The 68,567-nt window shown below is 50.8% G+C and overlaps 3 protein-coding genes and 1 non-coding gene across 9 annotated transcripts; 1 reads left to right on the forward strand and 3 right to left on the reverse strand.

Moving 5' to 3' along the window:
• Window positions 1–1,835: 1,835 nt before the first annotated feature.
• Window positions 1,836–14,231, forward strand: Sgca (sarcoglycan alpha). Of its 4 annotated transcripts, none has more exons than XM_005321672.5 (10): window positions 1,845–2,305; window positions 2,885–3,004; window positions 3,098–3,252; window positions 3,463–3,535; window positions 3,941–4,139; window positions 4,637–4,799; window positions 6,118–6,326; window positions 6,582–6,608; window positions 11,131–11,323; window positions 11,609–14,231. In XM_005321672.5, the coding sequence occupies exons 1-9, from the start codon at window positions 2,269–2,271 to the stop codon at window positions 11,309–11,311; spliced, it is 1,164 nt and encodes a 387-aa protein (XP_005321729.2). In that variant the 5' UTR covers window positions 1,845–2,268; the 3' UTR covers window positions 11,312–11,323; window positions 11,609–14,231. The 4 variants fall into 4 exon arrangements, with proteins under 4 accessions (XP_077898336.1, XP_077898335.1, XP_005321729.2 ...); XM_013357131.4 differs by having other exon boundaries at window positions 13,346–14,231; XM_078042210.1 differs by lacking the exon at window positions 3,098–3,252 and having other exon boundaries at window positions 1,836–2,305.
• LOC110597796 (histone H1.9) lies at window positions 7,191–15,965 on the reverse strand. 3 transcript variants are annotated; one of them, XM_078042212.1, is made up of 2 exons: window positions 15,652–15,965; window positions 7,191–7,959 (listed from the first exon to the last, which is right to left on the reverse strand). In XM_078042212.1, the coding sequence occupies exon 2, from the start codon at window positions 7,796–7,798 to the stop codon at window positions 7,271–7,273; it is 528 nt and encodes a 175-aa protein (XP_077898338.1). In that variant the 5' UTR covers window positions 7,799–7,959; window positions 15,652–15,965; the 3' UTR covers window positions 7,191–7,270. The 3 variants fall into 3 exon arrangements, with proteins under 3 accessions (XP_077898338.1, XP_021579820.1, XP_077898337.1); XM_021724145.3 differs by having other exon boundaries at window positions 7,191–8,754; XM_078042211.1 differs by having other exon boundaries at window positions 7,191–10,109.
• A 508-nt stretch (window positions 15,966–16,473) lies between these two features.
• Trnav-uac (transfer RNA valine (anticodon UAC)) lies at window positions 16,474–16,546 on the reverse strand. The gene has a single exon. It is a non-coding gene; the product is annotated as a tRNA-Val (tRNA).
• A 1,909-nt stretch (window positions 16,547–18,455) lies between these two features.
• Col1a1 (collagen type I alpha 1 chain) lies at window positions 18,456–35,777 on the reverse strand. Its single transcript, XM_078042214.1, has 51 exons — window positions 35,550–35,777; window positions 33,867–34,061; window positions 33,710–33,744; window positions 33,572–33,607; window positions 33,379–33,480; window positions 32,542–32,610; window positions 32,253–32,297; window positions 32,037–32,090; window positions 31,812–31,865; window positions 31,245–31,298; window positions 31,067–31,120; window positions 30,681–30,734; window positions 30,547–30,591; window positions 30,374–30,427; window positions 30,214–30,258; window positions 29,994–30,047; window positions 29,624–29,722; window positions 29,492–29,536; window positions 29,294–29,392; window positions 29,134–29,187; window positions 28,855–28,962; window positions 28,713–28,766; window positions 28,379–28,477; window positions 28,187–28,240; window positions 27,994–28,092; window positions 27,247–27,300; window positions 26,982–27,035; window positions 26,835–26,888; window positions 26,681–26,734; window positions 26,171–26,215; window positions 25,974–26,072; window positions 25,668–25,775; window positions 25,114–25,221; window positions 24,855–24,908; window positions 24,655–24,708; window positions 24,325–24,432; window positions 24,183–24,236; window positions 24,019–24,072; window positions 23,733–23,894; window positions 23,523–23,630; window positions 23,266–23,373; window positions 23,110–23,163; window positions 22,918–23,025; window positions 22,542–22,595; window positions 22,321–22,428; window positions 21,894–21,947; window positions 21,450–21,557; window positions 21,079–21,358; window positions 20,780–20,970; window positions 20,121–20,363; window positions 18,456–19,995 (listed from the first exon to the last, which is right to left on the reverse strand). The coding sequence occupies exons 1-51, from the start codon at window positions 35,650–35,652 to the stop codon at window positions 19,849–19,851; spliced, it is 4,389 nt and encodes a 1,462-aa protein (XP_077898340.1). The 5' UTR covers window positions 35,653–35,777; the 3' UTR covers window positions 18,456–19,848.
• Between the last annotated feature and the right edge of the window lie 32,790 nt (window positions 35,778–68,567).

Below are 68,567 nucleotides of genomic sequence, written 5' to 3' on the forward strand. Positions count from 1 at the left end.
AGGCTTCAACAGAAAGTGCTATGTGTTACAGCAGCAAGTTGGGATTCAGGCAGCTCTGAGGGTAGGGAATCCATCTGGTAATCTAGGGGACTGAGGAGGCTTCCTAGTTACTTCTAGCTGGCTCCGGAACAGTCTCTGGCTCTTCTGAAAGAGGGCAGTCTTGGGGAGGATCAGAGGGGAGTTGGCTACAGCTTTTCCATTGAGGTAGGGTGACCTCCTCGGCCTGGTGACCCAGGGTGCAGGCACTTCTGTCTTGAGACAGCTGAGGGTGTGAGTGTGTGGCTCCAAAAATAGCAGGGGAGGCAGCAGGGGGCAGGGAGGAGAGTCACATGGGGAAGCTAAGGGGCTGAGGCTTGGGCAGCTGCCCAGCTCAGGCATCTCCGCCTGCCCCAATGGCCCTCTGCCTCCAGAATCGCTCTTCCTCTCTGCCTTCATCTTTGAGAAGTCAGAGAGATGCCAAGGTGATTCAGGGACAAACACCTGCCTGAGATCCACAGCAGTTGCTGACTCTGGAATTTGGTAGCTCTCCAGAGACAGGTGAGGTGGTCAGGTGGAAAGAGAGAGGACAAAGATGAAGCAACCTACCTGCTAGTCCACACGCCAAGCCCATTTGCAGGCCTACACCTGGAGGCCCAATCCAGGGCAAATCCAGACGTCCTTGCCCGGGTTGCTAGGTTGTGGGGTGGGGTGGGAAGCCCCTTTCACTTTGAGGCCTGCAGGCTTGCTTACCCAGAGACCAAGGACAGTGGAACACTGGCAGCCCTGGGGTCCTGCCTCCTTCTCCAGCACCTGGAGAGGGGGCCCCTTAGCCTTCTCTGAATGCAAGGCTTTGGGAGAGAAGAGCCCCCTGGACCAAGGTCCTTGGCAGATACAGGAGGAAGGAAGCATGCCCTGCCAGCAAGTACCTCAATGGCTGCTTTGATGGAGCTGGGCACTGGGCTAAGTACCTACCATGCATTCAACTCATCAGCAGTATGGCTTGGGAAGTCATACAGTCCTGTGCCTTAGTGTTACCATCTGTAAAGTGGAGACAATAGTAATGCTGCCTCACAGAACCACCATGGTATACAACAGGCAGGGTAATAGGTGTAAACCTATGTGAGCCCTCTAGCACAGGGGCAGGCAGTTCAGCTCTCCTGACTTTGTGTGCAAGTGTCACACAGCCTGGACTTTGCTCAGCTCTGCCTCTTCGGCAGCTGGTACCTGGTAGATCCGGTGTCACAGATGTGCTGCAAACATGATCATGCAGAAGTTCCACAATGACGCTGAGAGGTGAGCACTATTCATGCAGGCTTGTACTTGTGGACAGAGGCCTAAGAGGGCAAGTGACTCACTCAAGGCCACATCTTGGGGGAGACTCAAGGTGGGGCATATGCCCAGGCAAGCATGCCTCCAAGCCCATTCAGGTAGCCCCAGCTGCATGAACCAGAGAGGGTACCTCCTGTGCTCAGAGACAGGCTCCATGCAAGGCTTGCTCCTCCCAGACCTCCACACAGGGGATGCTTGGCCAGAAAACCAGCACGGGATGAACAGACACTTCCATTTGCTGTTCAGGCAGCTGTCACCCTGTCCCTTACACATACCTGTGTCAGGTTAGGGATAGGAAAGTACAGTGATCATAGTCCCCTAGGAGCCCAGAGCACCCATATCACCCCAGCTGTGACCTTGGATTGGACACAGGGATGCACACAGGAGCTAAGGGGAACCTTGCCTCAGAGAGGAGGGAACTCGTGCATTGAGCCAAAGTTGGCTGGTTTGGATGGTGAGGTGGAGGGAGGGAGGGAATATCAGGCAGAGGAAAGGGCTTATCAGCTAGGAGAGGTAGAGTGAGGCTGGAGGAGCCTGTGTGCTTGCGTGTGTGTGTGCGTGTGTGTGTGTGTGTGTGTGTGTGTGTGTGTGTATGTGTGTCTATAGTGTAGTGGAGAGATTTAGGCAGGATGGACCTGAAAGCCACCAGGAACTCAAGAACTCAGGAACAGGATTTTAGAAGATCCCAAGTAGGCAGGTGGGTGGTTTAGAAAACTCTGTGGCCACGGGGAGGAGACGACCGACTGGAGGGACACTGTGAGGAGGGTGTCCACCCTCGATTCAGTGCCTGCTCTAGGTGGCAATAGGGAGGGCCCCCCGTGGCTGAGGCTGGGACCCAGCTGCTCTGGGCCACCTCCCTTCGTCCCTCCCTCCTCCCTCCCTCTGTCCCTCTCTCCCTCCCTCCTCTTCTCCCTGCCCCTGTCTCTGTCACTCACAGGGGCCGGCCAGGCTGGGGCAGCCATGGTAGCAGCACTAATCTGGATTCCTCTCCTTGTGGGCAAGTTGGGGACTTTCTCAGGGGGAGGCCCAGGATGAAGGGTGGGTTTTCAGATGATGAGACGGAAGAATGGGGGTCCTTAGGGGAGGGATCTGTGGAGGGCAAGGTAGGGCCTGAAAGGCTCTGGGGTGCTGGCATCAAGGCAGGCCAGGATCCGGGGGCTGGGAGCTGGCTCTGGGGGGTAGGGCCTGGGAGGTCTGAGGCCTGAAGGTGTCCCGGGGCTGAGGTGGGCCTGAGTGCAGAGGCCGCAGGGTCATGCATGGGCCCTTTAATGCGCTGGCTGGGCTACGGCTTCTTCCAGGCCCAGGCTAAATTTGGCCTTAAGAGGGAGGGTGGGGCCGCGGAGGCCTGTCCTCTTTGCTAGATCCACCCCACATACCCCTCCCAGTCAAACACTAGTCCCTGCCCACTGCGACCCCAACAGGGGCCTCGATTGTTGAAGGGGGAGCCCTCCCGTCAATCCCACACGTCTTCCTTTGCTCAGAGGCAGCAGAGGCAGGGGCTTGGTGGGGAACGGAGCTGATGCTCTGACAGGACTGAGGCCATCTGTGTGTTTGGGGTTTTGCGGGGTGCCCTCAGGTCTCCTGGCAGGACTGGGGGGCACCGAGGCCCAGCAGACCACACTTCACCCGCTGGTGGGTCGTGTCTTTGTGCACACACTGGATCATGCCACCTTCCTTCGTCTTCCGGAGCACATCGGTGAGAGGGGCCTGGTGGGCACCTGACGGGCTGGGGGGTGCCTGGCCCTGGGCTCTGGTCAGGCATCCAATCCCCTCTTCCTTCCTCCACCAGCTGTCCCGCCCACCGTCCGCATCACCTACCACGCCCACCTGCAGGGACACCCAGATCTGCCCCGGTGGCTCCGCTACACCCAGCGCAGCCCCTACAACCCTGGCTTCCTCTATGGTACCGCCACCCCAGAAGATCGTGGGCGCCAGGTCATCGAGGTGCCAGCAGGGACCCCCCAGAACCTCCCGGGGGCGGGTCACCTTGGCCTCCTAGAGGCCAGCTTTACCCACGGGAGTTGAGTGTTCCTTCACGGTCATTGACGTAGAATTTCTATTACCTCTAACTGAGTTTCCTTATCAGTCCTCTCTGCCAGACCCAGCTGTGCCACGGTCCCCGATTAACCCCACCTCCCCCTTTCTACCCCCCAGGTCACAGCCTACAACCGGGACAGTTTTGATACCACTCGTCAGAGGCTGGTGCTGCTGATTGGGGACCCGGAAGGTATGGTCAGCTTCCCAGCTAATGCCAGTCTTGAGGAACCTCCTGGGAAGAGTGGTGGTTGTGGCAGGGAGAGGCTTGGACAGTAGGAGAGAGTGGGGGGCCAGGGAGGATGTGACATTGGTAGCTTTCAGGGAATGAGTATTGGCTGGGGGTCCAGTCTCAGGCGGCGCTATTGTCCACTCTGCCCACAGACAGTGAGGCTGGGTGAGTCATTGAGGCCACGGGGCAGTGAGCCACGGGGCAGTGAGTCACGGGGCAGGGCGTTTGGCACCTGTGAGGTTCATGGTGCTGGGGGCAGGAAGGCGTGTGTGGGGATGTGGGAAGGAGCTTAGGGGAGGCTTGGGAAAGATCTGGGGGTGCAGAACGGGGGCTAGGGCAGCCTAAAGTGTTCATCTGGCTTCCCAGGCCCCCGGCTGCCTTACCAAGCTGAGTTCCTGGTGCGCAACCATGACGTGGAGGAGGTGCTGCCCTCGACGCCTGCCCACCGCTTCCTCACGGCCTTGGCGGGGCTCTGGGAGCCCGGGGAGCTGCAGCTGCTCAACATCACTTCTGCCTTAGACCGTGGGGGCCGTGTCCCTCTTCCCATTGAGGGCCGGAAGGAAGGGTCAGTGTGCAGTCCAGCAGGGCTTCCTAAAGGACAGGCTGTCCACTTGGGATCAGGGTGATGGGCATGAAGCAGGGACTCCCCCTAATTTCCAGATAGGGCTTTGTCCCCACTATACATCCTCGCCATGTCCATCCATCTCCTCCTGGAGTCACACGGCCATCCACTCCCCTCCAGCCAACCCTTGCTTCCTTCTTGTCCTTCGTGGGCCTAAACCCCAGTTACCCTGAATCCTGCACTTCCTGCAGGTCCATCCAAGAACATCCCTAGGGGAATAGAGTGGGGTGCTCTGTGACCTGTCACCTTTACCCCAGATTTCAGGGAGAGGAGGCTGGGACCTCTCCTGCTGGGCCCCAGCTGCACCATGCTTCTGCCCCACCCCCCATCCCATCCCCAGGTCCCAGCCTACAATCAGGTCAGCTTCAACACCCCCAGCAGAGTGGTGCCCAGGTGCCCCCCCCACCAGTCTGCTGACTTTGGCTTTCACTTGTGCCCAGGGTGTACATCAAGGTGGGCTCTGCCTCACCCTTTTCTACCTGCCTGAAGATGGTTGCCTCCCCTGACAGCCATGCCCGCTGTGCCCAGGGCCAGCCTCCACTTCTCTCCTGCTATGACAACCTGGCACCTCACTTCCGTGTTGACTGGTGCAATGTGTCCCTGGTGAGGAGTGGGTCATTTATTTCTATTTTTATTCAGGTGGTTAAAACCAAGCTTCTGCTAAATCAAGAAGAGTTAGCTCCCTCTTACTGGATTCCGCTGCATGCCAACTCTGTGCCAGGTGTCTTACACTGTCTCTCCTATTAGATAAATGCAAACTATCCTGGAGTTATCATGCTCAGGACACAGAAGCTCAGTTGCTCATTAGCCTAGATGATAGCTTCTTAGGGATTTGAGTACCTATATGGATGAAAGAATAACCCCTTTGATTTGGGGTAAAGAGGAGATCTAGTGTAGAAAAACCAGGAGGCCTAAAGTGTTCACCAATTAACAAGGTTGCACAGGCCTTCCCAAATGTCTGTTAAGAAAGGTGCTCCATTAATCCCAATGATCCTGCACCCGGGTAAGCAGTGAACTAGCTCCAGGCCTGGGGGTAGGGCATGGTCCCCTTAAGTTTCTCCCTCCATTCCTGCTGCTTCTCACTCCAGCCTTTCTGACTTCTCCAGTCCCGTGTGTATTGTGTATCCCTGGTCTCAGTCTCAACTTTAGTTTGTGCTCTGTCTTGTTCACACCACACACACACACACACACACACACACACACACACACACACACCCTGAAGTTCTACCTTCTGCCACAAGAGGGCGACAGAGCTTACAATCCACATTTGGAGTCTCCAGCTCCTAGTGTCCAGATCTGCCCAGCCCAAAAGCTAAATCCAGTAATGACTCCCCACAGGGCAGTCCCCAAAACTTTAATAAACCAGGGAGGCTCACTACAGTGCTTTGGCATGTTAAGGGTCCCTAGAGATGCCAATCCAGGCTAGAAACCGCTGGTGCTCTCTGTTCCTGGGAGTGGACCAATAGACAGGGACTCATTCATGGTCCCACAATCAGGGACTTGTCATTGATGACATCTGAGCACTCAGTATGTGCTGGGCATTGTACACTAAGCATGATTCAGCTTGTTACCCTGGGAGGCAGGTACACTGTGATCACTCTGAGTTTACAGATGAAGAAACCCAGGCACAGAGGCAAACCTCCCCAGTGAACCACTAGACTGAATCAGGATTCAAACCCAGGCAGTCAGACCCTAGAACTGGACGCTAACCATTGTATAATCCTACTTCTCCTAGCATTGGCCTCTCGTCTCCTGGTCAAGTGCTTGTCCTGCTAGTCACATGAGCTAGGAGCAGCAGGCTGGAAGAATCCTTGTGGTTGCATAGGGGCATAGAGTAGAGCCCTGTAACCTCTGATCTGACCCCTGGAGGTTGCTGTGTCCAGCCAGCAGCTCCTGGGTTAGCCATGGGCTCTCTGTGCAGGTGGATAAGTCAGTGCCAGAGCCGGTAGATGAGGTGACCACCCCAGGCGACGGAATTCTGGAGCATGACCCATTCTTCTGTCCACCGACGGAGGCCACAGCCCAAGACTTCCTGGCAGATTTCCTGGTCACTCTCCTGCTGCCTTTGCTTCTGGCCCTTCTGCTTACCTTGCTGCTGGCCTATGTCATGTGTTGCCGGCGAGAAGGACGGTGAGTGTGGGGAAAAATGGAGGGCAGGGTGGCTCTCACATCCAAGGGGCCCCTGTGGCCCTTGAGCTGTGTGGGACCCTCTCAAAGAGTGAGGTTCTGAGCTAGAGGAAGAGTGAGGTGGCCCCTTTCTGGGAAGCTGGGACTCTAGACCTGCCTAGCCTGGGACCAGATTATGATGAACACCTACATTGCAGCCCTGGGGACACCAGGGGTGAGCTCAGAGCAGGACTAACCCTCTCCCTTACTCTTCCACAGATTGAAGAGAGACCTGGCCACCTCTGAGTAAGTAGGAGAAAGCTGGGGGCTGGGTGGGAACCCCCCTTGACTGTCCCATTGGGCTCCCCAACCTCCATAAGCAACAGAGACAAACTAGATTACTCTTGAGATGGAGGGGGCTGCCCTTGACCTTGGAGCCCTGGCCCCAGGCTGAGTGGGTGCTGGGCCTGATCTTGCATTATTTCTGGTCATAGAAGAGTCTGCTGTAACAAAGGGCAGGGGGACCTGTTACTGTCCTGGGGAAAGTGCTTGAGCAGCTCTCAGGCGGGCGCGCACGCATGGGCGCGCGCACGCGCGCAAAGACACACACACACACACACACACACACACACACACACTCTCTCTCCAGGCTGCGCTCTGCTACACAATCACTCCATCAGTCTTTCTAGCCTCAGATTCTCCCTGTGCAAGGACCTAGGTGCAACGGTGACAGCTATGGACGCTTTCGGTTCTGCCTGTCCTTCCCCAATCCATGTCACTTATTTTGTCCCTGGTCCCCCTACACAGCCTTGCCCCTCCTTCCCAAACCCCAGCCCTCTTCCCCTCTTGCTCCCTGAGCCCCAGAGAGTCCAGGAGGCCAGAGAGGAGTAAGTTGGGATTCCTTTTTATTCTCACTGCCCTGAGCCTGTGGCACCGGGCACTCCTGCCTGCTTGGCTGCCCTGCTCTGTTAATGGCGGCGGCATTTGGCCACCCTGCGAACCCCTTTGAAAAGCCGCTTGTGGCCCTGTTTGGAGCCCAGTAGCGACCTGCGCTGTCCAGACCGGCGCTGCCCAGATCCGCGGTGCCCCGGCCGCCGGCGCTGCCGTCTCTTGGCCTTAAGCTTGGAGGCCCGCTTCTTGCCCAGGCGGAAGGAGCCCGAGGTTCCCCTGCCGGTCACCCGCTGGAGCATGCCGTTGTCCACCAGCTTCTTGAGCACACGCTTGAAACGCCAGATGTTGTGGGCCATGTTGTAGCCGTTGTTGGTGACAGCCTTCTTCAGAGCCGCCAGGGATACGCGGTGGCGTGTCCCCTTTTCTGCCATAGCCCTCATGATCACCTTGGACATGCTGAGCTTCCGGTGGGCTTTGGGGGAGGTGCAGTGTGCGTTCTCACTCTTGTTAGGGGCTCCTGATGCGCTGGCCTGCCGGCCTCCACCCATGGCAGCGTTTGAGGCCGAGGGTACGGATGGGGACTGCAGCAAGGTGTCTTTCTGCATCTCTCCCTGGGATGGCTGAAGGGAGCTAGGTGCAGGGACCTCCAGGGTGGCGGCTGGAAGTCTCCACTGTGCCGCTGTCGATGGTGGGCGAGCTGCGTCCTGGCTCCTGTTCTCCTCAGAGGCTTTCTTGAAGGGCTTTGGCCTCGCCTTGCCCTGGGGGGCTAGAAGGAGGACCAAGGATGATCACCCACAGTTGGCCTCAGCAGTCTTGTGCTGTGGGGTCAGGGGGTGGTGGGTTTATCTCTGTGGTGACCTCAGGGAGGCATTGTGAGGCCACCAGAATCCTGCAGAGGTCACAGTGGTCCCATAGTTCCCTCCTGGGCAGAGCAGACAGGAGGGGAGTCTGAAGTGTGGGCATCTGACCTTCCAGGCGCCCTGTGAGGGAGAGCTGTGTCTTGTGGGGGCCACATGGAAGGGTGCAGCCCGGGTGCACGCTTATGTACCTGTGCCTGAGAGGACTGCAGGGTGTCCTCAGCCCTCAGCGTTAAACTACCGGCTGGATCTCACCATCTCTGCTCACTGGGTCTTTGTTCCTCTGAGTCGGGAGAATACAAACATTTAAACATCAGAATTATACCAACATAATTTTTATGGGGAAATGTGCTTTCCGGTGTAAGCAGAAATGAAATTCCTTGATCAATGTAAGTTGATTTTATTCCTCAAACAACTTTCTATGCCAAGCAATCAAAGGGCTTTGCTTTTATTTTCTGTGTTCATTGTTATTTTACAGACTCCCCCACCCCACCCGGTAGTTGAGATCAATGATTTTCCATATAAATTTCACAGAGAGGATTTCATTCCTCAGTTTTGGTGGCGGGGGTGGTGGTGGTGGTGCCAAATTTGATCAATTGTCTCTGTTGTGATTTTTGTCTTGTGACCAGTCTTTTCTTTGCTTTCTGCTTTGGGTCAGTTATGTCGCTTGGATATTGTCGGGGAAATCTGCTTCCCTGGTCAATCTGGAATCAATAACCAATTTTGCCAAGTGTGATATTAGCCTTTATCATCTTGGGTTTTGTGCTGCTGATTTATTTCCACAAAATTCCGTTTTTCTGCTTTGTTCGATGTCTGCCATTTTCCCAAATTATCCACAAATTGTGATTCTGCGGGCTATTTTTCACCTCTATCAGATTTAACTGGTAACAAACTCCTCCAGGCCCCAAAGACACTGTGCCGGACGCACAGCATACAGGGTCAGCAGGGTGAGACCTCGGGCCACGGTGTGAATGCCCTCTGTTCTAGCGCTGATGTGGAAGGCCTGGGGGGTGGGGGAGGGAAAGGCCCCGAGGGGCCTGGCATCTGCTTTGGCTCTAAGAAAATATCCCCAGAATATTTTTCCACCCGTGTATTGCCAGAGTGAGGAGCCCGGATGTGGGGCTGGGGTGGGAGGGACCCACGGAGGAGTCCCTCCCTCCTAGGCGTCACTAGGTGGCTCTCTCCCCTCAGCCTCTCCTTGCTCAGGAGTGGAAAATTGTGTTTTGGAGAACTCCATTTGCCAAATTCCAGACTTCAGAGCTCACCTTAACCTGTCCCTGGCCTTAGACGGCACCTCTTCCCCTGACTGGGTCCCACTCCCCCCTGGGGACTGTGGCCCATTCTGGGTGAGGTGGCACCCGTTTCTGTAACCCCTCAGGCTCTAACTGGGGTCCTCACTGAAACTAAGACAGGCCTGGGGATGATTTTCCCTCCCCCACCTGATCAGTAACTCGGTGGCAAGTGGCGTCGCTTCAGCCTGCCCAGGACCCCAGCCACCCTTAAGAAAATCAATTCTTATTGTTTAGAATGAGAAGTCCCTGCTCTGACCCAGCAGGAAACCAGGTAGTCCGGGGAAATGTCACCACGCCAGGCCAACAAATATGGATGGGTTTGTGTAAAAAGGGCTTGGACACACCCCTGGGGCAAGTGTCCCATAATCATAGATACTGCCGGCTACAAGCCTGACCACGGGATGGCCTGGGTGATTTTCCTGGATTAATGCATACAACTATATCGCGGATGAGGAAATAGAGGCACGGAGGGGTTGTCATTGGCCCAAGGTCACTTAGCAGTAAGCAGTGGAACCCAGGTTCCAACCCAAAGCTGCTCCTCCTGTTTAACCGTGGTGCTACCCAGCTCCTCAGAAAAACTGAAACTCGGCCCTGCAGCAGAAAGCAGGCAAGTGAGGGCATCAAATGAAAACAAGGCTGAGTCTTCTGAGGAGGACCTGAAGCTAGAGCTCAGGAAGGACTTCCCCCACAGGCGTGGTCATTCAGCGCTGCTGGGACTTCCAGAGGCTGAGGATGGAGCCTGAGGCTGGGCGTAAAGGAGCCTTGGTCTGAAACAGACAGGGACAAGGGCCAGTGATGGGGTAGGCTGAGCTGGGGCTGGGAGTGGGGGGGGTCAGGATATAAAGGGGGCAGAGAGCAGCCTGAGGAGCCAAATGATGAGATGCCCGTGTCTCAGCAGGACATGGGGAAGGCGTTCCAGGAAGGGAGACAGGTTGACAAAAGCTAGGAAATGAGAGAAGGCCAGGGAGATGGTAGGTTTACCAGGCGGACAAAGAGACAGGAGGGAAGGGAGACAGTTAGGTGATCTGTGTTTGGAAAGAGTACTGAGAGAAGGAGCTGAGTGCTAGAAGGGACCAGGAGTCATCAGAATACAAGAGCAGAATACAGTCAGGGCCCTAACTGGGAAGAACACACCTGCAATACCAGCAACTCAGGAGGCTGAGGCAGGAGGATTACAAATTTGAGGCCAGTCTCAGCCATGTAACAAGGCCCTAAGCAACTTAGCAAGACTGTCTCAAAATAAAAAAAAAATAAAAAGGGCTCAGGGTGTAGTTCAGTGTCAGAGTTCCCCCAGGTTCAATTTCTAGTATGGAAAATAAAATAAAACAACAACATTAAAAAAAAAACAAAAAACTAAAAACCCAAAACAATATAAAGCCTAGAAAACACCGGCCTCTGCAAATATATATCCACTGTGGATGTATTTAAGCCTGTGTCTCATTATCTACCACTGAGACACAATCTCATTTAATCTTCAGAACAATTTAGAGGGTGGGCATTATTATCCCAGTTTACTGTTGGAGAACCTGAGACACAGTGTGGTTAAGCAACTTGCCAGGCACACACAGCTTTGAGCTCAGACTGTTGGCACCCAGAGCCTGTGCACCCATCACTGGGCACAAAGAGACACCATGGAGTTTCCTGTTTGTTCCCTGATCCCACATGCTGTGTAAGCCCCCTCACCACCCCCCCACCAAGAAGTAGTGGGGCAGCCTGCAGGGTGGTTCAGAGGCAGTGCCAGGCCCTGGGGGACTAACCCTGACAGTGACTCCTTGCCCGTGTCTCCAGCATCCAGATGGTCCACCATTACACCATCCACGGGAACACAGAGGAGCTGCGGCAGATGGCAGCCAGCCGCGAGGTGCCCCGGCCTCTCTCCACCCTGCCCATGTTCAACGTGCGCACGGGCCAGCGGCTGCCTCCCCGCGTGGACAGCGCCCAGGTGCCCCTCATCCTGGACCAGCACTGAGCGCCCTGTCAGGTAGGTCCAGCCTGGCAGCGCCAGCCTTGTTTCTGGAAACAGGATGGCCCCTGTCTCAAAGCTGGGGTGATGAGGTCAGGGGAAGGCAGGGCCCAGAGACCAGCCAGTTTGTGGCAGGGGGCACTCAGGAGGGTCAAGGTTATACCTCCTGCTGCACTCAGGGTCAGAGGTCAAGGTGGGGAAGCAGGCGACCCGAACCGGGGTTTGGCTCTGTCTGTCCTCCTGTCTGTCTCCCCTGCTTCCAATTCCAGCCCTGACCTCAGACTCCCTTTTCTCTCCACTCAGAGAGCTGCAGACCCCTCCCACTGGCTGATTCTTGCTCCCGGCCCAGTTGGACCCCAGGCTCTGAACAAGCAGAGGGATGAGGTGGGGAGGGCTAAGGGTGTTTGGAGTCAGGACCCCCAGAATAAAATGCCTGCTGCCCTGCTCATCTGATGCTGCCAGCATGCTCTTCCCCACAGCCTCCTCCCAGCAGCCTCCTCCTAACAGCCTCCCTCGGTCCTCACTGTCTACATTTCCCTTTTGACCTGCTGGGAGTCCCCGGAGGCTACCAGCCAACTCTGGGCTCCTAGCATTTTGCTGTTTGCTCAGATTTTCAGGAAGAGGGAAGGATCTGCTATACGCAGCTCTCATAGGAACCTGACAATGAGAGAATCCTGGATCATTACATCCGTTTTATAGATAAGAAAAGTGAGAACTATGGAGAGTAAGTGATTGACCCAAGGTCCCAAAGCAAGTGGCTGGAGGACTGAGGGGCTGGCCAAGCAGAAGATCTCGACCCTGACCTGGACACTTAGTTAACACCTGTCACAGTCCCTTGGAGGGGGTCTCTTTGTAGGTTGTGTCGCGAGAGAAGCCAATCTAGAAATGGAGAGAGGTTAGGAGGCAGGACAGAGTGCCCCAGGCTTGAGGGCTCCCCTCCTGGTGGCTCCTCCAGAGAAAGGACAAGAGAATCCGCACAGCTTAGAATACTGAGCTGAGTGCCACAGAGTGCCTTGTCCCCAGGAGCCCGGGAGAGCTCAGCTGGCTGTGCAGGGGCCCGAGGTTATTTTTCCAGGTGGCGACAACCAAAGTGGGCCAGCTCACTGCCATCTGTGCCTTCTCCAGTCTCAAGTTTTACCACTCCCATGTGAGGGCAGGTCTGAGATCAAACCGGAGAGGTGACCCAGATAAAGCAGAGGAGCAGGGACACATGGCTCAGGCTTCTCGAGGTGGCAACGGCAAGAGAATCCAGCCAGGGCCTGGCACCCAGCACCCTGGCCCGCCTCACCCTTTCTCTGCTGGGGAACGCCAGCGTTCCCTCACCCCGACACCTCCCTAAAGGCTGCCGTTCTGGTCTCTGCCCTAACGGCGTGTTCTCAAAGAGGCCTCCCAGTCTGCCTTTGGCCTTGGGACCCCCTCACAGTCCTCCTTGCTCTCTGAGAGATGCCCCGTGGGCTCCCTGCTTCGCTCTGTGTGTGCTCAATGAGTGCTTGCTGAGTGATGGCTCTAGGTGCCCCCTCTACCCACATGGGGGCACACACCGTGCCAGCTCTGTGCCTCTGCCAGCCTCAACGAATGCTTATGGACTCAGTGTTCAGTGCATTCATTAACTAGCTAATGGCCATGGGGCACTGGGGGTGGGGGCAGGAGAGGCTTTAGCAATAGGCTTGCTTAGCCCTTTGCCCAGAAAGGAGGAGCAGCCTCCTTAAGAACTAGGCGCAAACCCAGACAGACCAGGGCGCCTCTGCTTCTCCTGGGCCCATCATCTGATGGAGAGCTCGGGAGTTGCAGGGAATCTGCTCAGACCAGAGGCTTGGAGCAGCCGGCCTGCTGCCTGGGCTGGCTCCCTCCCGCCCTGGCCCCCTGAGGAGGGGGCTGCAGTCTCCCCAGTCACCGTCTGGCCCCAGCGGCAGGCAGACCTTGGGCCTCCTCTGTGCTCTTCCTGTGCTGGCCAGGGATGGGGGAATGCGAGGCCAGCTCCCCGCCCCCTGTTTCCCTGCCCGGTCTTGGGGTCTTGGCAGCACCTTCCTTCCCGCTCAGCTCCAAGGAGCACACGGGAGTCTGGCCGCCTGCCTGAGAGGAAGTGGCCCAGACAAGTAGCCGGAGGATGGCGTGACTGCAGAGGACGGAGAGCCGTGCCCAGGCACACACACGCGACGACAGCCAGCTGCCCTGGTGGAGCACGAGGAAGACTCAGTCACACTCAGTGCTGCGCTGCCAGCCCCTCCCAGAAGGGCAAGAGTCTACTGCAGTCACACCCCACTCCCCACAAACCCTGGCAGAGGGGGAGCTGTCCCCAAGCCCCACCTTCACCCCCAGACAGCCCCACACTCTGCTCCCCATCTCCAGTCCCACTGTTGGCTGGGCCTGACCACAACACGTGGCCTGACTCTCCACATTTCCTCAGCCCTTTGAATGGACCAGACCTAGGGACACAGGGCCCCACCTACAGTAGGCCTCAGCCCCTGGAGGCACACTTTCCCTGAGTAGAACTGGGTGGGGCTTTGCCACACCTCAGCTGCTCAAGCGAGTTCCCTCATGAAACAATCATCATACCTGCCTTGGGCTGTTGGGGGACTTCCTGAGGACAAGGCACTCTCGTGGCTCCCAGGAATGGGGACCTGATTAGACACAAGCCCTCTGCAGTCTCTCCAAGGCCAGCTGTCCTTGAGGTCTCCCTGCCTCCCTTAAGACCCAGGCTAAATGGACTCCATGTCCACCTAGGCCTTCTGAAGAGTTCAGCTTCTCCCTGTGAGTTAGGGCGGACGCCTAAATTCGCACCCTCCTTGGTACAGAACCGCTATGTGGTGTGGCGCTGCCCTGCCCACTTGAAATGTGCCCGGTCCAAACTAAAGAGGTGCTGTTAAGTAGAGGGATGAAGTTATATTTGGGGAGATACTGGGCTCAATAAAAAACATTATTAAAATTAATGTTTCTTGTTTCTTTTTTTTTAATTTTTTTAATGTGGCCACTAGAATATTAAAAAAAAGACATGTGTGGCTCACATTCTATTTTTAGGGGAAGGTGCGGGTTCCATGACTCCATATACTTTATCTCTGCTCAGAACTCAGTCCCTTCCATGCTTTCTACTGAACCTGCTCACTCAGCCCTCCTGCTTGCATCTGGGGAACCCTGGTGGGGAGTGAAAGAGTTTGTCCCACAAAAATGAGTCCCCTAGAACTTGGATGTTGGCCTCCTTGCTCTAGAATGTGCTTGGGTCCTGACAATGGCCTTGGTCGTCCTCCTTTTTTTTATAATTTTTTACGTTGTTAATGGACACAGTGCCTTTATTTAATTACTTAATTAATTTATTTTTATGCGGTGCTGAGGCTCCAGCCCAGTGCCTCACCCGTGCTAGACAAGAGCACTCACTACCACTGAGCCCCAACCCCCGCTCACCATTGTCCCCTTCCTTGCTTCTCTGCCCTTCTCTTTCAGCAGCTCTTCTTCTGGGTCCCTCATTGTCCCATGCGAGGAGAATACCAATTTTTCCTGCACCCGTGGGTATCAACCTCATCTCCTCCCTGGCTTGGTCTTGCACAGCCTCTGCTCAGTGTTGAAATTTCCAAGGGTCTAAGGATCTGTCACCCTCCCAGACAAAGGCCAGCCCTCTTCCCGGGTCTTGTCTCTTGGGCCATCCACATGCCACCCAGCCCAAGTTGGTAACTTCCAGAGCACACACACCCAGAGAGAGGGCCACAGAGACACAGCTTCTCACTAGCACCAGGGCTCCCACTGGTGCTGGGACTTCAGGTGATAGTCTGTCCCCACACTCACCCTCTCCTTGTCTCCCCACACCCTCCCTACTCATATCTGGTCCATCCTCCTTCACACAGGCAGACCCTCCTCTGCCTATGGACATATATGTCCCAAATGCTATGACCCATGCCTTCCACAGCTCACATGGCATCTCCTCCACTGCCCCACATGTGACAAAGCTGCCCTCATTGTGTACAGACTCCCCCCCGCCCCGCACACCTCTCCATCACACACCCCTCCACACATGTGCGGGACCTCATGCCATGGATAGGACACCCGTGGGTGGGCAGAGCAAGGCACATTCCCATTCATGGGCACCTACCAGGAGACCCAAGTAGGGACCCCCAGAGGCACCTGCCTCACCTCACATCATTGCTCAGGCCTCCCCAAGTGGGTGTTGGTTTTGTGAACAGCCCCACGTTGTCCCACATGCAGCCCCCACCCCCATGCCAAGGCTTCCACACTCCAGCGAGTCAGCCCTCCCCCCCGCCCCTCCTCCCCGTCACCAGCTCCAAAGTCTAGGAAAGTCAGAGGACCTGGAAAACTGAGGGGTGAGATGCTGGGGGAAAAAAAGAGGGGAAACCCACCAGATTCCGGATATAGAAAATCCTGCCAGGAGATGGATGGGATCAGGCCTCCGAAGGGACCCAGGGTTCCAGGACAGTGGTGAAAATTAAAAATTCAAGTGAAGGCTCCTCTTTTTCTAGAGTTTTCCATCTGGATTTGACTTGAAAAGTTAGCCATAGGAACTTAGTCTTCCTGCTGACAGAGAGGACCAAGGCAAATCCTGAGGAGCAGAGCTGAGAGCAGCAGGCACCATGCCACCACGCAGGACACAGTGAGGGTCCCCGGACAGGGTCTGGCAGCTGTATTTAGGGCAGCTGTGATGTCAGCGGAAAGGAGGGCTTGAGTTGGCAGTGTGGTACAATGGCTCCATTGTCCCCCTCCCCTTCTGGCCTGAACACACACTGAAACCACACACCATCCCCACACCACGTGACACAGACACGAGGTCACAAGGTGGGGCCTGCCACCTCCACAGCCCACAGATGGGTACACACAGGTACACACACGCAATAATACAGCCACAAGCAGATTTTCAGGCATGTAGGCGAGAGGCACGGTCACACTCTTAGAGCTATGCTGCCCGAGACAGTAGCCACCGACCCACAGAGTTCTTAAATTAATGACAGTTAATAAAAGTAAGAATTGCATCCCTCAGTCACTAGTCACATTTCAAATGCTTGGTAGCCCAGGGGTTCACGGCTACTCTATGGCACTGCCCAGGTAGAGGACCCGTCCGTCATTGCCTTCTGCTCCCCTGCCCCAGGCGGTTTTCACTGCTCTTTCTCACACTTAGCACACCTGCACACAGGTAAGGGGCGCCTCTCTCACATTCTTTTTTTTTTTGGTGGTGCTGGGGATTGAACCCAGGGCCTTGTGCATGTAAGGCTAGCACTCTACCCACTGAGCTACATCCCCAGCCTCTCTCACATTCTTACTATTCCTTCTCCCTAATATCTACAGACTGTGCACAGGGACTGGCCTCTGGCCTGGGGAGAACAGGGTGGGATGTGATGACATGGACGTGGAAGAAGCCTCTGTGAGCTCAGAGGGCCAATCTCAGCCTGAGGTGGACAGGGGAATGATCAGGGGCAATGGGATATTTGAACCTGGTATGGAGCAAACAGAGAGAAGGAACATCATGTCAGGCAAAGAAAAGCCATAAAGCAGGTAGTGGGTGCATATGTGGGAATCGTGATCACCCTTTCTGGCTTGAGTGACAGATGTGGGCTGGGGAGGGGACAGTGAGCCTGAACAGGTGGGTACTGGCCAGGTAGAGGCTTGGATGGTGAGCTCAGGAAGCTTTCAGATCCCCATGGGGCCAGATGGGGTTGGGGCCTGAACAGCAAGAGTCGTGGGCACCAAAGGTTCAGTTAGGTGGGGTTGCCTGGGCAGCGTGTCAAGCAGACCCACATCACCAAGCAAACGCATCGATAAACTGATCAACAGGACCCATGCACCTCTGGATAGTTTGCATATGAGTAAGGCTTCTTTTATAGGCCGTATTTTTAATTTCGTTTTTATACCGTTCTACTATAGTAGAGGTGCTAATGATGAATTATTAAAGGCCATCATTAATGGCCATGAATACTCAATGACAGACACAGTATTGGCATTGCCAATGGGTGGCCTCTGAGGACTTGTGCCTCTCTCCATAGACCTGAGGGAGGTGCACAGATCAGCCTTCTTTTTCCTTTGAGGTTTGGGCTCTGGAATGTTGGACGGGGGTGGGAGCAGCTGTCGTCTCCCTGTCTCCCCACCTCTGGACTCCCTGTTTGCTCCAGGTTTCCGACTCTCTGGATTCTCTGCTCCCCACTGATCACACACCACTGTCCCTATTCCCTGAGATGCGGGAGCTGGCCGGCCACCTTCCCTTCAGGTTGTAAGGCAAGGGCAGCCAGGGGCAGGCAGAGGTGAGGGAAAAAGAGAAGGGAGGAGGAGAAGGAGGAAGAGAAAGCAAGAATTTGGGGAAAGCAGAGAGAGAGAGAGAGAGAGAGAATATGAAGAAAAGGGTCAGAGGCAGGCCCGGGCACCTCCACAGGCTGCCGGCTCCCTGCCATCTTGTGCTCTGGGCACACAGAAAACCAAGAGGGCCCTACACTGTCCTGGGGGTAACACCTTCAGGAGTCTTAACTGACACTCTCCAAGACCCCCAGGAGACTCTTGAGATAGATAGTCCCCGAGAGCAAGCAAGTGCCTTCCTTTCTCGCTGTCCCTCCCAGGTGTCCTAGCAGGCTCGGCAGACCCCTTCCGGTGCTGGCTCCTTGGCATGAAGAGGGATGAAGAGAGGGTAGAAGCCAGATGTCCCTTTTGTGTTTGTCCAGGGAAAGGGTGTGCAGAGGGGCTCCCAGGTCCCCCTCAGCAGTCCCATGTCTCTCCCCCTCCCAGAACCCACAGGCAGCACCTCTTTCAGCCCAGCCCTGCAGCCCGCCCACAGCGTAGAAATCTGATGGGTGTTCATGGGAGGGTGGGCATGAGGCTGGGCGACCCAGGATCTGAAGGGGCATGTGCTTGTGTGTGTGTGTGTGTGCACGTGCATGTGTGAGTGTGTCGTTGACCTATGTAGGCTACCTGTCCAGCATTGCAGGGGAGAAGAGGATTTGGAAACCCGCAAAGAGGATTGCAAGAGAGAGAGAAATACAAGAGGAAAGAAAAAGGCTTAGGGCAGGAGAAAGGCAAGAGAGCAGGGTGAAGGGCAGGATGTAGCAGGAGTGGGTGGAGAGTAAGGGCAGGGGATGGAAGATGGGCCCACCCACTCCATCCCCTCCCCCAGGCCACCCCCTCCCCCAGCTCCCAGGGAGGAAATTAGGAGACCACTGATGAGGTGTTTGGGTCATTTCCACATGCTTTATTCCAGCAATCAAAATAATTAAAAACATCTCAAATTATTATACACATACAAAATAGGTACAGAGTCTCGTTTCCTCCCTTGCTTCCTCCCACCCTAGAGGGAAAAACTGTTTTGTGCTTTGGGAAGTTGTGCTCTGAAACCCAGATGCAAGACAGACCAGTGGAGAGGTGGGGAGGATGGGGCACGGCTGCAGAAGGGGGAGGGTTTCAGAGGAGGGACAGGTCAGAGCGGCAGACCCAGAAGCCAGTGGAGAGAAGGCGAGAGGGAGCAGGCTGGAGCCTGGAGCTCTCTCCCTCCGTGTTAAATAGCACCGTCAGAAAAAAAAAATTCACATGAGTCCCCATCCACAAAAAAAGAAAAGGAAAAGAAAAAGAATGAAAACAAAGAATTAAAAAAGACTGAGCCAAAGGAATATTTGCTGGTCTAGGAGGCATCTCAACTTCAATAGCACCAGAGATTCCTTCCCCACCCCACCCATCACATAGATGTAGCACCTTTGATATAAAATGGGGAGCTGCTGCCGCCCTGCCCCCATCCCTGTCCCCACACAGTTGCCCCGGTGACACAAAGACAAGAACGAGGTAGTCTTTCAGCAACACAGTTACAAGGAACAGAACAATCTCTCCCACCCAGCCCTGCGCGCACGCGTGGGGAGATTGGCACGATGTCTCTGTTCTGTTGTGGCCCTGCCTGACTCTCCTCCAAACCCAGTGAGGGGCTAGGGGCTCCCCGCTGCATGGCCCCCTTGGAAACAAAGTGGGGCGTGCTGCAGGGGACAGGGGATGCCAGAGGGTAAGGTTCCTTTGGCAGTCTGAGAACCCCAGGTCCCCCCAGGGTTTGGGGGTGCTGGGTGGGAGAAATGGGCTGGGGGCTCAGGGCCACTTAGATGTTTCCGCATTGCCTTTGGTTGCTGGGTAGACAATGCATTGTTTTCTGTGTCTTTGGGGGAGACCTGGATATGGGGAACAGTGGAAGAGAGGCCCCAAGATGGGGTGGAGAAAGGAGTGGAAAGGGCAGCATTGGGGTATCATAAGCCCAATGGGCAGAAAAGGACTTACCCCCACATGGGTCTTCAAGCAAGTGGACCAAGCTTCCTTTTTTAAAAACTTATTTATTTATTCTTTTTTTTTTTTTTCCCTTTGGTAAAGCTGAATGCACTTTTGGTTTTTGGTCATGTTCAGTTGGTCAAAGATAAAAACTAAGTTTGAGAGATGAATGCAAAGGAAAAAAAAATATTTTCCAAAGTCCATGTGAAATTGTCTCCCATTTTTTGAATTTTGGAGGGATTTCAGTTTGGGTTGTTTGTCTGTTTCCAGAATGGGGAGAAAGTGGGCTGGGTGGGAGGGAGCCAGGTTGGGGTGGAGGGAGTTTACACGAAGCAGGCAGGGCCAATGTCCATGCCGAATTCCTGGTCTGGGGCGCCAATGTCCAAGGGGGCCACATCGATGATGGGCAGGCGGGAGGTCTTGGTGGTTTTGTATTCGATGATTGTCTTGCCCCAGGTTCCGGTGTGACTCTGGAGTGAGGGGAGGTAAAGGGAGAGGGCCATTACACATGGGGATGATGAACGGAGGGGAGCCACCCTGCCCCCAAAGTCAAGGCCCAGAGGGGCGGGGGCCCTGCCAGGGCCTGGGGTCTTACCGTGCAGCCGTCATAGATGGTGCTGTAGGTGAAGCGGCTGTTGCCCTCGCCCCGGAGTTCGATCTCGTTGGAGCCCTGGAGGAGCAGGGACTTCTTGAGGTTGCCAGTCTGCTGGTCCATGTAGGCCACGCTGTTCTTGCAGTGGTAGGTGATGTTCTGGGAGGCCTCCGTGGACATCAGGCGCAGGAAGGTCAGTTGGATAGCCACATCAGCAGGGTCGGAGCCCTCACTGCCATACTCGAACTGTGGGGGAAGAGAGAGAGTGAAGAGTGAGTGACCACATGGGGGCCTCTAGTCCCTGGCCTCCCTGCTCCTGAGTCTTTGCCCAGAGTATTCCCAACTGACTCCCTCCATCCCCCTACCCTTGAGGACTAGAGATTGAACCCAAAAGTGATACCCCCAGCTCTTTTTTAAAAAATTTAATTCTGACTCAGGGTCTTGCTAATTCCCCAGGCTGCTCTCAAACTTAGAATCCTCCTGCCTCAGCCTCCTGAGTCTCTGGGATTATAGGTGTGCAACATGGCACCCAGTCCAACTAACTTTTCTGTCAAGAAGGGTGTCACTTGCCCCCGGGGAAGACCTTGTCCACTCCAGGATTTCTCCCTCCTGACTCGGCTAGCCCATCTCCTGAAAGTGGTTCTAGGGTCCAGCTCACGCACCTGGAATCCACCGGTCATGCTCTCGCCGAACCAGACGTGCCTCTTTTCCTTGTGGTTGTTGCTGACGTACCAGTTCTTCTGGGCCACGGTGGGCTGAGTGGGGTACACACAGGTCTCACCTGTCTCCATGTTGCAGAAGACCTTAATGGCATCCAGGTTGCAGCCTTGGTTGGGGTCAATCCAGTACTCTCCTGCAGTGGGGCAGGACAAGTAGTTAGGGGAGGTGGGTGGCCAGTAACATATGGGAGGTGGGACACAGATGGCAGGAGACGGAGATAATGGGCAGCCGGGGCTCTCACCGCTCTTCCAGTCAGAGTGGCACATCTTGAGGTCCCGGCAGGTGCGGGCAGGGTTCTTGCGGCTGCCTTCAGGGCTGCGGATGTTCTCGATCTGCTGGCTCAGGCTCTTGAGGGTTGTGTCCACTTCAAGATCACGGTCACGGACCACATTGGCATCATCAGCCCGGTAGTAGCGGCCATCACCAGCCTTCTCTTGAGGTGGCTGGGGCATGAAGCTGAAGTCGAAACCACCGCTGGGAGGACCAGGGGGACCAGGGGGTCCAGGAGGGCCGGGGGGACCCTGTACAGAATCAGAGGAGATCAGCAGTTACCAGTGTCCGGGGACTCTTGGGGCTGGAGAACCATGAGGCAGAGAGGGTGGGGCTACTTACAACAGGACCAGCATCACCAGTGCGACCGCGAGGACCAGGGGGACCGATCGGGCCTGGAAGACCGTTGAGTCCATCTTTGCCAGGAGAACCAGCAGAGCCAGGGGGACCCTGGAGGGGGAGAAAACCATTGCAGAAAACTGGCTGGAGAGCCCAGGGCCACCCCACCAAGAAGCCCGCCACTGTCCCTGCTGGCTCTGATTCCCATGGCTCACAGGGCCAGTCTCACCTCTGACCCTAAGAAGCAGCCTCACTGGTTTCCAGGGCTGGGCCGGGAGACAATATGTGGGGGATGGAGTGAGCAGGGGGGAGAAGACTTTCAGGATCCTTTTCCCTCCCCCATTCCTTGTCTCTGGGGAACTCAGGGATGCCTATGTCCCTGGCAAAGGGCCCCAAGGTGAGCCTGGACTGGGGTTCCAGGCAGAGGAAATGAAAATCATGACTTACACGAGGACCAGCAGGACCAGAAGCTCCAGAGGGACCTTGTTCACCAGGGGAGCCCTGAAAGGTAGAAGCAAGGGAGGTTCAGGCCACACGTGGATCACAGGCCACCTGGGTGCATGGCTGGGGAGGTGAGGGGCAGTGTGGGCAGCCCCCTCCGTATTCTGGAAGTCTAGCCCCAGGCTGTCTGTGTGCTGAGACCTCTCCCACAACCCCTCTCTGTGCACCTCTCTCCCTCTGGGAAGCTACTTGGAAATGCTCCAAATCTTCAAACTTGAGTCCTCACTAGGGAGGTAACAGAATGTCTATCCAGAGGGAGAGAGAGTGGGGCACAGGTTTCCTGCCCCCCATCACTCAGCACAGTCTGGGCAGATGACAGAGGAGGCACAAAGGCAGTGGGGGACTGGGGGTGGGGGCGGTCGTGCATACTCACAGGAGGGCCAGGAGGACCCTGGAGACCGGAGAAGCCACGGTGACCCTTTATGCCTCTGTCGCCCTGTTCACCTGTCTCACCCTTGTCACCACGGGGGCCTTGAGGTCCCTAGGAGAGAGGAGGGGCCAGGCCATCAGGTGGAAGTTCTGTTGGTGCTCAGTGAGGGCATTGTCCACATCCGGGCGAGGGTACAGGGGCATGGGGGTTGGCATGGTACTTACAGCGGGACCACGGGCACCAGCGGGGCCGATGGGACCAGCAGGACCAGCAGGACCCTGGGGAGAGCAGAGAGATCATTAGATGCTGGCCAGGAGATGCTGAGGCTGAGACCTCCCCTCAGCTGGGTCCCTCCACTGTGGCTCTCTCTCCTGACTCCCAGAAGAACCTCCCCAAAGCCAGGCTTCATGTGAGATGGGGTAAACCCCATTCCTCGGGGGAGATGGGGGCTTGTCTGGAGAAGGGCCTCGAGGTCAGTTTTTCCAGGGAGGCTGGGGGCCTCGACATCTTACAAGACCTCTCTTCCCGCAGCCCAAGGAAGGGAGCTGACTATCCTCAGGCCTGGAGGGCCCCCAGCCTGAGCTGAGCCCAGCCACTTACAGTCTCACCACGATCGCCACTCTTGCCAGCAGGGCCAACGGGGCCGGGAGCGCCGGGAGCACCAGGAGCACCAGGGGGTCCAGCAGGGCCAGTCTCACCACGGTCACCCTAGGAGGGGAGAGCAGGGGCATGTGGGCCAGTCCCAGCTGAAGGGGCCAGGCTGGGCGGCAGGCAGGGCTGCAGCTCTCTTACCTTGGGGCCAGGAGAGCCATCTCGACCAGGGGAACCTTCAGCACCAGGAGATCCCTGAAGAGAAAGGGGAGAGAGGTGAGTCCACCAGGAAGAAAGCTCAGGACAGACCCACAGGCTCTGCTGTGGACACTGGCTCAGAGGCTAGGGGCTGCTCACCTCACGTCCAGATTCACCAGGGGGTCCAGCTAATCCAGGGGGGCCCATGGGGCCAGGGGGGCCACGTTCACCACTTGCTCCAGAAGGACCTTGTTTGCCGGGCTCACCCTAAGAGAAAGGAAAGAGTCAGGCCAGAGACAGGGTGTGCGGGCTGAGACCACCTCTATCAGATCTGTCCTCCTTGGTCCCCACCCCTATCCAGTACCCTTCAAGTCCTAAAATGGTTCTTGGGGATTCCAAGATGAGGGGGCACTTACAGAGGGGCCAGGAAGACCAGGGAAGCCTCTTTCTCCTCGTTGACCGGGCAGACCAACCACACCACGCTGTCCAGCAATACCCTGAGGTCCAGGGGTACCAGGAGCACCCTGTGGGAGGCAGAGGTGGGTGAGGTGCCTCACGGAGACACAGGGTCCACTCCCCAGCTCTGGACACCCTCCAGAGCCTCAGAATTCTTAGCTGGCACTCACAGCAGGTCCGTCAGCACCAGGGGATCCTTTTTCACCAGCAGGGCCAGGGGGACCAGGGGGACCAACTTCACCAACACGTCCAGCGGGACCAGTCTCACCACGGGGACCTTTGCCGCCTTCTTTGCCAGCAGGGCCAGGAGGACCAGGGGGTCCAGCATTTCCCTGGATGAGGACAGGAGGGGCTGTCAGACTCCTGTGACTTCTGAAGCATCAGAGAGGCCTCCAAGGGGCCCGCCATCCTCCTGACAGAGTGCCCCTGCCGCCCCGGCTCCACACGGGTACTCACAGAGGGGCCAGGGGGACCGACTCGGCCAGCAGCACCAGGGAAACCAGTAGCACCCTGGTAAGAAAGAACACAGCACAAGTCAGGAGAACTGTCACCTCACCTGGCCCAGCCCCCTCGGAACACTGGCTCTGGGGAGGCTCCGCGGAGAGGCCGGTGATACTCACAGGGGGACCCGCGCTGCCGCGAGCACCTTTGGGTCCAGGAGCACCAACGTTACCCTGCAGGAAAGAGCAGAGGTGTGAGGCCCACGCCAGCCCCGGGTCCAAGGTTGCTGGCAGCTTCCCTAGCAGGGGGTAAGGTACTCACAATGGGGCCGGGGGGCCCAGCGGGTCCAGCAGGGCCAGGAGGACCGGCATCGCCTTTAGCACCAGCATCACCAGGTTCACCTTTAGCACCAGGTTGACCATCAGCACCCTGGGGAAGAGGGAGAGCAGTGAGCGGAGAAGATACAGCCACAGCGGGGCAGGGAGGGCCTCTGGGCTGGCGGGGACAGCGACCAGAGCAGGGAGATGCTTGGGCAGGAGACGATCCCTCCCCACCTTTCTCCCCGGACTCTCTGTCCTCATTCTGTCACCCAGGGTCCCATGATCCATGTCCCAGTTGGTGATGGGGAATGAAGGGGACCTTGATACTCACAGGGGGCCCAGCGAAGCCAGCAGGACCAGGGGGACCAGCTTCACCACGATCTCCCTGGAAGGAAAGGAGGCGAATTGGAAAGATGTCACAACGTGGGGAAAGGTGGAAAGTAGAAGAGGGAGGGGACCGTGAAGAGGGACAAAGAGAAGGCAGAGGGCAGAGGGCTGAGCGTGGGTTGTAACAGGTGCTTCTATACTTACAGGGGCGCCACGGGCTCCGGTGGGGCCGGCAGGGCCGCTGGGACCAGTTTCACCCTGAGAAGGAAAGACAAGAGGCTCATGGTCAGGGGCCATACTGAGTGCTCCCAGCAGAGGAGCCCAGGAGAGCCTCCCCCCACTGGTCCCTCCAGCTTCCTAGGCCACTCACTTGGTACAGCAGGACCTGTCTACCCCTCAGAGCCCTGCCCAGGCTTGCTGGGGAAGGTGTGTTAGGAAAGAAGAAGAGGAGGTGGCCACTTACCTTGTCACCAGGAGCACCAGCGGGACCAGGAGGACCAATGGGGCCAGTCAGACCACGGACGCCATCTTTGCCAGGAGAACCATCAGCACCTTTGGGACCAGCATCACCCTAAAGACAGGGGAAAGCCTGAGACTTCTAGTGTGGGGCCAGGAGCTGACCTGTAGCATTCTGCTTTTGTCCAGGAGCCCATGAGAGAGGCCCTGGCCAGCTCTGCACCACTCTGCCCATGCTGAGGATACAAGATTCATTCTGGGGGGGAAGGGCCTGTCTGGGAATGTGGGCAGAATGTAGGTGAAGAGGCCCCTGACTCGCGCAGGGGATGAATAAGGAGGCCTCCATCAAGGACATGTCCCACCTGTCATCACTATAGTGACTCATGGGGAAAAGGGACGGGATGGCAGTCAGAGGATTTGCCAGTAAAGGAGAGAGAGGGGAAGAAGGGAGAATTAAGGGGAAGAGGGAAAGACCCCAGGAGAAGGAGATATGCTGAGGGATCCAAAGCAGGGGGAGAGACGGGAGCCAGGAGGCTCACGGGAAGCGGAAGCTGAACTTACTCTGTCTCCCTTGGGGCCTGGAAGACCAGCTGCACCACGTTCGCCAGGCATTCCCTGAAGACCAGGGGCACCCTGGCTTCCGGGAGCTCCAGGAGCACCAGCATCACCCTAAGTGATAACCAAGAAGACTGGAGTGAGACCCAGGGCCCCAGAAATGGGTCACAAGCCTGAGCCCCTCTTGACATCTCCCAGGCTTGGTCCTAAGGCCAAAGACAGGCGTCAGCTAAGAGGAAAGACTCAGAGCTGAGGCTGGAGGCTGAGTGCAGCACCCCCACCCCCACATCCCAGTGTCAGCACTGTCCTCACCTTGGCACCGTCGTTGCCAGGAGCACCGTTGGACCCACGAGGACCAGCAGGACCAGGGGGACCTTGCACACCACGCTCACCAGGGAAACCTCTCTCGCCCTGGAGGGGAAGGAAGGCCGTGAGATGGCTGCTCCAGAGACAGGCCCAGCCCAGGCCCAGCGCATGGAGGCGGGAGCAGGCAGAGAGAGTCTACTTACTCTTGCTCCAGAGGGACCAGGGGCACCAAGATCTCCAGGAACACCCTGAGGGAGAGAGGGAGAGTGACAGTGAGCACAACCCACTGGAGTCCTCCCCACAAGAAAGAACTCCTGTCCCTGTTCCTGGAGGCTGGCCCTTGGGGCCCTTGAGTAGAGATGAACTTCTCAGCATGGAACTGGGAGCTTCCCCAAACAGCCCCTCGACTCCCCAAGATTTGTCAAAGAGCTCCCTTCTTCCCAGAATGGCAATCAGAAGGCTTGAGGGAAAGCCAGAGTGTTCCAGCAACTCATTAAAAAATGTCACCCAGCCTAGGAGCCATGCGGCTCCTTATAGATTATATCACATAGCACCCGCAGCCCTCTGTGTAGCTCCCTACAAGATAGGAAGTCCTTCTAGGTATTTACCCTTAATTCCTCTAGCTGCTGGTCATCTACTTTAGCTAGGGGCTGTGGCCTATTCCTCTGTATTTCCTGCATTCCTCAGACCTCTGGCCAGTTGCTACTACTTACCTGCTCACCAGGTTTGCCTGCTTCACCGGGAGGACCAGCGGGGCCAGGGAGACCCTGTAAGTGGGAAATAGAGAGGGAAGAAGAAGGTTTAGAATCTGGAAAAGAACAAGGAGGCCCCCCTCACCAAATCCCTTTTACCACCATGTGGCCTCACCTGGAATCCAGGGGAGCCAGCAGGACCTTGTTCACCTCTCTCACCAGCGGGACCCTGTCATGGAGGGAACACTGTGGTCATGGGAAGGCCGAGAAGAGGAGGGGTCTTCTTTCCCTATCCCTAGGCCTCCCAGTCAGGGACACTTACAGCAGGGCCGGGGGGTCCCTGAGCTCCTGCTTCTCCATCTTTGCCAGCAGGACCCTGTGGGGAGAAGGTGAAGAACTCAGGTGGCAGCAGCCAGAAAGGGTGTAGTGGGCAGTGGGCAGTGGGCGGGGCCTGGGGCTCCCAGACACAGCAGTCTCCCTAGGGGCTCATAGGGCCAGGTGACTGGCTGCAGGTGCAGACTTCTGTGTTCCTCCTGCGGGGAGGGGCAGGGATGGGAAGGAGCTAGAGACTGAAAGGAGAGACTTACAACAGCGCCAGGAGGTCCGGGAACACCGCGCTCTCCAGCTTTGCCAGGCTCTCCCTGTGCAGAAGGGGGTCAGAGTTGAGGCCCAAGGAGGGGAAACTTTTTGTATCAGGGATTGAACTCAGGGGTGCTTAACCACTGACCCACATCCCCAGCCCTTTTTATCTTTTATTTAGAGACAGGGTCTTGCTAAATTGCTTAGGGCCTTACTAAACTGCTGAGGCTGGCTTTGAACTTGTGATCCTCCTGCCTCAGCCTCTAGAGTCACTGGGATTATAGACATGCATCTATAATCCTTTTCTAAGGGGTTTTCTTTTTGAAAAGGCCAATGGGCAGGCTCTGTTCACAAGTGGCAGTCCCCTGGGGAGTGCTTTGCTGGTTTTTAGTGCTTGGTCCCTTAGCTCCCTGCCGCTCCCCAAGATGCCCTCTCAGTCCCCTCCTTTTCCCCCTTGCTTTCCTTCTCCCTGCTATATGCTTGCCGTGATCTGAACTGCAAAGAGCTTTTATCTCCTCTGGGATCTCCTTATGAAGCCCCCAAAAGCTCAAATTTGGGGGCCACTGTCGTAAAAGGACCATGCTATCCGTGGAGCAAAGGCACCAATGATACTTATTTTCAGGGGCAGAGCAACGCTCAAGGTGCCAGGAGGGGCAATGAGTCACTCTAGGTCACACAGCAAGTCATCAGAGCTGGGCCTAGAGTCCAAGGCTCTTGCCTCTGGGGTGTGTCTGTCCCTGGCACTGAATACTTACAGCAGCACCTTTAGGTCCAGGGAATCCCATCACACCAGCCTGACCACGGGCACCAGGGGGACCTGGGGGTCCAGGACGACCATCTTGACCAGCGGGACCCTGAGGGTGGGAAACGTGGTGCTGGTGGTGAGGACAGAACGGAGGCAGATGGGAGGGTGGAGATAGGTAGAGGCCTCAGGGGTGGCATACTTACAGGGGGGCCAGTTTTGCCATCAGGACCAGGGCTGCCAGGGCTTCCAGTCAGACCCTAGTGGGAAAGCAGAGGTGCGAATGGTGGGAGGAAGGACTCCAAGGGCCCGCCAGGGGGGCTGTTCCAGAGTGTTCCTCCCAGACCCTACAGAAGGCTGGGTCCTGGCTGAGCTGGGCTGGAGGGATGGGGTCTCACCTTGGCACCAGGCAGGCCAGCTTCACCAGGGCGACCAGCTTCACCAGGAGAACCTTTGGGACCAGCAGGGCCAGGAGAACCACGTTCACCAGCAGGACCCTGGTGGGGAGGAAGTCACAGGAAGCATAAGGTCTTGAGCTGGGCCTGGTCCCTATGGGCCAGTGGGTGCTTCCTCCCAGCAGGGGCGGGCAGCTGGTTCAGGTGGGCTTTGAGGGGCATTGCTTCGGAGGGGGCAGCAACCACAGGGGGGAGCTCATGACCATGGGGTGGCACTGGGAGGGAGGTGATAGCCAGGGGGTGGTGGGCCGGCCTCCCAGCAGTGAAGAGAGGTTACCTTGGGACCAGCGACACCATCTGCACCAGGGAAACCACGGCTACCAGGTCCACCCTGCAGAAGGAGAAGAGGCCGGTGAGCCCAGAGTCACAGTCCAGGGCAGCAGTTGGGCGCTGGGGGCAGAGAAGGGGAAAGCACTTACACGCTCGCCAGGGGGTCCAGGCAGGCCAGCAGGTCCAGGTTCACCTCGGGCTCCTCGCTTTCCTTCTTCCCCAGCAGGGCCAGGGGGTCCTTGAACACCAGTGGGGCCCTGGAGCAGGCAGAGAAGGTGACGTTGATGAGGAGCCATCCTGGTGCCAGCCCTGGAGCCTGTCGGAGGCTGGGCCTGCAGCACCAGGGCTTCCCCAACAGACAAGGGGCACCCGCCCTGCCTGGATCTCCCTCAAGGGGTCTCAGGCGGGAGTGTTGGTGTGGGACTTACGGGTTCTCCTTTGGCACCAGGGTCTCCTTTGTTGCCGGGAGCACCAGGTTCACCCTGTGGGGGAGAAGGAGAGGATGAGCTGAGGGCCAAGTGGCGTGCGTCTTCATGCTCCCCACAGGGGGCGCTCTGGAGTCAGTGCTCTGGAGAGGTGTGGACTTACGCTGTTGCCCTTGGGACCAGGAGGACCGCTGGGGCCCTGGGGTCCAGAGGGGCCTCGGGCACCAGGGAAGCCAGGAGCGCCAGCAATACCGGGAGCACCCTGTGAGAGGCAAGATACACAGTTGAGTAAAGGACTGGAGGACAGAGGCAGGGGGCAGGTCGGCGCCAGGGGAGCACTGAGACCTGGCAGGATACTTACGTTGGCACCTTTAGCACCAGGTTGTCCATCAGCACCAGGGTTTCCCTGTGGCACAGAGAAAGGAGGGTGAGCAAGAGGAAATGTCTCTAAGGTTGGAAAATGGCTCAGGGGACACTAAGAGGTGACACTTACAGCGGGACCAGCAGCACCAGCAGGGCCAGGGGGGCCGGGCTCACCACGAACACCCTGGGGACCTTCAGAGCCTCGGGCTCCTTGGGGACCAGCTTCACCCTGGATCAGAGGGAAGGTCACATCAGAGACCATACAGGGGAACCCAACCTTACCTCTGGATGGTGAGGGCCAGGGGGCAGGGCAGGGGGAGGAGAGACAGGGACAGGAGACCAAGAATGAGGACTCTAGGATCTGGGAAGTGGACATCAGGACAAAGGTGTTGATATTAAGTTTCCCTCTTGCCTCTCTGGATTCCTCTGGTTTGGGGAGCAGGGAGACAGCCATCCCTTGGCCAGTGAGAATAGTGTTCAGAGGAGGGCAGGGGTCTTACCTTAGCACCAACAGCACCAGGGAAACCAGGAGGACCAGCGGGGCCAGTGGGACCCTGTGAATGAAATGGAGACATCAGCAAGCAGAAAGAGTCAATTGCAAGGCACGTGCTGGGATAGAAGAGGTGTCAGACCCTCATGGCCCACTGCTGGTTCCAGAACCAAGAGCCAACACCGAGACCCTCCCTGTTCCCAGGCCTTAAGTCCAAGGGCCATACTCACAGGAGGACCAGCAGCACCAGTAGCACCATCATTTCCACGTGCACCCTGCAAGAGAGAGGGGAAGCCCCAATTATGTCCACTGAGTGCTGGCTAGTCCCTGCAGATTTGGGGGAGCACTGTCCAGAGCCTAGGGATCCCCCAAAGATCCAGGAATACTTACAGCAGGGCCAGGGGCTCCAGGGCGACCTCTCTCACCAGGCAGACCACGGGGGCCCTAACAACCAAACCAAGAGAAGCCGAGTGAGATGGAAGTCAACCTCCTGGCCCCCCAAGCCGCCATCTTGCCCCAGTACCCAGCTCCTCTTCCCTCGAGAACTGTACACATTCACTCACCATCTGGCCAGGGGCTCCATTTTCACCAGGGCTACCAGGCTCACCCTACAGGACAGAGAATAGAGTGAGGAATTCATGCACGGTGGGACTGGGTAGGGGAGGCAGGGGACCTGGACATTCCCACAGCCTCTTACCTTGGGACCAGCAGGACCAGCATCTCCCTTGGCACCATCCAAACCACTGAAACCCTAATATAGGAAAGAGGCCCAAAGTGAGATCCTGTGGAGGAGGTAGACTACCTAGACACCCACCCAGATCTGAGAAGGAGCTTCAGGAGGCCACCAGAGCCATTCCTCTGTCTCTGAGCTAGACTAAACCCCAAATGGCCAATATCCCTCCAGTTTCTTTACTGGGATTTCATCCTCATGGAAGGAAATTCTTTCACATATCTCCCCCCACACCCCTTGGGATTTCTGTAGCTGCCACCCACCAAGATGCATACCAGGATCTGTTGGGGAAGGGGCAGGAATGATAGAAGGTCCAGGACTTTGGGAGCTTAGATGACCCAAAGGGGACTTACTCTGTGTCCCTTCATTCCAGGGAGGCCAGCTGTTCCAGGCAATCCACGAGCACCCTGGAGAGAAAAGCAAAGGAGACAAGGAAAAGCCATTAGAATAACTTTCATAACACTGAAAGTTTTCTAAAGGCATAGATGCAGTGATGTGGAGGGGTCTGGCCTCAACCCCTTACTCACTCACCTGAGGCCCAGGAGGTCCACGATCACCAGGACGACCAGGTTTGCCAGCTTCACCCTGGAGGGAGAGAAAAGACTGTCATGCCCAGGTCCCGAGGCTAAGAAAGTGTGGAAGATCTCAGTCCTCTTGAGATTGCTGAAGGTCAGGTTAGGGGTCCCAAATCTTTCTTTGAATCTAGAGCTCAGTTGAGATCTACTATGAAACACCTTTCTTGGGTGACATTTGAGTCCCTCCAGAACTTTTTTTTTTTTTCTGAAACCAGCATTTTAATCTCATCTTCTTTGCCCCCAGATCACTTAAACCTGAGAAAGTCAGCGGGATAGGGGGATCCCTTTAAAATAATTGGGGCAGAGGAGGAAGAGTCACCCATTCTAGGAAAAGCATCCTTAAAATGTAAATCATTGTTCAAGAGCAATCTTGGGCATGACAGTGGAGGGTGGCAGGGGACTTGTCTTTCTTCCTCTGGGCATTAGCCCCAAAGGTGATGGGGGGGCACCCTGGTAGAGATTACAGGACCCAACCCATGGAGCCCATGGGGTCAGATGGCATCTTCTCACTAGGGCTACTTACATCATCTCCGTTCTTGCCAGGGGCGCCAGGGGGACCTCGGGGACCCATGGGACCCTAGAAGAGATAGAAGGAGAGGTGGTTAGAATCTCCAGGACAAGGAAAAAAAAAAAAGAAGGGGAAGGTTCAGATTAGAAGGGGGTGATGAGGTGGTCCCCAGGTGAGGGTCGTTTCAAGGGAGAAGTCCGTGTTGGCAGAGGAGGGTGTGTAGGTGGGGGGAGGGCTTACTGAAGCTCCAGGCTCGCCGGGCTCACCAGGGGGGCCTTGGAAACCTTGGGGACCCTGGAGAATAAGGAGAGAGGGGTGAGGTCAGAAGGGCAGGTGTCTGCCAAGCTGTCCCCATGTCACCAATAAATCTCTGAGCCCCTTCTCTGCCCTCATCCAAATCTCCCCACCAACAGTCCAAAGCCCAAGATGGAATATGAAGATCTCTTGGATACTCACAGGTGCACCAGGGGGGCCAGGGAGACCACGAGGACCAGAGGGACCCTAGAAGAAAGGAGGCTGTGGTGAGACTTCTGTAGGAAAAGAAAATGTGGAAGAAGTCTTGCTAATCCCCCTTTTGCCCCTTTAGGAGTATAGTTGTCATGTAGCCTTTCTAGACGTTGAGGCCCCAAAGGTGGTAGCCTTTACTTCCCAAGCCTTCTTGCCACCCCCATATGCCTATATCTCTGGCCCATCTCCTCTGGATCCCAATCCTCTTCTGTCATCTCTGCTCCCCCTGGTGGCTCACCATGGGGCCAGGCACGGACACTCCAGCTGATTTTTCATCATAGCCATAAGACATTTGGGAAGCAAAGTTCTGGAAAAAATAAAAGAGAGAGAGAGAGAGAGAGAATGCATGAGAAATCAGCACAGGACAGGAAATTGAAAAGCAGAAAACACAACCAATAATGGGACAAACTGACAACATGTGCTTCCCCTTGCGATGTTCTGTCAGACAACAACATTGCTTATGAGATTTTCCTACCCAAAATGCATCGCCGGAATCTAATATAATCATACAAATTAGGAGGACAGATTAACAAAATGACTGGCCTTAAGAAAACTTTCAGTGCTTATGAAAGACTCAGGAAATAGTCTCAGGAATAGTCTACATTCATGGGAATTAAAGAGATATGATGATTAAATGCAACTCATGATCCTGGATCAGAAAAAAATGCTATAAAAGACATTATTGGGACATTGGTAAAAATTGGACTGTATATGAGATAATCATTTTGGATGGATGTTAAATTTAATCATTGTGCTATGGTCACATAAGAAAATGTTCTTGTTGAGAAAATAGCTCTGGAATATTTAGAAGCAAAGGGACATCATGTCAGCAACCTCTATCCTCAAATGTTTCAGAAAAAAATACTGACATTGTATATATGGAAATTGATAAAGCAGATGTGACTAAGTGTGATAGTTATATGAAAATTCTCTGCACTAATCTTGCAATTCTTCTGTTAAGTTTGAGACTATCTCAAAATACAAAGTTATGTCATCTGCCAACAACAACAGCAAAAAAATAATAGGCTAGGGGGGCACATGTGGCCTTTGGGGAGAGACTTGATTCTCCACTTACTCCTCCAAGGCCAGCGGGTCCAGGGGGTCCAGGGGGTCCGGGAGGCCCGGGAAGTCCAGGATTTCCAGGGATGCCATCTCGTCCAGGGGGGCCTGCGGGTCCCTGTAAGGGGACAAGGGCGGGGCCGGGGTGAGCACAGGCAGAAGCCACGCCCACTCTAGCCTCCCGAAGCCCAGGGAATCCACCGGCTTACCCTTGGGCCGCGGGGGCCAGTGTCTCCCTTGGGTCCCTATGGGGTTGGGAGAGAAGAAACAAGAGGCCGGTTAGAAAGGAGAGGACAGCGAGGATGGACAGATGGACTTGACGGCAACAGTAAAGAGCCCAGGATTACCTCAACTCCTGTGAGGTCTTGGTCCGTGGGTGATGCTGGGGGAGAAGAGGCACGGTTAGAGGTGGTTTGCTAACGATGCTCCCGGTGGCAAAGGCCTCCGAGAAGCAGAGCGAGGGAGTGGCCCAGACCTCCCCCGAGGCCAAAGCATGAACCGTACCGGCGTCGTCGGGGCAGACAGGACAGCACTCGCCAGGGGGGGTTTGGCCTCCCGGACACTTGGCGTCTTTAGGACAGACCACTTCATCGCACATCACTTCGCCGTTGTGGCACAGGCAGATCTGGCAGGGCGTGGGTTTCCAGACATCGTTATGAGCGCGCCTGAGGCCGTTCTGTATGCAGTCGACTCCTGGGACTGGACAAGGGGGAGAAGACGCGGGCTGTCAGCGGCACCCGAGACCCTTGCCTCTCATCTCGGGGCACCAGGGACCCCAGATCTACACGCCCTTTCCCTCTACGAAGCATATTTCGATTTTCCCTTCCCGCCTCCTTCCCCCTTCCCCACTGCCTCTCAAGTTCTTAAAAACTCCGCATCCGCGTCAGTGACAGCGCGAGGCCCCTGGCCAGGGCGCGGTAACTCTTTCCAGTTCTCAGGAATTTAAACAAAGCTCGAGGCCGGGGTTGCTTCCAACTCCAACCTCAGCCCACGGGCGCTGAAGCCAAGTGAAATAAAAAGCCATGGCGGGGGGCGGGGGCGGGTAGTTGGGGCCGCATCCAGAGGGCAGGCTGTGGGGAGTGGTTTGGCTTGGAGACCAGAGGAGCTGGTGGGAGGAGAGAAGGGAGGTCCAGCCCTCATTCCGCCCCCATTCCTTGGGCAGGTGGGATGGCGTAGGCGGAGCCAGAGTAGGGTGGGGCGACTTTTAGCGGCGTCCCGCCCAGAGACTTGAAATGTTCCCCTAAATGTAGGATACATCCTAACCCCCGGCTCTCAAATATCTTAAAATCTTGTTTTCGGGGCTAACATCAACCCCTGCAAAATCAACCAGTGCTTCCGGGTCACTCTTTAGCCAAAGAACCCAAAGATCTCAAATAATGAAATTAGCCAGGCCCATCGCGCTAGCATCTACTTAGACGATCACTAGGTGGCGGGCAACGCTAAGCAAAGGGAACGGGGAGGAGCCAATTTCCCTGGACTGGCTACTTGTTTTAGGAGCAGGGGTTACCCATCACTAGATTGATTTTCCAGTTCTAGAACTGGGGTCTACGCCTGGCAATAACCCAGTTTCTTCCAACTCCCTCTCCCGTGCGGGAAAGTGCGGGACCAAGAAGCGCAGCGTTTAGCATTAATCAGCAGGGGGCGCAAGGACGCCGCCCTGCCAAGTCCGCGCCAAACTTTCTGTCCTCCAACCCGCCCACTCCGCACATCCCATCCCCCAGCAGCCCAGCACCCCCGCGGTCCCAGGAAAACTGTCTAGCCTGTGCAGAAGGCAAACAATCTTTCCTTATGAATCATCCCACCGCCTTCCCGATCGCTTTTACATCTTGGGCTCCAAACCTTAGTTCGGCATCCCTATCTCATCTTCCCCATCTTCGACGTGATCTGCCCGTACCCGCGCCCAGATCCCCACTTTCCCCGTTGTGCTCCATAGTGCACGCTCGGGATTTCCTCCTGTACCATCTCAAAATGCGCTCTATTCTCACGTTCCACTTCTGGGAAGTGTTCATCCCAACCTCCACCCCAGGGTAAAGTCCCTCTTCTCCCAGGGTGCTGAAGAAGAGCCCCCCACGCCATGTCCCTTCTATCTCGGAGTTTCCAAAGCATCCCGAGTCTCTGTTTAAGCCCTGGATCAGGCTTAGGGCGCGGTACCAAGTAGCCTTGGACTCCCAAAAGTTTGGAACTTACTGTCTCCCTCTTGGTCATTGACCTCGCCTTCCGTTTGGCCGTGCGTCAGGAGGGCGGTGGCCGCTAAGAGGAGCAGGAGCCGGAGGTCCACAAAGCTGAACATGTCTAGACCCTAGACATGTAGACTCTTTGCGGCTGGGGTGGGGGGTTAGCGACGGCTCATGCGTGGCCTCACACTCCGCGTGCCTCCTGCTCCGACCCCGAGGAGAAACTCCCGTCTGCTCCGACAACTGGCCCGGGCCCCTTTTATACGGTCCTGATGGAGTGCTGGGAGGAACCCTGCCCCTTAGAGAGGGGGAGCGGGCCGCCCGTCCCACAGCCAATCAGAGCCGCCTGGCCCGGCCCCCAATTTGGAACGAAGAGGGGGAGGAGGAGGGAAAGGAAAGGAAGGGAGTCCACCCGGCGTCTCCCCCCTTTGCAGCTCTGCCTCCCCAGCCCCCCAGCCCAGCCTGGGCCAGAGGTGCTGCTGCTGGAGTGTTGCTGGGTCCTCAGTAGAGTGTGGGCTAAAGAGTGGATAGGGATGCCCCTTGCCTTTCTTCCCAGGACCTCCAATCTGGAGGACGTAGAACTGGAAAGCTGAGTGGGGAGCCTTCCAAAGGTGGAGGGGTTGGGGGTGGTTAGGAGAGGGTCTTCCTGACCATACCTCATTAACTCTCCTCCTTGCCTTGGCAAGAGCTAAGGAATGGGTCTAGAGTGGCTAGCCAGGAGCCTCTACAGAACAGAAGAAACAGGGAATACAAAATATGGGCTCGTTGTGGGGGTACCTCCTGGTGTATCTGAGGGTATGGAGGTTAGGAATATTTGAGGACCAAATTAGATATTCCTTTATAGACATTAGGAGTCAGATACTTGGAGGGGATGCTGGCAAGGTATTTTTAAAAATGTGGTTTTTTTTTTTTACCATTTATTTATTATTTATTTATTTATAGGGTGTCAGTTCTTCCTCCATGTCTGAAGTTCCAAGACAGCCTCAGATGACGGTCCTTCTTTCCCCAGGCATGATGGAGTGGGTTGGGGTGGAGAGGCTGAGGTGCAGGGTGAGAAACTTGGCTGTGTCTCTCCAGAAGGAAGTTTGGTGTTGGGTGATGGGGCAGGGCAGCCGGGTAGGGGTGGGGGAGTACTTGGGACTCAGAGGTGTGGAGAAGGCTTTGCAGTCCCTTACAACTCGCTCCCCAGGCTGGAACTGGGGGAAGAGTATGTAGGGAAACAGGGCCTATGATCATTGATAACTTAGAAAAGGGTCTTGTGTCTGCCATGACTGTGGCCAGAGGCTAGTAAACGACCCTTCCCCTCTGTACAGTCAATTCAGAGAGTTTGAGTGGAGGGCACTTGGCCAGGAAATGTGTCCTGGTAGCTACGTAAAGCCTCTTCTCTGGAAATACCTGACGTACTTGGAGATTGGGGACACATAGAAGAATTTGGGTGCCTGGGGAACCCTGCCTTTAGGGCTTGAGATGGAGGTACAGGGAAAGTTGAGTGATCTTATTTTAGAGGTTACTTCTCACTGCCTCACCGCTTTCCTGAAAGCTCTGACCGTTGCTCTCTGCCCCTAGGAAGCAGGGACCCTGGGAACAAGGGCAAATATTTGGAAATTAGCATCCTTCCTTCCCCAACTCCCAACAGTACTCCGCCTCAACCCAATCTATCAGGGCCCTCGTCTGCCAAAATCTATGGATCTGAAAGGAGGCAACGGGGTCTCCTCATTGTGCCCCCAAAGCTCCCCTCCCTCCTATACCACTCCCCCACCCTCGTTGGTCTAGAGCTGCAAACGTGGAAGCAGGGAGTCCCTCCTCCCCCAAACCATCCAAGATTCCATTGCCTCCCCCCCCCCCGCCCCTCTCCACGCCCTCCCTCAGCTGGTTTTGTGCAACGAAGGCAAAGGAAAAAAATAAAATAAAGACCAAGGGAACAGAAGGGGAGGGAGCCACGTCGGCCTGCCGTGGGCAGCTAGGAGCAGTGTGGGTGGGGCAGCGGAGGGAGACAGCAGGGGCTATAATTAAAGGGAAAATATAGAGTTTCCAGAGAGGCAGGGCTGGAGACAGCAATGGAGGGACGGGACTTCATCAATTATCCCAACCATGTGGCAGTAACTTGTGGCCCAGGATCTGCCCCCGCCTAGTGCCAGCAACTGCAGGGCAGACTGGGGGCTGAGGTGCTGAGATGGCAATTCCTAGACCCACCAAAGTTCGGAGCTCCACTTGGTCAATTCTAAGCCCCCTCCCCAACAGAGGTCAAGGGCCCCATTCCCAGAAGGAACATTTGAAGTAGTTGTCCAGGGCAGGGTATGGCAGGACTCAAAGTAAGGGTTGGTGTGACCTGCCCACCTCCCTGCTTGGTGAGTTTACTTCCTGGAAAGGGCTTCTGCCCACAGCCCCCTCCCCACTTACTTCCTGTCTAGTCTTCTGTCCCAGGTATACCTTGAAGGAGAGGTGAAGCCTCACAGGTGTGGATGGAAGTTGCTGTACCATGCACCTGGGGTTCTGCCAGATATTCAGGGACTCCTGGCATTGGGGCTTTGTGTATGTGGTGGATGACAGCAGCTACCCCCAATGTCCAGGGTTTCCAAGCATCCTTTACACGTGGCACAGAGCTGAGGCCCAGGTCCTCCTCTGCCACTTCTTGACTTGAAACGCTTGGCGGGCACCCAGCCCAAAGATGTGTCTTTAATTTCTGCAGCATGACAGTGAGAGGAAGAATGTGCTTGGGGTCTCCTCCCAGCCTGGCTGGGCCTCCCTGGCCAGGGCTGAGGGCTGGAGACTGGGGGAGGGGGAGGTTGGGCTATGAGGGGAGGAGACGCCACCTCATCTTTAGGAAACTCTGAAGCTCTGGCTTCGTGTGGAATGTAGGATTTTTGTCCGGCACTTGGAGTTGGTGGGGGGAGCAAAAGCCAGAATCTCCACCCCCCCGCCCCCAAGAATGGTAAAGTCATCAGCAGTTGGGGAAAAAAAATCCTCAAGAAGAAAAACAGAAAGAGGAAAGTGCTGAGCTCTTGAGTTCTCTCCCTCTCCAAATTTTCCCAAGTGCCCCCCCCCAAAAGGGAGGGGAAGGCCTCCAGAGCTCTTCAGACCCCTGTCTGGACTCCAGTGATGTGGGACAGTGGGAGGAGCATGTCTGAAAAGGCAACGTCAAGGCACCTAGTGGGGACACACCCCGGCCCCAGCACACCTCTCCAGCTGCTCTGGCCCCATTTGAGGTTTTGTTGTCTTTCTTCCCCATTCTGTCCCTCCACTGTCCCCAGACTAGTGATGGAGAGAGGGTACCTAGGAGAGGAAAGAGGAGGCTGCAGCGAAGACCTCGGGCATGAAGCTCTCCAGAATCCCCACGTGAAGTTCTGCACAGTTGAGGGGCCCTGAGCAGAGTCTGGGGACAGACCCCAGGTGTGTGGGTGCCCCTCTTCTTCCCTCTCTTCAACATGACCTCATCTGAGCCCTTCATTACATTCCTTTGCTCCCAGTACAGCTCTGCTCTTCCTATACCTCCAGCCCAAGGGCCTCAGGCTCCAGAGATTTCCCTCCCCTTTCTCCCTCTTTTCTAGGTTTAGGGGAAGATAATGAATTAAGTTTTGGTCATCTTGATTGTTCAATGCCTGTGAGACCTCCCGTGTGAAATGTGGGGAAAATACTGGCACCTGGGCCTGGGGTTCAGAGGAGAGAGAGAGAGATGTGGGACTCCCAGGACCACGGTCATGGAAGAGATGGTGTGGATGGAGGTATCTCCAGAGAGAGAGCATGGATGGGGAGAGCCAGGGCTGGACTGAGCTTGGAGGACCCTCAGGTTAAAGGGTTGGGTAGAAAAGAAGGCCACACAGAAGACAGGACAAGAGTGGCCAGAGAAGAAGAACGGGGAGGCAAACCCTGCAGGGAGAGCTCGCTTGATGGGGACTGCAATGTTCCCTGGACTCAGCCACACGGAGGTGACCCGTGCCCCTAGTGCGAGCTGCTTTGGTGAAGAGATGGGCTAGGAAGCCGACTTCAGTAGGCTAAGGGTGTGTGGGACACCAGGAAATGGTCAGAGGACACGCAGCTCAGAGGAGGAGCGGGGTGAAGGGAGCAGACAGAGGGGAATCTCGCCCTCCCTCCCTCTTGTCTCTCCCCTACCCCAGTCTTCCATTTTGGTCCCCTGTCACCCACTCTCTCTCTCCCCTGTGAATTTGTCTTTCTCTGTGCTTCCCCTCTCTGGACCTCTTTTTCTGGGTCTCTGTCTTTTTGCTTCACCTCCTCCTTTCCTTTTCTTCCAGGTGACCTGAGCCCTCAGCTGTCCACAGGGGGGCCTGGCAGCCACCTCTCCTCCTGAGCAAGCCTTCAGTCCAGGCTCCTGAAGAGAAGGCTTGATTTCCCACCCCGCTCTCTGGAAGCACCCATTCAAGAGGGACAACTTGGGACAGAGGAAGCAGGGAAGGATTTGGGACAGCTGAGAGAGTAGGGCTGTAGTGTGACCCCTGGGTGACACCAGGACAGTGCTTCCCAAGCCCACTCCAGCCCCCCATCAAGACCCAGCTGAGAGGGTGCTGGGTGGAGGATGTTGTCCATCTTGGGGACCCCAGTCCCTGTTGCTCCTCTCTAGTCACCAAAACTGAGGGCCAGCCCCTATCCTTCCTGCTGGAGTGAGAATCCACAGGGACAAGAGTCCTGTCGGCCTCTCAGTCTGAAGGCAGTCTGAAGGCAGAATGGGGTCTCCTTAAGGCTAGGATGAGCCACGTGACTGCATGTGCGTTTTCTCCTTTCTGGTTTCTTCCTCTGTCCCAAGTTGTCCCTCTTGAATTGGTTTGTTTTATTCCATTTCTGCTTAACTACTCCCTGTCTTTCTTTTTTTTCTATGCTTTTGCCTTTTCTCGTCTCTCCCCACCCTCAACCTTAACCGTTGTCTTCTTCGTGTAGTTTTCTTCCCTTTTTCTGTTTTTCTCTCTCTCCGCTTCTGCCCATGGTCCCACCCCTCCACCCACACACTCCTTTTTCTCCCTCCTTCTTTTCCTCTCATGTTCTCTTCCGGCGTCTGTCTGTGTTTCCGTGGCGGGCTCTGATTCTCTGGTGCTTCTATCCAGTCCTGGGGGGCGGTGCAAGGCCTGCAGCCTCCCCACTTAGGATGCAGGATGCCGGGCGGGCAGGCAGCAAACTCAAAGGCAGGGCTGAGGGAAGGGTGGGGCAAGCCAGGAGGCCTGCATCACCACCAGATGTCCAGCTGAAGTGTAGGGGAATAAATGCAAAGTTTCCTTTGAAATCTAAATTGGAAAATTTTTTAAAAAGGGGAATAATGGGGTTGCCTCTGGGGCAGAGGTTCCAGTCCAGATATTGACCTCTTTCCTTCACCTGTGCCCTTCTCCCAAGCCCCCCAGAAGTCTCCTGTAGTTTACTTCTGCACCAGCTCAATGGCTTCTTCCAGACAAATTTGGAATTGGGGAGTTTCTGGTGGGAGGCGTTAGGCTGGGGGTGGTGAGAAGTGGGGATCTTAGTCTGCTGACCTGCACCAGCCCTGGGCAGAGGCCCTTTGGACAGACTCTGGTTTGGAAACAGAAAGAATCTAATGAGGATAAGATGGTCCTGCCTTCTCCCCCAAAGTCTCCCCAACCCTTATCCATTTTACATGAGCATTTACTCATGAAGTCAACTCAACACTGCTTACAGTCCTGAGCACTGAGTGAGCCACAAGGACCATGGGTGCCCTCGTGGACCTCTGCCTGGTAAAGAGGCAGCCAGGAATGAAATCCCATAAATAAACATGAAGTTGCAATCATAAAATTGCAAAGCAGGGACTGTCCTAGTCCTGGGGACTTTGGATAGGTTGATGGCTAAGAGGAGATAACTTAGATAATGGAGTAGAGGACAGGGTGGGGAAGTGAGCTGACAAGAGTGGTTCTATATATGCAGAGGCTCTAGGGGGGGGGGTGCATGGAAGGTTCTGGATGCCCAAGGAATTCAGAGAAGACCAATGTGGCTAAAGCACAGAAAGCAGACTGGGCAGGCCATAGAAGCCCGATCAGGAATTTTTGTCTGTCCTAGGAGCTATGCACTGTCCCCTCCCTGTAGAGGGTCGGAGGCAAGGGAGGTCACAGTCAGGTCTGCAAATGCGAGAGTTCACCGTGGTCCCTGGGTGGAATAGGTGCTGCAAGGAGGAGGCTGAGAGGGAGGTGGAGGACCAGCAGAGGTTGAAGGGCAATGCAATGCACAAGAAAAATGCTCCTTAGCCAAGGCAGCCCTGGGGTGTGAGCAAATTGCTTCATCTCTCTGAACCTTGTTTCCCTAATCTGTGAAATGGGGTAGTGGTCATTCAACTTGCTGGCCTATGTCTTGCTTGGTAAAAGGAAGCCTCCAGAGAGATCCAGGGCAGAAGGAGAAGGCTGGCAGGAGATAAGGCAGGCTTCAGAGAGGAGGTGCTTTTGAACTGAGCCTGGAGAGAAGGCAAAAGGGGTCAAAGGCAGGGTTCAAATGGGGGTGGGGGGGGAGGGCACTGCCAGGCCTGGAAGCCTGACACAGGTTCAGACAGACAGGCAGGGAACCGGGCAGAGGAAACATGGAAGGCTGGAAAAGTAGGCTGGGGCCAATTTCTAGAGGCCTGGGATTCTCAGTCTGGTGTCCATAAGGAGAAGGAGACTGCTCTTGAGCAGCTCTGCCTGGTTCTGATTCTTCTTCCAAGGACTTGTGCTGAGGCTCTCTAATTTAGTGAAAAACAGAAAGATCCAAGTAAAAAGCTGGGGCTCTTGTGGGCAGAGGAAATTTTAAGAAAAGTGGTTGGGATTTGTGGACCTGGGGATCAATAAGAGAACGGAATGGGGGAAGGCTAAGGGGTGGAGACCAGATGACGCCTCCAAAGTAAAGTGCTCAGTTTCTGTGAGGTTCCGGAATTTTAGGGTCTCAAGGTGGAAATATCATCGATTAAGAGATGTCCTGGTGGAAGGAAGTGTTGAGCTCATTCTACTCTTCCCTCCTTCTACGGATGAGAACATCGAGGTCCAGAGAAGGCAAGAGATTGTCTAAGGTCACACCGCTGGGACTAAGGGCTCAGAGGAAAGATTCCTGCTTCAGTCTCTCGAATCTCCTCTCCGATGCTGAGTGGCAGGGGGTGAAGAGCTGGCAGGCCAGGAAAGCAATCGGCCATGGTGGCCAGCATGAAACAGGGTCCCCATATCATGCTAATCCAAGCCTGCAGGGACAGTCCAAGAGAGCGTTGCCCCAACTCTCTAAGCTAAGCCATGTGGCCAGAGGGGGAAGGGAGCCTGGTGGGCAGGGAGGAACTGCCACATGGAAAAGGCTTGATGCGAACCATCTGGCCTGGGCGGGAGTGTGGGTTTCAGGGAGGGAGGGGCAGGAGGCCACGGTGGGCGGGCGGATGGCGGGTTGGAGCTGGGCGTGGCCACCCACAGGCCCCTACCTTCCAGCCTGCTGCAGCCCAGATGCCTTCCCTGCCGGCTGGGCTCATCCAACCCGCTGACCTCATTCCCAGCTCCCCTCCCTCGCAGGCCCCGTCGCCTGCCTGCCACGTAGACTGCAGGCTGAGCGGCATCCTTGGCTGGAGAGGAAGGGCAGGACATAGGCACCCTGAGCCCCAAGCCCTGCCCTGGCCAGAAGGGGCTGGGGAGTGGGCAGCCGCCACCACTCTGGGCCTCAGTCTCCCCTCCACAGTCAGAAGCCCAGTAAATGGAGAGGACTAGGGTTCTGGGAGGAGGGAGACTCGAAACAGCTTGGGGTGGGCAAGAGTCAGGCTCCCTAGAGGTCATCGCAGCCATCCACCTGCCTCCTCAGGGTAGGAGGGTATTAGTCTCAGACCCAGGAATGGGCAGAGGGAGGCTATTCCTCCTTTTCTCAGCCATTCACAAGAAAGGGAGTTCTGGGAAGGCTGGCCTGGGGTTCCACTGGGAGATCTAGCTTTCCTTTCTCTGGCCACGTCACAATTGCAATTTGCAGCTAAGATACAGTGACCAGGCACATTGTGTCCCCTCCCTCAGACACCTCAGAAACCTTCCCTTCAGTCTCGTCTCTAAACTAGACGTTGGCTCTGCCTCTGACCTCTGCCTCCCTCTTCTCTCCCTACCCCCCCAGGTCCGGGTCTGCAGCTGCCCCCACTGGACAGGGGGCTGTCCCTGCAGGCTCTCAAGGCGTTCCGGGCCTGTGAGTCATCGGGAATGTCTGCTCTGGCTGCAGCTTCCCACCCCTGGCCATGGACCCTCTTTCCCCTCCTCCCCCAAACTAAGGGCAGAAGGCTCTGGAGGGGGGAGGAGGCCAAATGTAAGACTGTGCTGAGGCCTCCCCTCACCCCACACCATCAGGAGGGATTGAGGGGACTTACCTCCCCACCCCCAGACTCCACCTCCCCATCACAGAAGGAATTCCTGCCCCGTCTCCCATTTCCCAGGAGGGACATGTAGGGGAAGGCCGGGGCTTTGATGGGTTCAGGCTTCCCCCTCTTGTTTTAGGGCTCAACTTTGTGGAACTGGGAGCCCACCCAAGCCTCTTCGCAAGGGCCCTCCCCGCATTCAAGGCTGGGTCTGGCAGGAACGCTGGAGAGGCCACAGCAGCTCCAAGGATGACACGTCCTGGCTGGGGTGGGGAGTCCACGTCTGCAGAAGAGGGGGAGGCCCTGGGCTGAGCCTCCTCCCACGGACCCCTTTGCCCCGGAAGCTGCCCCTCACCTCTTCCTCGCCTGGGTCTTCTCAGCAGCCCTCTAGCCTGAAGCTGGAGGGTAGAGGGGACATCATGGGGAAGGACAGGCCTGGGGGAAAGTTCCTGGTCTCCATGGGTCACCTCACCCCTCACTTCCCTCTGTCCCTCTCCCTCCTTCCCAACCTAACCCCAGCCCTGGATTAGTTCTCTAGAGACTAAAGGTCTGGGGCCTGACTTGCCCAGTGACCTTGGGCGTTTCGATCCCAGCACTGTGTCTCAGTTTCCTCATCTGTAAAATAAAGAGGGTGAACAGAAAGAGTTACCGTGCGGGTTGGCCAATGATTTCATGTCTTTGCAGTAAGATAAACAGATTCTCTGGGCCCTCACAAGCTCACTCATACCCAGGGGCACTCCCTCCCCACCATGCACACACACACACACTCACGGATACACTCTTTTGCACACATATTTGCACGTGCACACAGCTCTCTGCCTATTTTGGGTGCAGCAGGCCCTCACAATTCTCCTCTCGCTCTTTCTGAGAGCCCATGCCAGTTCTTCTCCTCTCACTCCGATCACACCCACCCACACTTTGCTATCCTTTTACATCTTCTCCTTCGGAGGTCACTGGCAGGGCAAGTACAAGGAAGGACAGAAAGCTCTGAGGTTTGAACTTCAGAGACCACTGCCCTCCCCACTCGGGGCACTTGGCTCTTCTGAGGCTTTGGGTCGGAGGGGGCATGGGGGAATGGAAGAACAGAGCAGAGAAAGGCTCGCTCTTTCCGACTCCTCTGGGGACCCATGGAAGCGATGCCCTTCACTTCTCTTCCCTGGACACCACTTGCATTCACTTTCAAAAAAACCTGATCCTGCAGACATCCTGGGGCTTCCTCTCAAGTGTGATCATTTTAGCAGCCTGCCCTGGCTGTTGCCCCAGGCTGCACCCTTCTAGGAACTTCCGCCTAAGGGAGACTGGTCAGAGCTCAGAAAGACCGTTCCAGGGGATGAGATAGCTGCTGGCCAGGAAAGGCGTGGGAATCGGGCAGCCGCACAGGAGAGAAAATGAACATCTGTACCAGGCTCTGCTGGGAGCTCTTCACACGTCTGTACGCCTCACAGAGCCACCCCCCAGGTGGGTGCTGTCGTCCACTGCAATTTCACAGAAGAGAAGACAGACACAGAGAGGTTAAGTCAGCTGACCCAAGTCACAAAGCTAACAAGTGGCTGAGTTGGGATTCAAACCCTCATTCTGAGCCTTCATGCGCAACTGCTGCTCCAGACAGGTCCCCGCGACCCAGGATGGATGCCAGTGGATGCCACTCCTCCTCTTCTTAATAAGTGGCTGTTTGTACACATGTCCATCTGTGCGCACACATGGGAAGAAGCGCAGTACAACGTGGCTGGAGACCAACCCGGCCAGTCTTAGCAATCTGCCTCCGCCCATCCCCTGAGGCCAGTTGTGAGAGGACCTCACTGTGCACGCATCTCTCTCAGTTGAACCTTTTGCAGTTTTTGGGAGCGCATCTTAGCACTTGTGCCTCGCAGATGGAGGTCTTGAGACCCAGAAGAGCGGAGACTTTGCCCAGGATCCCCTCCCCAGAGCTGAGACAGGACCTAGGTGCCTGGCAGCCAGATCAACCTTCTTTCCCTTTCCCCACGTGGCCCCTCTTGATAGACACATGCAGACCACGTTCATCCTGGAGCGAACCACAGCTCTCCATGGTGCGTCCAGCAGCGCTTTGTTCCTCCTCATTGCCAACCGCCTGAGGAAGGTGTTCTGCCTGTTCTCTGCACCAGGGCACGGTGAAACTGTGACTAGAGCCCACGCCTGCCTCACGGTGCCCTTCCCACTCTGCCACACCACCTCCTGCCCTCACCACCATCCAGGCCAGAAGCACCCTCTGCACACACCACAGCCCCATGAGCACATGTGCATGGAACAGTCACAGGAAAACCACTCCCCTGGAGGAGCACCCCCGAAATACAAGCTGAGGGGTACAGGGTGTTCTCTGTATGCCCAGCACTGTTGTGAGTGACGCTTACAATAGCTACAACAGTCGAATGATGTAGGTTCCCCTATGTTACAGATGTAGAGACGGAGGCTCAGAGAGGTTAAGTAACATGGCCAAGTTCACACAGCTAGGAAGCTGTAGAACTGAAATTGGAATGCAGGCTCTAGCCACTGAGATGCAGCCTGTTTTCTAATGTTGTGTGGGTATTACTGTTCAGTCAGCACTGACTGCCCTGCCGGGCCCATTTGGCACAGAGATGAACAGGCACAGGGCCTCCCTGCCCTCCCTTCCCTCCTCTGCCTGCCCCTGCCTGGCCACAGCACAGTGTATAAAGCTTTGCTCACTCTTGCTCCTCTTCTTCCCATGGAGCCTCCTCCCCATCACGCTGGGACTTGTGAATCTTGGCTCTGGCTCCCTCTGACACCCAGTGAGGGAAAATCCTGGATGGGGAGTTTGGGGACGGGGGTGATGCAAAGCAGGGGGAGGGGACCTTCTGGGGCCAAGGGGTGGGGCGTGCTGAGGTGAGAACTCCCTGCTTCTGCCTTCATTTTTGTCTTATGCTGTCACCCATTCTGGATCTCTCCATCTCAGACCATCTCTCTCAATCTGTCTCTGTGTGTCTGACTCTCTCCAGCCTTTCCATGACCCCTCACTGCTTGTCAGCTGCTCTTAGCCCCTGTGGGGATCATGGATCAGGGTCTTGGTCACCCTGACTCCGAGTAGACATCCGTGTCTGAGCAGGACTCACTCCCCTGGGGCCTACCAGCTCTGCCCTGGGACCCTTCCTGCAGGTCTTCTGTCTACAAAGGAAGGGGGCCCTCCTCCTCAAGCCTTCCTGGTCCCTGAGCATTAATGTCTGAAGGTCAGGGAGATGTCATCAGTCTGTCGTCTGGGACATGAAGTCTGCTCTACTTTAATGTCCACCCCCAACTGCTTGGGAGCCCAACTTTCTCAAGTCTCTCTTTGCAAGATGGGTCCTTATTTTCCTGGGGTAGCTGGAAATAAGGATGGGTATATAATATAACTGTCCAGCATTCCCCAAAGAAATGTGTGGGCAGGGAGACTGGGCTACCAGTGTTCACTCTCTCCAGTGTCCCAACATCCCAGTCCTACCCAAGATCAAATCATGGCCTTCTCCAGGAAGCCTTCTTGGACAAGCACAGTCTGCCTGGATATATTCAGGGCTCATCTGTTTTACGGTTCTCTGATGCTATTTTTTAAGATCACCTTTTTATTTTGAAATGACTTTTTTTGGGGGGTGCTGGGGAATGAACCCAGGGCCCCCAGCCCTGGAATGATTTTTAATTTACAGAAAAGTTGCAAAGAGAGTAGAGAAAGTTCCTGCATAACCCATTGTCCCATTACCCTACCTTTAACATCCTACACGATCCAGTGCATTGACCAAAACTGAGACACCCACACTCTGACATTTACTCTGAGTTAAATTCCAGGCACTATACAAACTTCACAAGGTTTTCTACTAATGTTCCTTTTCTGTTCCAGGATCCCACCCAGGATCTGACATTACATTTGGTATTTAAGTCTCCTTGATCTCCTTTGGTTTGTGACCATATCTCTGTCTTTACCTGTTTTTCGTGACTGTGATGGTTTTGGGAACTGGTCTGATATTCTGTTGAAGGTCCTACTGCTATTTTGTAGCAGTAAACATTTTCCTCAAATGAAACCTTCCTCCAAGCCTTATGATATGAATAGATATAAATGGAGTTTCCCTGGTCATAGCAGTGATGGAAGAGGGTACCATTCAAGCCAGATCACCTGAATATGACCACCATGGGGGCCTCCTGAGAATGTTAAGAAACCTCATATTTGGTGTGGAACCAAACTTGAAAACCATTAATTTAGGCCAAGCTCTGCTCGGTGCATGATTTTGTGCTATAAAAGCCTGACAGTTCATTATATACTAAGTTTCATATATATTCAGTGACAGGGCCATGATTACATGGTGTGCCATGCAGGTCCCCCGACCTAGGCAGCAGTAGGCATTCATTGTCCCAGGTGATATGAAGGCTGGGGGCTGCTGGCTCTCTTCCTTCCCAAATATCAGCCAAAGGAAATCACTTTGCCCACAGTCATGTTCCCTCCTGCAGTCAACGCTTGATTGGATGATGTAAAGGAACAAGAGTTCTGACCCATTGTCTCAAGGGGAAATGACCCCAGGAGAGTTTTCTCAGCTCCAGAGGTCTTGACAGATAGCTGAGGCCTTTCCAGAGAGCACACTGCAGTTAAATGCCTCCCTCTGCCCAGCTCTGTTTCATTCATTCTTCAACAAATTCCTGCACATAAATCTCTATCTCAGAGTCTGTTTCCTGGGACCTGACCCAAGACACTGGGTGCCAGAAGTGGTCAAAAGAAGCAGATACTCTAATAGGATTTTTGACCTGGATGACCCCCCTCACCACCACCAGTTAGTTTCACACTCAGTCAACTACAAATGTTAGAACTGTCCTAGCAGATGGTAGAAAGCAGGATCATAAGCTCAAAGAAGCAGCTGTGGAGCTAGAGCAGCTATATTATCTCAAGCCAAATGTCCACCAGACAGCTCCTGCTGGATGACTATTGCAGCCTCAGCCAGGGACTAGCCACATGGCAGCTGCTGAGCCAGGTGCAGTTTCTTTGCTGATAGATGAACATGCTCAGGTGTTGTAAGTGGCCATTCATCTGGAAAATGCATTCTGTTCCATCCCTACCAGGGGAGAAGCAGAAACAAATTTACATGCATTTGGGATGGACACCAGTGTACAGGTAAAGTCTTATATTAACACTTTCACCCCTTTCATAATGTAGTCTGAAGGGACCTGGCTTACCTGAACATTCTGCAGAATAGTGCATTGGTGTGCTCTTTTGATGACATTGCGTTATTTGCACCAGAAGAGCAAGAATTGGCAAGTGCCTTAGCAAGACATGCATTCCAGAAGGTGGAATGAAAAAAAAAACGTACCGAGATTTGGAGGCTTATAACTTCTGTGGAATCTCTAGGAATTAAATAATCTGGGACATCCCTTCCACAGAAAAGAGAGCTTACTGCATCTAACACTTCTTGTCACAAATAAGAAAACACATCGGGCCAGCCTCCTCTGGAGAAAGAACGTTCTACACTCAGAAATATATTTACAGGTGATATGATGCCAAATTTGAACAAGACCCAGAGTAGGAAAGAGCTCTATGACAGTTCCAGGTGTGGCACAAGTGGCTCTGCCACTTGGACCATAAGACTTGCAGACCCTATGATAGTAGAGGTATGATGGCATCAAAAAACATTTTGACACTCCAGTGGAGAATCACACGGTAGACCACTAGGGTTTTGAAGAAAGGTCAGATGCAATGCAGAATAATATACTATTCCCCAAATGGCTTTTTTGCATGCTACAGCACCCTGGTAGTCAGAACTCGTCATCAGGGGACATCAGGTAATCAATCATGTGACCAGAACTCCCCATCACGAGCTAGCTACCCATCACCCTCATGTTTCCATGAGTCTCCTCCAAACTGCTGCCCAGGTTTCTGGTCATCATTATTGTCCTGGATCTTTCTTTGTTGTTCCCTTATATGTCTATCAATGTTTCTCCCACATAATATATGTCACTTGACCAAGAACATGAGCTTCCAGTTGTTGGTGGCCAAAGCTGAGGGTAACAGAACACCCCCACCACCCAACAATTTCATGACTCAAATAGCAAACTTAATGGCTATAGTGTTTTCCTAAAGTGTGGTCCATGGGCAGTAGGGGGGGGCCCTCAAATAGTCCTCAGGTGTTGGATGTTTCCAAGGAGGGGAAAGAGGTGGAATTACTTTACTCATAAATTTGAAATTCAAAATTTATTAAGACTTTTCACAGCTGTTCCATTATGTTCTTAATAACTGTCATATCATTTAACATTGTGCATGCACTAATTTGAATTTGGTTGATTTATCTTGGCAGTTTGTCACAGGCTATATATTTTCATGTCACTTATGAGCTTTTGGTTATTACTTTGGTGATGTATAATATCCTCAACCCAAATAATAAGTCAATGATTCAAAAGTGGTTCGTTAAGGCTTAAGAGGAGCAATGAAAATAGCAACCCCAAATCCTACGACTGAGAAGAGTATTATAAAAGTAAATAGTGAATGAGGCTCTATTCCCCCAAAAATATAAATCTCTAAGAACTGGGGCATGTCAGATGATTTCACACAAGTGGCTAAAAAAGAAAAGTGTAAATAGTGAATATGATGTTGGATATCTGAAACCACATTTCATTGGACTGAGGATCCATTCCATTTTAATCCCCAGTGTGTTGTATGTTATGAAACTTTGTCACACAATGGCATAAATCCATTAAGATTTTCACATAATTTTCAAACAAAGCACTGTGACCTTTCTGGTAAACCATCAGAACCTTTTTTTTTTCCCCAGGACAAGAGTAAAATAAGCTTTCCAGGACAAAATTAATGGATTTTCCCCCCACTAACAGGCAGGAAGAAAAACAAACAAGAGAGACAGCATTTAAAATTGCTTTCCTCTTAGTTAGGCATAGATACAAAGTAATACTATCTGGAAAAACTTGTAACACAGCTGTGTCACTCATGACACACATTCTCTCTAAGAGAATGAGGAACCAACTTTTGGCAAATCTCCTTTATCAAATGACAGTGTTAAACATTACACAATATCAATTGCATACGTCATAAGAAAATAAATTTTCCTATCTTATACTCCTCATTAAAAAATTGTAAATTTGGGGGCTGGAGTTGTGCACTTGCCTGGCATGTAGAGGCCCTGGGTTTGATCCTCAGCACCACATATGAATGAATGAATGAATGAATAAATAAATAAATAATATTTTTTAAAAAATTGACAACTAAAAAATATTTTTAAAAATTGTAAACTTTTGTTCTTCTGACGTTAGATTTGGACTATCGAAGATACTGAACATATTGTCATTAGAGAGAGCTGTTTAAGATCTTAGAAGGTCTCCAGTAGCTTAATTCATGAACTGAAGAAATGATTTTATCTCACCTCTTTTCAAACTTCCTGTGGGCACATGTGTGTGAAGTTGATTAAAAATCAATGTGCAGGCCGGGCGCCATGATGCACACCTATAATCCCAGTGGCTTGGGAGGCTGAGGAAGGAGGATCTCGAGTTCAAAGCCAGACTCAGCAACTTAGTGAGGCCCTAAGAAACTCAGGGAGACCCTTGTTTCTAAATAAAATACTTTTAAAAAGGGCTGGAGATGTCGCTCAGTGGTTAAGCATCCCTGGGTTCAAAAAAAAGAAAATCAATGTGTAAAATCCAAGCACATATGGCATATATATGATTTCACATGAGAGGAAAAATATCTAACAACTTAATTCTAGTTCTAAAAACCCATGCTACAAGAAAAAAAAGGTTATTTGTTCGGTGATTACTTTGTGAATCACAATATGAATTCATGGTTTGGTGACCATGACCAAGAGACAGCTGTGTTTGGAGTCAGGAAGGTTTCTCCTCCAGGATTGAAGAGGTTATGCCTGAATGCCAATTCATATCTGTTTCCTGATCTCTCTCTCTCTCTCTCTTTTTTTTTTAGCATTTTGGCAATATTAACACAATATTCTTAAGCTACTTTATCTCCTCTTGCATAGTAATAGTTTCCCCAATTTCAGTGGGACAGATGACCACCTAGAATAGAAACTACATTTCCCATCTACTTTCAGCTAGATGTGGTCATGTGATTATGTTCTGACCAATGGGTCAACTCATACCACAGTATGAGTATCAGGAAGAGGGCATGCCATTCCTCCCCAATTTCTTTCCACTACTGCTTAAACCCTCAGGTAGTATGAGCCACCTTGGAACATACAGGTGAAAGCAAGACCTACAGGTAGGAGAATAACAAGATGGAAGAAGTCTCCGGACAAATTAATGGGAAATCACTTTTCCAGCTTTGGACCACCTATCTCTGAACTGTTAGATGAGAGAGAAATAAATTAATGTCTTTTCAAAGTTTTTAAAGTCATTGTTACTTTAGATCTCTGTAATGAAGAGCCAAACCTAAATCCTACCCAATACAGAATTAAAAGAAATAGTGAAAATAGTAATTGTGCTACAATCCTATGCACTGAGCATCCCTCTTTTCAGTAGGCTGTGCAAAGACATGAGTGACAAGTTCCAGATTCTACATATTCTCCCACCTGAGATATTCTAGCTATAGAGGAAAAAGTTTCCACAATAGGTTTTGAAAAGGTCATTGATAAGGCTTCTCAAGACCACTTCTACAATCTGGAGTGGCCTGAGTGGATAACAGTATATTCAACATCTGAATTTCTAGATTCGCCAAACTACCATAACATTTTTTGTTTTGTCTTTTGGTTGTGTGTGTGTGTGTGTGTGTGTGTGTGTGTGTGTGTGTGTGTGTTGGGAATGAACCCAGGGCTTCCCACATGCTAGGTAAACACTCTACCACTGACCTGTATGCCCAGTCTATGTTTACTGTTGAGTATCAAGTTAGCAGATTTTTTTTTTTTAATTCGTTTTTGTGCTGAGGATCAAACCCAGGGCCTTGTGCATGCTGAGAGTGCCTCAGGCCCAGCAGAATTTCTTGAAATCAAACTGCAGTGTGGCTGCTCCATTATGAAAGTTGGATTCTTAAGTCTTAACACTTGGAGATCTTGTTTCCGAGCAGAAGAAAGGAATCAATGACATATTATTAAGACTATTTAAAAACCACATCCAAACATTACATCAGAACTTAAAGAATTCTTTCCAGACTCACATTCCACCAAAGAACAAATGGTAGATCTGTTTGCCACTCTCTTTCAGGTGGAATATTCACTCTTTCACCTTTTGGAAGTCTTGTACCTGTTGAGTTGGTGTGCAAGAGAGAAGACAGTGGACTTCAAGAAGAAATAGCTCTGTGATTTCTGGATTCTTGTTTTTCTCTGGATTCAGTACCATCTGACAGAGTGACCAAACATTTACTGCCTTTCTAATGACCTACAATTGTGGTTTAGGATTTTCTAATTTAGTACAAATAAGAGTAAGCAGAGAAACTGACAGGATATGAAAACGGCTCATAGCTCATTTCGGAACATATCTTCTCCCTCACTCACATGAAACAATCATTCTTCAAATTACTTTCTTTAAAGTTGCACTTTTTATTATTTTAGAAATACATTCTTTTAAAAATTGGTTTCAACTTGATGGTTGGTGTGTGAACTCAATGCCCATTTCAGGGTGGCTGGTGTCAGAGGGTGGAGAGCACTTCCCTGCAGTCTGGCCTGCATTCCACAGATAAGGAAATCCCTGCAGGGAATCCAGGGAGGCCCCTGCAATCCCTCAGCCCTGCTGGACTGTGGGGGCCCCACTGCGGGGCAGCTAGACTGATCCTCATCACAGCCTGTACAAGATCCCAACTGTTCCACTCCAAATTCCGCTGAGGGAGGTGCTAGTGTTCCCATTTGACAGATGAGGACCCAGAAGCCCAGGAGCTACTTCCCAAAGCTCCCCAACTTGTAGAGGAAGGGTTATGAAAGCAACCCAAGACTTTTTGTGTACCTTCAAAGGCTGTTTCCTTTGCACTGACAATGTTGCAAAACAACATCAACTGCAGAATAATAAGGCTGTGGTTTATGAGTACTTAATAAGAGATTCCAATCTTCCAACAAAGCCCCATAAGGAAGACGGACAGACGGGGCCATGCTTCACTGTACTTTGCAGAGGTTCAGTGAGCTTAAGCAACTTGCCCTTTGTCACATTGCTAGTGAGTGGAAACCCAGAATTCACACTGAGGTCTGACAGCTAAACGTGGGCTTCTAGCTCCTACCACAAACTTCCAACAGATATAGGCTTGGGAGTTCTGCCCCTACAACCTCTCATCCCCGGGCCCCATTCCAGACCAGTTGGGGTCACTACTGCCCCCGCCCTGTCCCTGCCCCTCTTTTTCTTGAAAAGGCAGCTGCCAGGTGTTTTCCAGGAGCTTCCAGCTCTCACTCTGTATCTGTGCAGTGGCCCTGGGTGGGACTAGGTCCCACAGCCGCCCCGGGCTCTGCTCTTGCACTCCGGCCTGCGAGAGTGAGGGGTGCGACCTCCCCGTGGCACATTAGGAACCTGGACCCCTCCGCCTGCCCACCCTCCTTTCCCCAGCTCCAGGTCCAGGTCCGTCCAGCCCCACCCCGTCCCACCCTAGTTCTCCTCCTCCCGCAGCAGAGTCCTGATCCTCTGACTCCTCTGGTTCTTTAGAGACTGGCCTTAGGTCCCACCTCTGCCCCCCCACCCCCCCCACCCCCGTCACCACCAGGGGTATCCCACAGGACACGCACTGCCCTCCGGGAGCCCACGCTGTGCCTGGCTGCCCACTCCATCCCACCCTTCAGCAGATCGGCTCCTAAAGCCCTGGGAGTGTCTGTCCCCGGTGCCAGGAGGTAAGGCATGCCCGGGGACACCGGTGGGAGCAGTGTGATGGAGCTCGCCAGGGCTTGGACTGAGGGCTCAGACTTCCAGTTCAAATTCCAGCTCCTCCTTTTCCCTGGGGTGTGATGTTGGGCAAGTTGCTTCTCTTCTCTGGGCCTCTGTTGCCTCCTCTGTAAAGTGGGGTAATAGATCCTTTTTATGAGGTTTTAGTGAGAGTTTAAAGCATCTCAGGCCCTGCCCATGCATGATGTGGAGCTGTGTCCTTCCTTGGAATTGGAGTCTTCTCTTGCAAGGCTCCCCTGCCCTGCCCCAATCACCTGGCCCCTGACTCCTGTCCTCACCCACTCCCCTCTTGGAGGTGCTTAATGCCTCTGAAAGTCTGCCCTGGCCACACTCACTCAAGGGCAGTCTCAAAATCCAAGGAGAGAATCCTGTCTTCCACCATGTTCCACATCAGCGACGATGTGCTCTCTCCCAGGACTGTCTCAGAGATGTCAAATCTCAGAGAGCCCTGGAGTGAGCTTTGGACTTGGAGAGAGGAGTCCTGTCCCCCAGTCCTGCTTCTGCCACCAAATAGCTGTGTGACTTTAGAAAGCTTGCTCTACCTCCCTGAGCCTTACTTCCTATAAAATGGGAATAATCCCAGTCCTGCCTCTCCCTCCTGATGTTCTGATGTACAGACTGGAGACAGGGTGCTTCCTAAATCGAGACTGGGTGGAGAAGGGCAAAAACTGGTACCATTAGGTTGGCAAGGAGGACCTGGGCCAGGCCTGCAGGCGTCTCTGGTCAAGGAGATGCCAAGGGTGTAGCCACTGGGCTCTGGGCTGGGCAGAATGTTGGGAGGTGGGGTTGATTGGGAATCATCCTGGGCCTCAGCTTTGTCCAAAATCACTCAAGGACTTTTGCCTGGTCATGGTCTCCCTGCTCCTGCTCTTACCAATTCTCAGAAGCACCCTCAGGTGCCCCTGCTTGCCCTGAATCCCGATGCCCAGACGCCCTGCCAAGTCTGGCTGTGGCTGTAACTCTCCCCGCCCTGTCCCCATCCTCTGAACTCCAGGCCAGCAGAATTAGGAATTTCCTAATATTAGTCATAATTCTTTCGGTTGCAAGTGCCAACAGCCTAATTCAAAGTGGCTTAAATAGAAAATTAAAGGTATTTGGCTTATTTAACCAAAAAGGCCAATATAGCTGGATCTGTGGGCTAATATGTCATGAAAATCTGGCTTCTCTGCCTCTCATTTTTTTGCTTTTCTCAGAAATGACTTGCTTTTTTTTTTTTTTTTTTTCCTGAACGGTTTGACTCCATGTGGTGGTCTCAGGCAGTCACTCTGGCCTATTTTCTAAAAGCTAAACAACGCTTAGGAAAAAAACAGAACCTCTTTCACAATAGTTTCAGAAACGAAGGGGGAAAAAAAAAATCCTAAGACTGACCCATAGTGAGCTGACTGAAGTCATATGTCCTTCCCTCAACCAATGACCACAGCTAGGCGGGTGAAGCAGGCTGGTTGACTTGGGTACATGCCCACACCAGCAACACGAGGACCCAGAGTCGGGGAGGGAAAGTTCTCCAAAACAAAATCTGGATGCTGTTTCTGGAAGGGGGAATGAATGCTAGGGCAGGCAGAAATGATGGATGTCCAGAACATTCCACCCGTTGGCTGCTAGCATGTATGCACACACATATTTTTCTCCTACACATAATTTTTATGAGTTTTATTGTTACCATGTTTTCTTTTTATTTGGAAATAATTTCACATGTATAGGAAAGTTCCAAGAATAGTGAAGAGAACTTCTTCTTTTTCTTTTTTTCGGAAACATTTGAGAGTAAACTGGCACCATGATGTCTCATCACCCTTGCATATTTTAATCTGTAAATCCTGCAACTGCATTCTCCTAAATAACCCCAAACAATCATAAAAACACAGATACGGTACTATTACTTATGCACATTGTGCCATTTGTCACAATAATGTCCTTTGTAGTAAAAAGATCCAATCCAGGATCATGCACCGCTCTTATCCTCAGTCTTTCCTTTTTGTTTGTGATCTTGTAAAATTTTGAAGATTACAGGTCATGATTTGGCAGATTGTTCCTCAATTTGGGTTTGTCTAATATTTCCTCATGTTTAGATTCAAGTTATGAATTTTAGAAAAGAATATTACTGAAACAATGCCTAGTTCTTCTCATGACATCATTTTTTTTTTACAAGTTTTATTTGTTTTGTAAAATAGTGAGCTCACTATTTATTTATCGCCTCTGGGAATTGAACCCAGAGGTGCTCTTCTACTGAGCCACACCCCCAGCTCTCTTTATCTTTTTATTTAGAGACAGGGTCTCTCTGAGTTGCTTAAGGCCTTGCTAAGTTGCTGAGGCTGACTTTGAACTTGCAATTCTCCTGCCTCGGCCTCCTGAGTTGCTGGGATTACAGGTGTGTGCCACCACACCCAACTTCTTGGTGTATCTTGTTGGGTGGTATATGATTTCAGTTTGTCCCATTACTGATGATACACACTTCGCTTGACTAAGGTGTGGCCTACCAGGCTGATCTACTGTAAAGCTACTCCTTTCCCCATTGTAATTAAATTGCAGCTTGGAGACTATGCAAAATTCTTCATCAAAATTGTGCCTATGAATTTTAGCCTCTACGGTTGTCTCTTAGCCAAAGTGTTTTTCATTCTGAGGGTGGCTATTTTAGTTTGGGCCGCAGTAACAATGTGCCACAGACTGGGTGGTTTATCAACAACAGAAATTGGCTTCTCACGGTTCCGGAAGCTGGAAGTCCAAGATCAGGGTGCCAGCACGTCAAGTTCTGATAAGGGTCCCCTTCCTGGTTACAGAGGGCCACCTCTCATTGTATCCTCACAGGGCAGAAAGAAAGCTGGTGAGCTCTCTGAGGCCCCTTTAGAAGGGCATCAGTTCCATCCATGAGGAGTCCACTCATGACTTAATCACCTCCAGAAGTCCCCACCTCTTAATATCACCACATGGGGGCTCCGGTTCCAACATGTGAATTTGTGAGGGGTTGGCACCAATGTTCAGTCCCTGACAGTTGTCAAGTGGTGATGATCATATGCCATCATTTCTTCAGTCATTTTACAAAATGGAAAAGGCTTACTTTTTTATGCATTTATGTCTTCATTTATTTATATTCATATTAAGTCATTTTTTAAAAAATTTAGATGTTCAAATGTCCACACGCAGCTGGTGGGAACCTCTTCTGGCTGGTTTCTGTGTCGCTTTTTCCATATTTTTTTTATTGGTGCATTATAATTGTACACAGTGCTGGGATGTGTTGTTACATATTCATACATTGCACACCATATACCAGTATGATTTGGCCAATGTCAGATCATTTCCCATTATTTCCCCTTTCTCTCTCCTCCTCCCTCCCCTGGTCCCTTTCCTCTGTTCTACTGATTTTCCTTCAATTTTCACCCAAATGTCAATTTGGCCCTTGGCATTCTGAGTTTTGCTTATTTTGCTCACCATAATGATCTCAAGTTCCATCCATTTTTCCTGCAAATGACATAATTTCGTTTTCCTTTACAGTGGAATAAAACTCCATGGTGTTCCTATGCCACATTCTGTGTCTTTTTGATTTGTTCCTCTACCCCCACCCCCAAATTCATATACTGAAGCCCTAAACCCTGAAGTGACGGTATTTGGAGACAGGGCCTTTTACAGGTAACTAGGGTTGAATGAGGTCAACCTTCCCATAGGACCCATGTGCTCACAAGAGGAAGAGACACCAGAAGAGGGTGCACACAGAGGAAAGGCCAAGTGTAGACACAGCGGGAAGGCTGCCATCTGCACACCCAGGAGAGAGGCCACAGAAAGCACCACCCTGTTAACACCTTAATTGTGGACTTCCATCTTCCAGAGCTGTGAGAAGATACATGTCTGTCATTTGAGCTATTCAGTCTGAAGAGTTATGTTTCGACTGCCCCAGTCGACTAAAATAGTTCCCATCGATCTTTGAATGGTTCTTTACTTTCTGGCCCAAGGTGCTCTGAGCTCATGTGATACCTTCCTTGCGCTACCTTCCAAACTAGCCATTTCACCAAGGATTCCTTTCAGTGGAAAATAATGCTTAGAAGCTAAGATGTGGGCATGGGTGCTCCCTGCTATTGGAGTGTCACTGATCCTAAGCAATCTCAGTGGGCAGAGCCAGGGGATGCACACACCTACACGTGGTCACACATATATCTCTCTATTTATCTGTGTGTATTGGAAACTGTGGATTCATACAGATTCCTCAATTCTGATTCAACATCACAGGTTTGTTCTGGTTTTCTCCTTCTTCCTACTTTTAACTTTATTCTCCAACTATGAGAAACCTGGCTTCCATTATCCTGAATATATTTGCTTATTTGATCAACCTCCCTGTTTATAACCAATTTCTGTGTCTGCTGCCACCCTTCCCCATGTGGATGTCCTCATGACTTTTCTAGGTCTCTGACAACCCACACCTAGCCACACCTACACATAAAATCCTTCCTAATCCCTTGCTCAGGGAAGGGCAAATAGGAAAGGAAAGGAAGGGAAGAGAAGGAAAGAGACAAAGAGGTATTTAATAAATTCAGTTACTGTAGTGCATGCCTCAATGAATTTTCAAAGTGAGTGCACCCATGTGGCAACCAACCAGATAAGGTAGAACATTACCAGCACCTTAGACATCTTCCTCACCTGCCTCCAACTACTGCCCTCCTCAAGACAACCAACTTCCATTACTGTGGAATGATTGGGTTCATTTTAAACTTCATATAAATAGGACATGATATTCTTTTGTTTGCTTTGTTTACTCAATATTGGATCTTTGAGATTTGTGCATGTTGTTGCATGCAGAAGTGGACTTCAGCATCATTGTATCATATTTCATTGAGTGAAGAGCCTGCAATTTATTGACCCATTCTATTGCCAATAGCCCATTGGGATTCTTTCATTTTTTACCATTAGGAGTCACATGGCTACAAACAAGTGTGCACTTGCTCCTGTGGTGCATACATATGTGCACCTTGGTTGGATGTCTACTCAAAAGTAGAACTTCTAGGATATAGTGAATGCAGATGCCCAGCTTTAGTGGTAATTGTTGGAGTGTTTTCTAAAATGGTTGGACAAATTTACACTCCTCCCAGCTGTATAAGAGTTCCAACCATCTTCATCTTGTCAATACTTGATACTGTCAGCCTTTTGTATTTTAGCCATTCTAGAAACTGTGTAGTTTCTAGAATGGCTAAAATACAAAGTTTCATTTTTTTTGCAATAATTTGCATTTCTCTGCTAACTGTATTGAATAGCTTTTTAAACATTCACTAATTACTTGAATATCTTATTTTATGAAAAGAATACTAAATCCTTGCCTATTTTTTAAAAAATCGCATTATGTGTCTTTTTGTCTTATTTTGTAGGGTTTATTTTTTGTGTGTAAGTGGTGCTGTGCATGGAGCCAAGAGCTTTGTACATGCTAAGAAAGTGCTGTACCCCAAGCTATATGCTTAGCCCCTTGTATATTTTAATATATTCTGTATACAAGTCCCTTGTCAGATGCATATATGAAAATATCTCTCTCTCCAGCTTGTCTTTTTTTGCTCAGTAATGACTTTTGATGAATAGAAGTCTTTAATTTTACTGAAATCCAATTTATTTATCTTTTTCTGTGGTTAGTTTTGTTTATGTATTTGTCTTGTTTAAGAATTCTTTGAATAATTTCAAATCATGAATATGTTCTCCTTTGCTATTGTCCATTATTTGTTTAAAGAAATCTTTTTCTTTTTTTCTTCTGTTCTTAACATATACTTTTTAAAATATAGTTTTAAGGGATGGGGCTGTAGCTCAGTGGTAGAATGCTTGCCCTGGGTTCGATCCTCAGCACCACATAAAAATAAATAAACAAATATTGTGTCCAAAAAAAAAAGAAAGAAAGAAAATATAGTTTTAAGGTGGGCACGGCATGCACCTATAATCCCAGCTATTTGGGAGACTGAGGCAAGGGGATCACTTAAGCCCATGAGTTCAAGGTCAGCTGGGGCAACACAGTGAGTGAGACCTGGTCTCATAAAACAAAAAATGCAGTTTAATTTTTATTAAAGCCAAAGTGTATATTTTTATTAAAATTAAAGTATATATGTACATGGTTTAAGAAGTCAAGAATCTACAAGGCAAATAAAGAAAAACCTCAGTCCTACATTTTGTATTTATTTCCTGCTCCTCAGCACCAGTGACTTTCAACTCAATTAGCTGATTTTTGGGTTTTTTTTTAGATATTGTCCATGTTTCTAAATGACATGTTTTGTTGCAATTTAAAAAAAAAATTTTTTTTTTTTTTGTAGTTTTTGGGAAAAGCTCTTGACTTCCCAGTATGGAAGATGAGGATTTAATTCTTTTCAACTCCTCCCCTCTCTACTCAGTCACTTCCAGTCCCACCAAACTCTCAGGTGCTTACATGATAATTTTGGTTTGTTCACCTTACTATGACTATGTAATTGTTATTCTTGTTTGAGTTGTGCAGTGTGTTATGATCACTTTTGCTTTTTTGTTATCCTGGAGTGAATAGCTACCTGGTTTTGTTGTTGCTGATGTTCATTTAGTTTTCTATATAATTACCACTCTTAAAGCCCAGTTGCTCAAGCACCCCATCAGAATGTTCAGATGGATCAGGTGCCTGGTTGGTTTCTTCTTCTTGGAGCGATCTCTTCTGACGGCATTTGACCCCACGGGCATTTCCTACACCATCTTCCTGAATTCCCATTGCTTCCTCTTTCCCAGAGGTGATTCCTTCATTTCCTAAAGCCTATGTCTTCCTCTTTCTTGTTTACTCTCTTGTTTTGTAGGAGCTCATCCTCCAATAGAGTCTTGAGAAGGTGTGCAAAGGTGGTATAATTTCTGAAACTTTAAATGTTCAATAACATCTTTTGACACATCCTCATACTTTATGGATGATTTTTCTGAGAAAACAAACCTAGGTGACAAATACTTTTCTTTGAGGATTTTAAGGATTTTAAAAGCGTATTTCCATTTTCCCCTTACATTTGGATTCATGATCCATCTAGGAATAAAAATTATTTTTCTTTATATTATGTGTTAGTAGTTAGAGATCATTTTTCCCACATGAATATTAAATTTATCCAGTATCAGCTCAGTGCTGCAACACTTGCCCACCATGGTGGAGGTCCTGGGTTTGATCCCTAGCACTGTCAAAAATAGAATAAAATTATTCAGTATCATATATTGAAAAGCTCTTTCTCCAACATCTTTGCATTGGACTATATAGACATAGCTCTGTTTCTAGACTCTGTGTCCCATCCATCTCTGTCTAAAGGTTTGTCAGTACTAACTTTTAATTGCTGCAGTTTTAAGTCTTACTAACAGATAGTTTAAGTCTTCTAGTTATCCTTGCCTTTTGCATTTCCCTGTAAACTTTAGAGCCAACTTGTAGATTTCCACCAAAAGAAAATTTCAGGATTTTTTTAAAAACTGATTTGAGATATAATTGACCCACTTAGATAAGTATGTAATTCAGTGGATTTTAGTACACTCAGAGTTGTGCAACCATCATCACAACAATGTTAGAACATTTTCAACACCCTCCAAGGAAAACCCCTGCCTGTTAGCAGTTCACTCCTTTTCTTCCCCACTCTACCTCCAACCCTACACAACCACTAATTCTATTTCATCTTTATAGGTAAACCTATTGGGGCATCATGTATAAATTGGACCATGTTATGTGGTCTTACGTGACTGGCTTCTTTCATGCAGCACATTGTTTGCAAGGTTTATCCATATTGTAGCATGTATCAGTACTTAATTTTTATGGCTGAATAATATTTGTTATATGGACATGCCACTTTTATCTATTCATTGGTTATTTGTACATTTCAGCTGTTGTGAATAATGCCACTGTGAACATTCATGTACAAGTTTTTGTGCGGACATGTTTTGATTCCTCTTGGAGATATATATATACATACATATACATATACACTTGAGGCTGGAATTGCTGCATCCCATAGTAACATTGTTTATGCTCTAGAGGAAATTAAAATTGGCTTCCAAAGAGGTTGCACACTTTACATTCCCACCAGCACTGGATGAGATTATTGGGTTGGTACTGAATCTATAGATCATTTTGGGAAAGAATTGACCACTTTATAATACTAACACTACCAATCTATGAACACAGCACATCTCTATGGTATTTTTTTAAAGGGTCTTCTTTTCCTCTAAGTAATATTTTACAGTTTAATGTGTAGAATCCTGATAATGTTTTGTCAGATTTATTCCAAGCTATTTGTGGGTCTTTATTTTTAAAACGATATTGTTGAAAATTATTTTGTTTTCTAGTTCTTAGAGAAATGTAATTGATTTTTGTATATTGACCTTGTTTCTAGCAACCTTGCTAAATTTATTAGCCCAAGGCATACCTGTAGTTTAAAAAAATTTTCTACATACATAATCATGTTATCAATGAATAGCCACAGTTTTATTTTTTTCTTTTCAAACCTCCTAACTTTTGCTTTTTTCTTTTTCTTGCCTTATTGCACTGACTAGGACTTCCCATAAAATACAGGATATGTATATTCTCAATTTGTTCCCATCTGAAATGAATAGCTTTCAATACTTCATTACTGCTACTGTGAAGTTTATATATATATTCATGCTGACAAAATTCAGACAGGAAATTATCTCCTATTCTTAGCTTGCTAATGGCTTCTATTATGAATAAATGTTAAGTCTTTATAAAATGCTCTTTAAGCATCCATTGAAATATGATTTTATTCATTTATACATTTAATGTGGTGAGTTATATAACTGACTTATAAATGGGAAGCCCAACCTCACATTCCTGGAATGAATTCAATGTTGTCATGATGCATTATTGTTTTAAATATGATTTTATTTGCTATTATTTTGTTTAAGGTTTGTGTCTATGTTTGACAGAAATTGGTCCATAATTGTCCTACTCCAGTTTTAACATCAAGGTTATGCTGCCCTCATCCAAAAAGTTAGGAAGTGTGATATGTTTTTTCCTTCTATTCTCTGTGAGAGTTTATGTAAAACTTGTATCATTTCTTTCTTTAGTGTTTGGAAGAATTCATCAGTCAAGCCATCTGGACTTGAAGTTTCCTTTGTAAGAAGATATTTAATTACTGATACAATTTTTATAATAAATAACTATATCTTCTGTAAGATATGGTAAGTTGTGTTTCTCAAAAAATTGAGCCATTTCATTAAAAATTTCAAATTTGTTGGCATGGATTCATTATGAAATAAGATTTTAATTGTATTTGGAATGCATAGTGATGATCTCTTTTTTATTCCTAATGTTTATAATTAGTGCCTCTTTTTGTTTCCCAGTATGGGGGATTGAACCCAGGGGAGCTATGTCCCTAGCCATTTTTACTTTTTTTAAATTTTGAGACAAGGTCTTTTCCCGGGCTGGCCTTGAACGTACAATCCCCTTACCTCAGTCTCCTGAGCTGCTGGGATTATAGGCACCAGCACATTTGGCCTAGTATATTGATCATTATTCATCTATTATTATTCATCATTATCTTTATTATTTCTTTCTTCTAATTTATCTGGCTTATTTTGCCACTTTTTTGACTTTCAACCTCTCTTCTTTTTTAATATATGCATATATGTCCATACATTTCCTTTTTTTTTTTTTTCGGTACCAGGGATTGAACTCAGGGGCACTTGACCACTGAGCCACACCCCCAAGCTCTATTTTGTATTTTATTTAGAGACAGGGTCTCACTGAGTTGCTTAATGCCTTGTTTTTGCTGAGGCTGACTTTGAGCTCATGATCCTCCTGCCTCAGCCTCCTCATGATCCTCCTGCCTCAGGCATGCGCCACCACATCCCGCTAATAAATTCCCTCTTAAGTACTGTGTTAGCAGCAGCACACGAGTTTCAATGTATTTAATTATTATTTATTTAAAATATTTTTGGGGCTGGGATTGTGGCTCAGTGGTAGAGTGCTTGCCTAGCACATGGGTTTGATCCTCAGCACCACATAAAAATAAAAATAAAGATATTGTATCCAACTACAACTAAAAAATAAATATTAAAAAAATAAAATATTTTTGAATTTTAGCATGGTTTCTTTTTTCTTTTTTGAACAGTGGGTTATTTAGAAGTGCATTAGTTAATCCTAGCTACTTGGGAGGCTAAGACAGGAGGACTGCCAAGTTCAAGGCCAGCCCCAGCAACTTAATGAGACTCTGTCTCTAAATAAAAAATGAAAAGGGCTGGGATGAAGCTCAGTGGTAAAGTACCTGAGGTTCAATCCCCAGTATCACACACAAAAAAGCAAAATTAGACTTATCTATATTTAAATTATGAAATGTCTATTACAAAGCAGTAATTATTCAATCGTTGGTATAAATCAACTCACAAATTCAGGAATTTATGGCATAGCAGTATGAATTCACCCCTTTTATTACAAAAATCCCCAAACATAAAATTGGGATGAGTACAAAGAATACTTGAATACCTACCACCTAGATTCAAATACTGTCAAGATTTTTTGCCAAGTTTGATACAGCTATATTTGTGTGAATCCAGAAACCATTTCAAAGTAAATTAGGGACATCATAGCATTTCATGACTAAGTTATTTTAGCATAAATATGTCTTTCTACATAACCAATACTGAACAAAAGTGAGAATAATTCCATATTTTCACCAATTACCAAATTACACTCAAATTCCCACATTAGCCTCAAAAAGGGGTTTTCCCCATATTACCATGAATCACCAACTAAATTTAATTATAATGCCTAATATTTCAAAATATTTCTTTATTTATTTTTGCAATACTGGGGATCAAACCCAAGGGAGTTTTGTCATTGAACTACATCTTCGGCACAATTTTTTTTTTTAAAGACAAGGTCTCACTAAGTCACAGAGGCTGGGGCTTTTACTTGCAATCCTCCTGCCTCAGCCTCTGTTCTGACAGGGATTCCAGGCATGCCTTGCCTTGCCTGCTCTCTAATCTTTTTTTAAAAATATCTTTATATTTTAGAGTAGTATTAGGTTCACAGAAAAACTAAGCAGAAGGCAAAGAGATGTCCCATATGCTTCCTGCCCCCACATATATGTTGTCTCTTCTATCAAAATCCCACACCAGGTTGTACATTTGTTGCAATTGATGAATCTGCATTGACAAACCATTATCACCTGTAGTCCATAGTTTACATTCACTCTTGGTCTTATATAGTCTATGGATTTTGACAAAATGTGTTTGACATCTATTAACCATCACATTATCACACACAACAGTTTCACTTGCCCTTAAAAAAAATCCTCTTTGCTTTGCTTATTATTCTTTCATTTGGCAACATGCATTTAAGTTTCCTTCACATCTCTTCATAACTTTATATTTCACTCCATTTTATCATTGAATGATATTTCTATGGCCTGGTGTACAACTTATGTATCCATTCACCTATAGAAGGACATCAACATCTTGGTTGTTTTCAACTTTTGGCAAGCATGAATAAAGCTGCCATAGACATCATGTACATTTTTTTTGTGTGTGTGTGTAGAAGTAACTCTTCAACTCATTTAGGTAAAAGAGAAGCACAGTTACTGGATCCTATGGTAGGAGTATGTTTAGTTTTGTAAGAAACCATGGACTGTCTTCTGAAGTGATTGTGTTATTTTGCATTCTTACCAGCAATGAATGAGAGTTCCTGCTTCATATCCTTGCCAACCTTTGGTGTTGCGTTTTGGATCTTAGCCATTCTAGTAACTGTGTAGTGGTATCTCATTGTTATTTTATTTTGCAATTTTCTACTGACATAAGATGTTGAGCATCTTTCATATGCTTATTTAATATTTGTATATCTTCCACGGTGAGGTGTCTGTTCAGATCTTTTGCCTATTTTTAAATTGGATTATTTGTTTTCTTATTGTTGAGTTTTGAGAGTTCTTTGTATATTTTGGATAAGAGCCCTTTATCAGATATATCTTTTGCAAATATTTTCTCCCTGTCTGTGGTTTGTCTTTTCATTCTTTTGACAGTGCCTTTCACAGGGCAAAAGTTTTAAAATTTAATTAAATCCAGATTATAGAGGCTTTCCTTCATGGATCATGCCTCTGGGGTTGTATTTTTCAAAAGCAATTACCATTCTCAAGGTAATCCATGTTTTTGCCTATGTAATCTTGTATGAGTTGAAAATACATAGTTTTGCATTTTACATTTCTGTCTGTAGTTAATTTTTGTGAAAGGTGTAAGGTCTATGTCTAGAATTTTTTTTTTTGCATTTGCAAGTCCAGTTATTCCAGCACTATTCATTGAACATACTGTTTTTACCCATTTCATTGCCTTTACTCCATCTAGACTCTCAGTTTTGTTCCATTGATCTATTCATATACTCTTTTGTCAATACCACATTTTCTTGATTACTATAGCTTGATAGTAAGTCTTGATGTTGCATAGTGCCAATCCTCTAATTTTGTTCTTCTTTAAGATTGTGTTAGCTTTTCTGGGTCTTTTGTCCTTCACATAAGTATTTAAATAAGCATGTCCATATCTGCAAAATAACTTGCTGGGAATTTTACTGAAATTTCATTAACTCTATAAAGCAACCTGGAAAGAACTGACATCTTGACAATATTGAGTCTTCCCATCCATGAACATGGAATACCTCTTCAGGTATTCCATGTTCATGGAATTAGTTCTTCTTTGGTTTCTTTTATCTGAGTTTTACAACATTCCTTATGTAAATATTGTACAAATTTTATTAGGCTTATATTTCATTTTTGAGGAATTCTAATATAAATATTACTGTGTTTTTTTTATTTCAAGTTCCACTTGTTCAATTGACTTTTGTAAATTATTATTATTTATTATTCTTTTGCACCAGGATTGAACTCAGGAGCACTTAATCACTGAGCTACATTCCCAGCCCCCTTTTTAAATATTTTGTTAGAAACAGGGTCTCGTTAAATTGCTGAGGCTGGCTTTGAACTCAAGATCCTCCTGCCTCAGCTTCTCAAGTCTCTGAGATTACAGGCATGTACCACCACACTTGGAGACTTTTGTAAATTAACCTTGTATCCTGTAACTCTTCTGTAATTGCCTAATAATTCCAAGAGTTTGTTTATTTGCTCAAAAATTTTTTTGTAGTACTAGGGATAGAACCCTGGAATTTGTGCATGCTAGGAGTGGGCTCTCCCACTGAGCCACATCCCCAACCCTTGCCAAAACTTTATTTTTCTACATAGGCAATATATCTTTTATAAATACAGTTTTATTTCTTCCTTCCCAATCAGTATACTTTTTTCTTATTGTCTTATTGTGTTGGCTAGGAATTCCAGTATGATATTGGAGATGAATAAGAAGTGATATCATTGCTTTATTGTTGATCTTAGTGGAAAAGTTTCTAATTTATCACTATCAAGAATGATGTTAGAAAAAAAAAAGAATGATGTTAGCTGTGGGGTTTTTATAGATGTTCCATATCAAGTTGAGGGAGGTCCCCTCTATTTACTCCTTGTTTGCTTCGAGGTTTTTTTGTTTTGTTTTGTTTTGTTTTGTGTGTGTGTGTGTGTGTGTGTGTGTGTGTGTGTGTGTGTTGGGTTTTGTTTTGATTTGATTTGCTTTGCTTTTTATTTGTCTGTTTTTATCATGATTGGGCATTGAATTTTGTCAAATGCTTTTTCTACATCTATTCATATGATCATGTGATTGTTCTTCCTTAGCCTGTTGATGTGATGAATTAAAGTACATTAACTGATTTTCAAATGAACCAGATCTGTGTACTTGGGATAAATCCTACCTGGTGGTGGTGTAAAATTCTTTTATATGTTGCTGAATTTGATTTACTAACATTTTGCTGAGAATTTAAAAAATCTGTTTGTGAGAAATATTGCTCTGTAGTTTTCTTCTATTATAATGTTTTAGTCTATTTTTAGTATTAGGGAAATGATGGACTCAGAATTAGTTAGGAAGTATTCCCCTCTGCTTCTGCCTTCTGGAAGAGATTGTAGAAAATGGATATTATTTTCCCTTAAA

Source organism: Ictidomys tridecemlineatus, chromosome 3 (genome assembly GCF_052094955.1).
Source record: "Ictidomys tridecemlineatus isolate mIctTri1 chromosome 3, mIctTri1.hap1, whole genome shotgun sequence".
In the NCBI taxonomy this organism is placed as follows: Eukaryota; Metazoa; Chordata; class Mammalia; order Rodentia; family Sciuridae; genus Ictidomys; species Ictidomys tridecemlineatus.

Bases quoted from the DNA above. Each gene is read 5' to 3' on its own strand.
- Sgca (XM_078042209.1), top strand. From the start codon at position 2,269: ATGGTAGCAGCACTAATCTGGATTCCTCTCCTTGTGG. The intron at 3,005-3,097 runs GTGAGAGGGGCC...TTCCTCCACCAG, and splicing joins TCGTCTTCCGGAGCACATCG to CTGTCCCGCCCACCGTCCGC. The intron at 3,253-3,462 runs GTGCCAGCAGGG...TCTACCCCCCAG, and splicing joins GTGGGCGCCAGGTCATCGAG to GTCACAGCCTACAACCGGGA.
- LOC110597796 (XM_078042212.1), bottom strand. From the start codon at position 7,798: ATGCAGAAAGACACCTTGCTGCAGTCCCCATCCGTACCCTCGGCCTCA.
- Col1a1 (XM_078042214.1), bottom strand. From the start codon at position 35,652: ATGTTCAGCTTTGTGGACCTCCGGCTCCTGCTCCTCTTAGCGGCCACC. The intron at 33,745-33,866 runs GTACGGTTCATG...CTTCTCCCCCAG, and splicing joins TGTCTGCCCCGACGACGCCG to CATCACCCACGGACCAAGAC. The intron at 24,433-24,654 runs GTGAGTATCAAG...CCTCTTCCCCAG, and splicing joins CTGGCTTCGCTGGGCCCCCT to GGTGCTGATGGTCAACCTGG.